General features: G+C 43.3%; 2 protein-coding genes across 4 annotated transcripts in view; both read left to right on the plus strand.

Moving 5' to 3' along the window:
• Window positions 1-14,088: 14,088 nt before the first annotated feature.
• On the plus strand, window positions 14,089-51,790 carry FYN (FYN proto-oncogene, Src family tyrosine kinase; the record flags this gene model as incomplete). Of its 3 annotated transcripts, none has more annotated exons than XM_079550774.1 (11): window positions 14,089-14,335; window positions 14,917-15,013; window positions 18,305-18,403; window positions 19,758-19,861; window positions 24,467-24,616; window positions 27,834-27,998; window positions 32,547-32,726; window positions 34,278-34,354; window positions 34,452-34,605; window positions 42,672-42,803; window positions 51,582-51,790. In XM_079550774.1, 11 exons carry the CDS (start codon window positions 14,089-14,091, stop codon window positions 51,788-51,790), a joined length of 1,614 nt encoding a protein of 537 aa, XP_079406900.1. The 3 variants fall into 3 exon arrangements, with proteins under 3 accessions (XP_079406900.1, XP_079406901.1, XP_079406902.1); XM_079550775.1 differs by lacking the exon at window positions 27,834-27,998 and adding an exon at window positions 28,442-28,597; XM_079550776.1 differs by lacking the exon at window positions 27,834-27,998.
• A 17,762-nt stretch (window positions 51,791-69,552) lies between these two features.
• The window catches only part of TRAF3IP2 (TRAF3 interacting protein 2), a gene marked incomplete at both ends in the record, with an annotated part of 17,755 nt that continues 15,554 nt past the window's right edge, over window positions 69,553-71,753 (plus strand). Inside the window, one exon of the mRNA XM_079549888.1 lies at window positions 69,553-69,970. Within this exon, the coding sequence (XP_079406014.1) occupies window positions 69,553-69,970 (418 nt within the window). The remainder of the gene's footprint in view (window positions 69,971-71,753) is intronic.

The following is a 71,753-nucleotide window of genomic DNA, read 5'->3' on the forward strand; positions in this document are numbered from 1 at the left end:
CCCTGTCCGGGGCAGAGAGCAAGTCCCGCTGTGCTTGATGTGGTAGGGCGACCAAGGGATTTAGCAATGTGCTGTGTAATTTTGCTGTTGAAGCTCTGGTCACAATTCTGAGTTCTCCATTCCCCTTGGTGCTGCAAGGCCCGTATTGTATATGACTCACTGACAAGGGTCAGCTTACTGGCAAGAGGCACTGAAGAAGGCAGTCGTTCCCTCCTGTTCTGTGATTTCAGCTATCTGTAACATTCCAGGTAATACTTCAACCTGAATGTATCTTGATGCATAAATATCCAAGATTACTTTCAAGTTCTCGGCCACTCAAACAGACGTTGTTTGTGACACATAGGACATGTGACATAAGAGTCAATTCCCCTCTTTCAACTGGACTTCTTAAGTTCATTGCAACCATTCCTTTTTGAGATTATAATAAGCAAAATTTAGCCATTAGTTTCCAGTCATTAGCAATGCTACTCTGCAGACAAAGGTTTTATCCATTTTTATAGATGCTTGTAATTAGCACATAAACAGCTGAAAAGGGTCATCTTCTTACAACTTCTGCTTTGGTTGATGTTGTGCTTGATACCATGCTTTTGTGCTGAATGTGCTTTTGGTTGCTTATGTAATCTGGCTTCTCTTACCTGATCAATGGAGTGTGTATTCTTTTCCTATTGAGAGGTCACTTTCTCTTTACAATGCTCTCTTCCCATGATCTGCAAATCTGACATTCTGCAGTCTTCAGGATTTTGTCTTTTTGTGTGAGGTAGGAGAGAAGAGAAGGAAGTCTAGACAGGATCTCCAGATCTCCTGAATGATAAGCAGTTATATAGTCACAAGGCACTCACTTCCAATGAAACCCCTGGAGCCTATCTGCTCCAGATTATGATCCAGTTCTGCTCATCTCTTTTGTATCAAATACGAAGAACAGAGAAATCTCTGTTGTCTGCCTCTTCCTCTGCAGTGCTGTTTTTCATTTTCCTGGTGTGGATGGCTGGAGGTGTTATCAGGGGCCCTTTGGGTCACTGCTTTATAACCACTCATACTCAGAGAACCAGTTAAACTGGGAAGAGCACGCAGGGATTTGGAGGGGGACCTCAAGTACCATCTGCGAAATACTGCCAGTGTCCAGAGGATGTGCATTTGCTTGTTCATGCTTGTGCTATTTGCTTGTGGACCACCTGAGGTTTTTTGGGCCTCTATGCTCCCTTGGATCGCAGGTCAAGGAACACTATTGTAAATAATCCTGCATGCCAGGTTGAGCAAATGTCCACTTAGACAAACATCCGCACTCTGTTCTGCATGACTAACAGGGTCTTCAGTTGTGTTTTTAGACCTTTGCAAATGTATGTTCCTTCACAGGCCATATTTAAAGCACACTTTCTTCTCTTAAACGTATAAACTTTGAGAATGAAATAGGAAGCAAAATAAATAACGAAAACGCACTTCTTCTGGCTTCAAGGGGGGGGCTATGAAAAATATTCACATCTGATGTTTTTGTCACTCATCGAGTCATAGAAAAATGAGCTGAAAGAGACTAGTCCATCATTTTGAGCAGAGGGAGTGCTATGTCTGATGTCTAGCTTTCACATTGCCTTGGGTTGTTTTATTGTCCTTGCCAATAGAAAGAATTTTCATCCCTGACACATAACCTAAATATTCACAGCTGCCATTCAGTCCATTATTTCAATACAGCTTTCTGCTTAGGCCATGAAGTATTAAAGTAGGGCCTCCTGCCTGTAGCTGCACTGATGAGACTGCAGTAGCTTTAATCTGAAGTATAGGGTATATAGTGAAGTATATATTCAGGACCCAGGGTCCTGAAGGAGCTGGCTGAGGTGGTTGCCGAGCCGCTCTCCATCATATTTGAGAAGTCGTGGCTGTCAGGTGAGGTCCCGGACGACTGGAGGAAGGGTCACGTCACTCCCATATACAAGAAGGGGAGCAGGGAGGACCCGGGGAACTACAGGCCGGTGAGTCTCACCTCCGTGCCTGGGAAAATCATGGAACAGATCCTCCTGGACAACATGCTCGATCACATAAAGAATGAGCATGTGATCCGAGACAGCCAGCACGGCTTCACCAAAGGAAGGTCATGCCTAACTAATCTTGTGGCCTTCTATGATGGAGTGACGGCATTGGTGGACGAAGGGAAGGCGACCGATGTCATTTTCCTGGACCTGAGCAAGGCCTTTGACATGGTCCCCCACCACATCCTCATCTCCAAATTGGAGGGAAGTGGATTTGATGGGTGGACGACCCGATGGACAAGCAATTGGTTGAAAGGCCGCAGACAGAGGGTGATGGTCAATGGCTCTATGTCCAGGTGGAGGCCGGTAACAAGTGGTGTCCCCCAAGGGTCTGTCTTGGGACCGGTGCTCTTTAACATCTTTATCAATGACATCGATGAGGGAATTGAGTGCACCCTCAGCAAGTTTGCTGACGACACCAAGCTGAGTGGTGCGGTTGATACGGTGGAAGGAAGGGATGCCATTCAGAGGGACCTCGACAGGCTGGAAAGCTGGGCTCGGGTGAACCTAATGAGGTTCAACACGGCAAAGTGCAAGGTTTTGCATTTGGGCCGGAAGAACCCCAGGCACCCGTACAAGCTGGGAGGAGTGATCCTTGAGAGCAGCTCGGCAGAGAAGGACCTGGGGGTCCTGATGGACGAGAGACTCAACATGAGCCAGCAGTGCGCTCTGGCAGCTCGAAAGGCAAATGGGATCCTGGGCTCCATCAGGAGAGGGGTGGTCAGCAGGGACAGGGAAGTGATTGTCCCTCTCTACTCGGCTCTTGTGAGGCCCCATCTGGAGTACTGTGTCCAGGTGTGGAGCCCTCAGTACAAGAAAGACATGGAGATTTTGGAAAGGGTCCAGAGGAGGGCGACTAAGATGATCAGGGGGCTAGAGCACCTCCCCTATGAGGACAGGCTGAGGGAGTTGGGCTTGTTCAGCCTGGAGAAGAGAAGGCTGCGGGGCGACCTCATTGCAGCCTATCAATACCTGAAGGGAACCTACACCCAGGAGGGGAGTAAACTCTTCATAAGGGCTGACAATAGCAGGACTAGGGGAAATGGATCCAAGTTGAAGGAGGGAAGATTTAGGTTGGATGTTAGGGGGAAGTTCTTTACGAGGAGAGTGGTTAGGCCCTGGAACGGGCTGCCCAGGGAGGTTGTGGATGCCCCGTCCTTGGACGTGTTCAAGGCCAGGTTGGACGGGGTCCTGGGCAACCTGATCTAAATGTGTATGTTTGGTGGCCCTGCTAGGCAGGGGGGTTGGAACTACATGATCCTTGAGGTCCCTTCCAACCCGGGTGATTCTGTGATTCTGTGATTCTGTGATATAGGGCTCTGACCTGTAGCTGAGTCACTGCACATGTGTATCCTTTGCAGATCATGTGAAATCCCTTGCAGTTTGTGAAATAACCTCAGGTTCACGATGAAATCAAAGTCATGCATCCTTCTTCCTCTTACTTGCCCTCAGACATGGACATAAATCTTTAAATCGGACCTACCATATGCTTAGTGATACTTAAGTATTTTAATCAATGTGAAGGGAGCCTGCAACTGTTTGCTAGCTTCCTTTGGAAAATGCACATCATCACAGCAGAATCTACTTTCATGGCCCTTAGCTGATATCTGATCACTTTTAAGCTTAACCTTCTCTGCCTAGCAGAAGCGACCTGCAGTTTGTAGGGTCCTTAGCAAAATAAAGTTGAGAATCACTGGACTTAATAGAATTGTAGCTGAACAGCAGAGGACTGTATGCACTGGCTCTGCCGCTCTTCTGCATGAGACAGTGCTGGTGAGGACCTGTATCCTTCTCTGTCCCATTGTGCAGAATGTTCTTCACCGTAGTCTCAGCCTCCTGCACTCTCTCTCCAGATTTCAAAATCTCTCTTCAAAATGGAAGAGATGGTAGTATGTAATCTGGTAATCCAAATTCATCTCCAGGTTGCATCCCAGCTCTTTACCATCAGGTTAATGTGGTTTAACCTGTATAACTCCGAAGTTATTTTCCAGGCTGGGAACAACCAGACATTCACATTGCTTGCTGTGGTGAACTGACTCTGGCCAGCAGCTAAGCTTCCACCCGGTCACTCGCTCACTATGCTCCAGCAGGAAAGGGGAGAGAAACAGAGGGCAAAAGCCAAGTGAGCTCACGGGTCAAGATATAAATGGTTTAATAAGTGAAAGAAATAAAAAGAAAACAAGTGATGCAAAAAGTACTCCCTCAGCACCTCCCACGAGCAGAGCAATACCAGCCAGCCTCAGAGCAACAGCTGTGTTCAGAAAACTCTCCCCCACGCTTATCTCTGAGCATGGTTCCCTTGGGTTGCTTTGTGTCAGCAGTCCCTGTTGTGTCCCCTCTCAGCCTGCTGCCTACCCCCAGCCCACTCACAGGGTAAGAAACAGAGAAAGCCTTGATGCTGTGCTAGCATTTCTCAACAGAGACTAAAACACTGGTGTGTTATCAGCCTGTTTTGGTCAAATCTAAAGCATGGTCACCGACTAGCTGTGAAGAAATTGACTCCATCCCAGTCAGACCTAGTACTCTTACCTAAGGTAACTCAGCTGTTAAGCAGTGAAACCACAGTGGCAACAGCTAGATTTGACAAAATAGGTCTCATTTGTAGCACCATTTCTTTTTCTGTGTCAGTGTAGGCAGAGTTGTAGTCCATTCCCACTACTGACATACACTGACTTCAATGCTCCAGTTGTTCGATTTGTAGCCTTTTTCACCACCTGGTTTCCTTTTTCTCTGGGATCTCCACCTTCAAGTTTTTTTGCTGTTGTAGCTAAAGCCATTTCCAGTTCTGGCTAGAAGACTGGAGATTTCTTGCGACCTGGCCTCAGGCAAATTTTTGCTCCTGTTTAGGAAGGAAGGTCCAGTCAAATAGACAATATAAGGAACATTTCTAAAATAGTAGCAGTAACCTAGTAACCTAGGCAATATGTGAGCCCCTTCAGGAAAGAGCAGTCTTAAATGGTCTCAAAGCATATCCTTTCCTTGTTTGAGACTCAGCTTGCTCACATTTTGTTTCTATCACAGCTTCTGAGTTCATCGGTAACAAACCAGCAGTCAGGCAAGGCAGAGATATTTGTGCATAGGCAAAGAGGGGTGAGGAGGCAGCAATGGTGTTTTTTGTTTGTTTTTTTTTTTTTGTTTTTGTTCATAAGAGAAAATCTTTCTCTATGCTTCTTATATGTTTCAAAGAAGCAAATAGGCCAAATTTCTTCACCTCCCCCTTTCCCTTCTCTTCCCTGTCCATCCATATTCACATTTTGCATTCCCCTCTGTGCAGCTCCCATGCTGTGAATCAGATGAACACCCATTAATCCTGAGTAGATTCTAAAAATAAGAATTGAGAGGAAAAAAAATCAGAACAGTGTGCATCAACCTGCAATCATCTTTCAGTTCTCTTGGGGTGGGGGGGGGAAAGAAATAGGAAATCAGTGGAGACACTGTTTCACTTCTCTTTCCAAGATAAAATGCTTCTGACATTTGCAGCAGTTGTTCTTCTGATAGAGGATTTCTAATTTATATACTTAAAAGGCACTTTAAAATTTAGGCACATTAGCTCAAAATGCTTATGCAGGCCATCCACCCACTTCTCTCAGCTGCTGAATAGAGCTACCACAAGCAACTTGATGAAGGAGGAATGTAGCTTGAAATCATGCTACTGAATTTACATTGTCTTCTTAAGTGTTACTCAGAGCCGAGGACAGACCCATCCTTTCTGTGTTTTTCACTGCAGAGTAAGCTGTGTGTTCACTGTGTGTAGTTGCTGCCTTTAGCTGTTAATTTCAAAGCTTCCCTGAACTCATCTTAAGAACAACAGAAAGGAAAGAAATCCTAGCTGAAGGTTTGTGTCTGACTTGCTCTTCAGTGTGAATGCAGAAGCTGTGGGCGTTCCTTATCCACTTGGCTGTAAGTAAACTTCTTTCTTTTAGATTGCATCTGAAATTTGGAGGTTGGTGGGGAAAGAAAAAACCTGGGAGAGCATTTCCTCACAATTCATCTTCCCGTTCTGCACTTTTCTAGGGCATCCTTTTTATTTTAAAGCAATGAGTACCCTAACATTGTATAAGGCATAACTCAGTTACTGCTACTTTAAGAGATTGCAGGGTGAGACTTTTTTAAAATTACTTTGTATGTTCTGTTCTGGGTTGTTTTTCACTTTCCTGGAACGACTATATCACAAAGAATGGAAAAGAATTTGCTGTACTTGAAAAAGACAAGGCCATAACATTCACAGACTCAGCTGGCAGAGAAGCTAGGAAACAGGGAGGGTGGCAGAGTGTCTTTTTGATGGCAGCTGGGAGGGTTCATCTCCTGCTCTTTCATCAGTTGCATCGGGGAGCTTTTGATTGTGGCTACATTGTGGTAATGCATTTCCTTTTGGCCTTGCCGAGTGACCGTCCCCAGCCAGCCTCTGGCCAGCCCCAACACAGTGGCCCTCCAGTCAGCAGCACGCATGGAGGCAGTTCTTGTCTCTCCTGCCCAACTGGAGCACTGACTTCCCTTTTCCTGTCTGGCCTCTAATAAACATGACCTAGTTCTAGCTAGTTCCCTTACTTTGCAGCTACACAGGGGTTTGAGAGGTACTGTACCCACTGAGCGTAACCAGCAAGGTGATCGATCTGTCAGAAAATTCATCACTGGCTTTTAGTGATCCTACCCCATGAATTGTGCTCTCAGCCTCTGACAGAAAGCAAGTCTGGTTGCAGTTCAGTGAAATCCTTCATCTTGCACTGCCTTGTGCTAGTTATGCCCTCTAAGGCTGCCCAAAACTAAACATGCAAGAAGCACAAATCTTCATTTTGTGTGACTTTTATCTTGGCAAGGAGGTAAGGCAAGTACAGAGCAGCTATATTTGCAGACGTTGCAACTTAAACATGGCCTGTCATGTCAGGAAGGTGCCGTTCCCAAGGCCATGTCCGAGTCATGCTTCCAGTGGGGAGGAATGGCAGGACAGACAGCGGCCTTCCAAAGCTCTCTGCCAGTCCTACTGATCTCATGACCATGGGAGCTGCTGGTTCCCCTGAGGGCTTCTGACGCTTATTACAGAAATCTTCCACAGCAACTTATGCCAACAAGAAACAATAGCAAGGGCGCTCCAGCACTGTCAAAGGCATTCACTTTGGGCCAGAGCAGTATGGCAGCAGGAGTTCATCTAAAACCACTCTTCCTGCTGTTCCTGTGATGGAAGTTCTCTGACACTGAGCACTGCCTGCTCCTGTTCCCAGGCATGGGGCTGCTGCAGGCAAATAAGCAATTAAAATGCAGAGATTTTTCTACTCAGCCCACTGAAGGAGAATCTGGTTGTAGAGCTTCAAAAGACTCCCTTCAAAAAACAAATGAAAGCAGCCTAAGCATTTTTCAGTGCTGTTTTCTTGCAAAAATGCTGTTTCAATGAATTCATTGATCCTGCTAATGCTCAACTCAATGTTTTGCCCTGTTGTTTCAGGCCTTTTGTTCAGGAATACCACTGTGTATGTGCATATTCTTAATAGTCACAGAAAACCCAGTACTAGGATTGCATCTTCTCTGATTTCCATTTTTTAATGCAGTATGACAGGCATTGAGCACATACATGTAGATTTGCAGGAGGTCTACACAAATCCCCGGTCACCTTTTAATGCTGAACTAAATCTATCACATAGCATTAAACCTCCCTTCTTTCTGGATTCAGCTATTAGTAACAGTGGTTCTGGTAAGAATTGTGTGTGCATATATATAGTAACCAGCAAGCTACTAGCCTGAGAAATAATGAATACACAACAGTTCAAATCATTTTACAACATTCTTTTGTATCTTTTTGACTCCTGTAAGTTGCTGAATCACTGGTCAAGCTGGGATGGAGGCAGTCCTCTAACAGATCTGCCAGGGTCCAGTACGCTGTGACCAGATTTTTAGTGCTATTCCACATATTGCCCTGAAAACAGATTCTGGGCATCCAAAATACTACTATCAGTGTACACCTAATTCAAAGAAAGGTCATTGAGCAAGTAGCTTGAAAATTCTCTGTAGGACAAGGTTTAAGTGCCTGTTTGTTGCCCATCTTGGGCAGCCTTCCTAATGACTTATTGTAATACTCAAAGTGAGTGAACAGGACTTTTCTGAAAACTGGATTTTTTAATGTGTCTAAGGCTTGTGTTTGAAAATACTTACTCCCTCAGTTTCTCTCCAGGGATCTACTGATGGTGATGTGAAAAGTGAAACAATTCCAACTTCAGGGTAAATTTCTGTGTTGATTATTCCCTCTCTCTGGCCCACAGGAGACATTCCACAGAAAGCTGAATGCTCTTTCAAAAGTTCTTGTAGTTCTTATTCTTGGAAAGCCTGTTCTTTTTGCATCTTCCCAGAATGTGGCATTTTGAATATTAAATCCTACTGCAACTCATGAAACTTGGCTTATTTGATGTCACAGTCTGATATGCTGTGGTGCTTTCAGCAAAACATGAAACACCAAGAAGATATCCCTTAGGGAATATTTTGTTCAGTGCCATACTGGATGCAAGCCTGGTTTGATTAGCAAGTACCACAGAGACTGAATAAAAGCCAAAGGTTTTATTCTTCTGATTCCTTTTCAACATGACTGTTTTTTAATTCAACTTTCCTGCTGGTGCTTTCCTGTCAAGATTTGTAAGATTTGGTCAGAAAAAGACAGTTGACAGCTACCATTCAACCAGTCTTTCCCTTTCATATCTCTCACTGAAAGAAGTTCTCCTGAAAATAGAGATTTTCTCCACAGAAAGCTGTGGAGAGAAAGAAGAGCGCAGCCCTGCAGGCTCCGCACTCTCCCATCTCTTCATCCCACAGCACATGGGAGCATGCAGAACAGGTAGATGTTCCCCTGCATCTTCCCCTGTTGTTCCCCACCTCCCCCCCCAAGCATTTTAAGGACACGCTTTCTCCTGAAGTTTATTTTTTTAGAAAAAAATCAGGTTCTGAAACAGGTACTGTAATTCAGTGTTTCAACCACAAGTTACAAAACCTTATGGGAAAGCTTCTGGCGCTGTGAGGCACGGAATTTACACTAGTCATTCTCCCATCCATCTCTTCTTCATGGTTTGCAACTGCAGAAGCTTGAGTAGGCCAAGTCTTATCAGTACTTCTTATTTTTCACATATGGCACATTTTGCTCTTAAAGTACACGAAATGAGCGTGTCTTCATATTCCTGGACTTTTCCCAGGCTGCACTGAACATGATTAAGGAACAATGAGTATATAAAAACCTAATAACAATAAAATTACAATAAAAATAAAATTAAAATTTATTTCTTTGTCAAATAATGTTTCCACCATGTGGGAGGAAACTACTCTTCCGGTTAGGCTGATGTTGGATCACTTGCAATGTAAATGTTGAAGTCCAAGAAATGTAAGAGGGACAAGAAGAGAGACAAATATTGTAACGGTTATTTTCATTTGACTCTAAGGAAGTCTCAGAAACCATGTAAATGTTTTACATTTTCATGAAAACACATGGTTTATATTGCCCATAAAAATGCATCTTGAAAACAAATAAAAGCAATATGTTTGCATAAGAAAAGTTAATTTTAATTAGGCCGGTTACATACCTTTTAACAAAATTGGTGGCAAATTATGATAGCACTGCATGACTCTATAACTCATACATCTGAGAAATGTTGCCTTTCCTAATGGAAATGGAGTAAAATCTTGTTCCTTTACCATAAGTTGCACAGCATGTTGGATGAACAATATAGTGATTGTCTCCTGAGAATTCATTGTAAAACAGCTCCAGATTTGGTTTGGTGATCTCAGTGCTGGCTGAATAACACCAGCCTTCCAGTGCTCCAAGTGCTGACATGCGGGGTGAGCAGACTTTAGGATATGAAATGCCTTCTCTGTGATACTGAAGGAAATTGGTTTTTGGACTCCATTCATTCATGAAAAGACTGATGCTGAATGGAGTTTACATTTATTGTCTATGAAAACCCTGAGTTAGCTGAAATCTCTTCAAGCATGCACTCACACATGTATTCTCTCACATTTAGCAAACTCCCCATGATATAAAGTAGCTGGCTGCAGTCTTTCAGCCAGGAATAGACAACGTTAAAGGAGTTGGCTTAAAAAGTTGCATGCACATTAACACCATCTCTTACATTTTACAAGAGACTGCATTCAAGCAGTCTTTATGCTTGGATTGTCTGGACACTGACAAAGTGGAAAGGAGCAGCAGAAAGAAAAAAGCCTTTCTGTCAGTCACTAACTTTGCATCAAATTCTCCCTCCCTGTATGCTGCCATTGCACAGAAAATCAAAGTAGTGATAATTCCTTGTTTTTTTTATTTATATTATTCCTTATAAAAAAAAAAACAAACCATTTTTTTTTTCTAAGACTACTGGTACACGTGTGCTATCTCCTGGTTTATTCACTTTTTTCTGAATTAATACTTTAAAAGATTTTAACTTTTTCTTCATCAACTGACTAGAATGAGTAAATGAAGTGTTTACGGTTGTGATAGCTCTTGTGACTTGGTACATGAAATTTTCCCAGATTTCTGTGGGAAATCTTACCTGCTCAGCTGAAAGCTTGCAAATGAGTGATAGTGCTAGTTGAAAAATAATTCTCTCATACATATATTTTCATGTCTGCAAAAGCAGGAGCTACAAGAAAAACTTTTCATGCACCTACCCTCCCCAGTACTCTCTGAAACTTTATGTTTCTCATATTTTTTTCTTCTTTCATTCTTTTGCTTTCTTTTCTACATTTTTTTCCAGTGAAAGCACATGGGAACAAGTAAGAGGAGAGAGAGAGCTGGAGGGGGAGAGGGAGGAGGTGATAGAGTTTCACAGGGAGGTAAGGTTTCAATCCAACAAAAAGGCTCCTTAGATTCTGCATTAAATAGTAAAGCCTACATTAACACTCCACTGGTTTGTAGTGAATGAATGTATGTGCCAGCACTTGCACCTCTTACTCAGAGTACTTCAATAGCTCGCTCATCTCCATCTAAGTCTCTTGACAGGGGATTTCTCTCACAGCATCACCTTGTGCAGCAGTGTTATGTTCAGCCTCCTGAGTCTTGCTTCTTGTGCTCAGGTCCAAGAAGCATGTCCCTGACTCATCCCTCCAACTCAACACACTGCACTGGGATACCCTTGTACTGACTGCATTGCAACAACCTCTAATCCTGCAGGTCCACTGCTCTCCTTGTGATTCTGCTGGGCTTCCTTGTATTTCTGAGGATCCAAAAGAACCCAGGAAAGCTTTACCTGTAGGTTGGCAAAAACAGCACAGAGTTATTCACTGATGACACAAAGTATGGACGACACCAAGCTGAGTGGCAAAGTTGGTATCCTAGAAGGAGGGAAAGGATGCAATCCAGGGTGACATGAACATGCTTGAGAGTTGGACCTGTGGGCCTGTGCAAACCTCATGATGTTCAAAAAGGCCAAATGCAATGTTCTGCATCTGGACTGGAGCAATTCTAAGCACAAATACAGTCTAGACAGAGAACAGATTGAGGGCAGCTCTAAGAAGGACTTGGGAGTGTTGGTTCATAAGAAGCTCAGCATGAGTTGTCAATGTGTGCTTGCAACCCAGAAGGCCAACTGTGGCCTGGGCTGCACCAAAGGAAGTATGGCCAGCAGATCAGTTAGGTGATTGCCCCTTCTGCTCTGCTCATGAGAGACCACTGGCAGTATTGCATCCAAGCCTGGGGCCCACAGCACAAGTAAGATGTGGAGCTGTTGGAGTGAGTCCAGAGGAGGGCTACTAAGATACTCAGAGGGCTGGAGCACCTCGCTTATGAGGAAAGGCTGAGGGAGCTAGGTTTGTTTAGCTCTGAGAAGGCTCCAGGGAGACCTCATTGTGGCCTACAGGAAAGCTGGAGAGAGACTTTTTACAAGGGCACTCATAGTGATAGGACATGAAATAAGAGAGTAGATTTAGATTAGATACAAGGAAAAAATTCTTCACTCAGAGGATGGTGAGGCATTGGCACAGGCTGCCCGGAGGAGCTGTGAATGGCCCATCCCTGGAGGCGTTCAAGGCCAGGTTGGATGGGGCTTTGATCTGGTGGTTAACAGCTCTGTTCACAGCAGGGGGTTTGGAACTAGAGGATCTTTAAGGTGCTTTCCAACTCAAACAATTCTGTGATACTATGAAAGATGACTTGGACACCTTTTCACCCACTGTGGTCTCTGTGGGATCCCCTGGGGTCACTGCCAGTCCCAGGGATGGACAACCTCAAGCCCCAGCACAAAACTCTGTATCTCCAGCGCCAGCTTTGAAGATTTGGTGAGGACAACTGAGGAGTGATCAATATGTCTCAGAGAAATGTAGAAAGGTGAAAAGGGCGCCTTCAAATTGAGCTAGGGTTGAAAGGTAGTAGATGTATGCTAACTGCAAGCAATATAGCTCAGGGAAATATATTAAAATGAAGATTGTTTTTCTGAAGAGGCTTGCAGAATAACTGACAGTATCTTCAAACTGTGGAAAATACACTTCAACAGAAGACAGGTTAGACTTAACGAGAGGGTATCTAGGTGTCTCTGAACTGTCACAGACAACAGGGAGCTACTGCATAATTTTTCAAGTGTTAGCAGCAGAAGAATATGCTTTTTCTGAATCCCAGGACTTTGTCAAAACTAATTTCCTGTGTTGATGTTGGGGTAAAGCATACAAAGTAGCCAGCCTGGCAGCTACAGAAAAATGAGGATATTTGAAAAAGGATATGCTTTTTATTTACTCTAAGTGACGGATATTGGCTGAAATGTGAAAAGAAATAAGGGGAGAAAAATGTGCTTTGCTATACTTTTTTTTTCTCTGTGCTGTGCATTTTCTGCCTGCCTACTTATATATTCTGGAGAAAGTATGCCTAGGAATTCAATTTTTTTGAAGATTTTTTCTGTTGTCACTGCTTTTTCTTTGCAGTGCTAGTGTCTAGAGCACTGTGCCAAGCTACATGTAAGATTCACTGCACCTGTTCAGATTAAGGGTCCATGCAGATGGGTATCTGATTCCGTAGATCCATCATCCTCAACTTCAGAAACCTTGATTTTGTGCCAAGATTCAGCTAGCATCAATAGCAAGGAGTTCAGTAGCATGAATATGTGAATTCAACATCACAACTTACATCAGAAAACAAGAAAAATAACACCAGGTAACAGAACTGACCTCTGAGGGCTGAGTCTAAATGTGGTGGTTCATCCTCTGTTTCCCACTACCTGCACAGAAGTAGGCTCTTAACTTGTCTGCAATTAACACTACAAGAGATTATTACCCCAGGCCTTGGTAGTGCCCCATGAGGATGCTGAATATGAGATTACAAGAATTAAAAAAGGTAGAGCAAATTTTTTCAAAGCGTACATTCTCATTTTCCCCGTGTCAAAGACCTGGGCTTTGAGGCTGTCTTCATATACCATGTTAACTCCTCCACAGCTTTCTCAGCTTTCTTAGCTCATTTATATTTTCAGCTACCCCAGCATCTGGCATCAAGATGTCTTACCCTTCAGTTCAGTATCTCATAAAAGAGCATTACTTTCGTTTTAAATGCACTATCTGGTGAGTTCACTCCTGCTTTCCTGTGCTGTGATAACTATCGGCTCATTGTATCTGCTTTTCTGTCTAGTACATAGAGTTCCAGCAAAGAAAAAAAGGCCACACTGCCTTTACATGAAGGGAGCTCTTGCATGGTTGGCAATGTCAGAAGTGAACAGTGAGTTAAGTGCCTTGCTCTGGAGGCAGACCTGAACAGCTCTAGCTGTACTTTTTGGCTTGTGGCTTTGTCTTCTGGTTGTTCTGTCCTGACGCAAAGGGCAAGAAAGAGAGCTTTCTTTCTCCTACTGCCTCCGTGCAGGCAGTTGTAACAGCTGGTCAGAGATCTGAGGCTGCTATAGGAAAAGGTAGGGCCTCCTTCTCTGGCCCTGGTAAGGAAGAACGTGTCGTGAGCTTACCCAGAAGATTGCTATTTATTTTCAAGCAGGTTGTTGGGTTTGTTCGTTTTCAAAAATCAGCTTTTGAGTAGTGAACTTAATTTGATCCTCATCATAAGTAATTCTGAAGGATACCTGTGCTCATAAGTGTGCTAACACCTCTCTTTCTCCTTCCTCCCATAGGATTTTAGATAATGGGCTGTGTGCAATGTAAGGACAAAGAGGCAACAAAACTGACTGACGAGAGGGATGGGAGTTTAACACAAAGCTCAGGCTACCGCTATGGCACAGATCCCACGCCACAGCACTATCCAAGCTTTGGTGTGACTTCAATTCCAAACTACAACAACTTCCATGCCACAGGAGGCCAAGGACTGACAGTGTTTGGTGGAGTCAATTCCTCCTCTCATACAGGGACGCTGCGTACAAGAGGAGGAACGGGTGAGTTTCAAAGTCTTGCTTTGGTGCACTTGTTAAGTATCAATCACATTGTCATGCCAGGGTCACAGCTGTCTTGGCATGCTTTGGGGAAAAGTTACCTCATTAATTACTGCAAAGATTGAACTTGGAGTGGAGCTGGTTCTTCATCACTACCTCGCAAGCTTGCAGATGGTAGTTCACTTAGGGGATGAGAAATTATGTATACATGTCCAACTGACTACTTCATCCCTCTATCAGGGAATGGAAAGTGTGGTCTAAGCCACTTCAAGCGGTTAATAAGAAATTTTTCATGTAGATATGTCTACACTCTCTTCAAAACCCCCTTGCCTATTTGAAATGATTGCATTGTGTGTGGCCACCAAACCAAGAGGACTGCTAACTCTACAAACTGAAGGAGATGGTTTGCCTACTGGCTGCATAAAAAACACAAGGATTATCAGGAGGTGATAGCAAGAGGCTTCAGTTTATTTTGCTCCTCAACACTGAAATGGCTTACATTTGGCTTAGCCACCTGGCCTTCTGAGGCTCTTTTCCCTTCTAATTTTGGTGATGGAATGTAACTCACTTATCTTCCTCTTCAGGTGTAACTCTTTTTGTGGCGCTTTATGACTATGAAGCAAGAACAGAAGATGACTTAAGTTTTCACAAAGGAGAAAAATTTCAAATTCTTAACAGCTCGTAAGTTTTAGGCTTGGAAATATGCTTTTTAATATTTTGAAACTTACAATGTTGACAATTATTTGTCTTCCTACATTATTTGTAAAATACAATGTTGGATATTCAAGATATGTAAGGATTTTATTCCGCTTATTTACTTGCCTTTGCTTTTAAAGTGTTTTATTTTAGAGAAACAAAAACTCAACCACATGCAGCTTTACTTCAAAAACAAACATTTGTTACACATTCAGAACTGAGAGTACCAGTTCTGAGCTTTACCAGAAGTAACAGAAATTCTACAAGACTTGTACTAGCACTTTCTACAAGCTGATGCAAGTGTCTGCACAGGAACAAGCTAAAAACCAATTCACAAAGGAGAAATTGCACAGACTTGCATGTCAACATAGGTTTAAAAGTCATAGTTCTTTTTTTAAAGTAGGTGATATAATCTGAGCTTGCTAGTAAGTGAAATGAAAATGCATCACTGCACAGTTGCATTTCACATGAAAGCCACATTTTCATCCTGGAAATCATCAACTTAAAATTAATTTTATTAACTGTCCAGAGGAAAAAAAAATCCCAAAGCAATTTAAAAATAACATCTGAAAATTACTGTGCTATTGACCTATATCAGACCATCTTGTAATTTTTGGCTCAGAACTTAAATTTGGAGGCTAAGTATTACATTCAATATTGCTACCATGTATAGGCAGAAATGGGTTAACCACCAGTTTTTAGAGGCTTTTTGATATTTTTCTCATTTTTATTTCTTATACTGTGTGACAGTGAGGCAAGTTCACCCCTGGTGCAGCTCCTGTTCATTTTAATAGAACAACTCCAAGGTTGGAGTTGGTTCAATGTGAATTAAACTTAAAAAAAAATAATTTTAAATCAGGTAATTCTGTGGAATATTTCATGAAGCCACGGAGCTGAAGAGCTTTGATGTAGATGAAAGCACAGAAACTTCAGTTACAACTTGTAGAGAGAGGAGCAGTTTAAAAAGCTCTCTACTTTTAAATTACCCCTTGGAAAAAAATCTTTTTTAACCTATTATCCCTTTTTTTTCATGTTGCCTGCTGCTTTCCCAATGTTATGTGAACTGTGCCTTAACTTGAAATGAGCAGATAATGCATGCATTATAAATTCTTTACACGTACCAGTTGATGAAACTAGGGGGTGCTCACAGGGACTTGTGATGCAATGACACTTGGAGTCAGTGGGACAGAGAGATTGCAGGTCGTTGCAGTGCAGGCATTTTGATGCAAGTACTTAGTGCCTGGAGGAAGGTTACTTAAGAGAAAAAAAGGAAAAAAGAAAAAAAATCAAGCATCTACTGACTTTCCTGTAGGGATTTAGATGCCCAGCTCAGCCTGCTCTGCTTATAACCACTGGACCTAACCACGCCTCTGGAGTACTGACAGCAAGGCTGGGAATCTCCAGAGGACAGCTTTTCTGTGAGAATGCTTCATCTCTTCACTTCTATCAGAAAAAAACATGAAAGCAGCCCATTTCTTTAGAGTCTGCCACTGCTGCTTGCAACCAGGAAGCACAGAAGTGCACTAAACCAGTTTTTCAGGAATTTTTATAGGGGTCGGGTTTTTCGTAAGTCTGATCAAATGAAATTTGATTTGTGCTTTGGGTGAAAAGTTCAGGTCAGCAAGACCTGAACAGAGGCATACAGAGGGTACCCCTGCACTTTAGTGTCAGGAATGGTGCATTTCTGGAGTGGTTTGGAGCAGAGGCTGACTTCAGAGCCCAGAAACACCCCACTATCACCATCTCCACTGCCACTCCTGCACACCGTGCTCTGACTAGCTCCATTGAGTAGTCTTATCCTAACCTGGGCTTGTCAGGTGGGTGTCTAAAATTAGAAGCTGTGAAAAAAAAAAAGATAGTATTCTTCCTCCTTTCTGGCAGTGTTTTGAGAGATTTTAGGTTTCCCTGCCAAAGCAGAGAGGGGTGTTCTTGTTCTGATGTAGGGCACGTCTTTTTCCCTCCCTAGATACGATGAGATACCTCCATCTAGTGGACTGTCTGTGCAGTAAGGAAAAGAAATGTGAGCTAGTGATAATGGTACAGTTCTGCCGGCTGTTTCTAACTGCTGTGAAGGAGCTGGACTGTTTATCAACCATCATATGGCATAATCTCTCAGAAATCAACTACAGCAGCATATGGTAGTAGTGTTAGCACTTCAGCTGGAAAAGCTAGGAACATAAACAGGGCCATTTGTCTGACAAGCTAACGCACATAATATGTATCAAAATGGTGACAGCTGCCAGCATCTAGAAAAGTTAGTTCTTACTCACTTCCTGAGCTGTAGAAATGGAACCATTATTTTTTGATCCATCACAACTGTTTTCTTGTTGTTTTCCATATTCTTTCAAGCTGTTAGAGAAAGTGGAGTTGAAAATGTAAAGAGCTCACCTTCACACAGCCTTTCCTACCTACTTCTAATAGCTTAGTCAGTGTAATTTCTGTGACTGCTTGCTTACTGAAGAGGCTGAATTTTCTGTCCAGGTTTGATAAGTTCTGATTATGTTTCAATTAGTGACAGAGAGAGAAACTGAGAATTAGTTTCTAAGCAGTCCAAAAATAGAAAAGAGAATGTTTGTTTCTAGCAGTAAGAGTTAGACATTAGTGAATCTAGTGCTGAGAACTAAATAATACTAAGTGCTAAATTCCTAATCATTGCATCCTGTAAAAGGCTAAGCAATAAACGTCTGTTAAAGCTGTGAGTTCTACAACAATGTGCAGTGTCTGAAGGACAGTTCTGTATCTGACTGTACACACAGTTTGTTTTAAGATATCTCCACTAGGTGACCAAGAGAAGGAACCTAAAGGATGAAGCGTTATCTTTAAGGACAGTCTAAAATTCCATGCTGATAGACGTTTTTTGATGTCTTGGAGTTTCAGAAGGATTATGCTTGTGGAAGTTTGAATGCCATGTTAGAATCAGCAGTGGATATGACAGAGTTCTATTTGGCAGTTTTCCTATAAGCTCTCTCAAGGGTCTGTATTAGAATAATTGCTATGGAGACAGTTTTCAATACTCCAGTCCAAATTCAACCATAACCAAACCTGCCATTATGCTCTATTCAGAAGGCTGCATTACTAATCACTGCTGAAATAATAATAGGTGCAAAGAAATATGTAGATTTTTGTGGTTGATATGCAAGCAGCTCTCTCCAAAGTACACCCTGACACAGAGAGGAGCTGCTAAGAGTTCTACCACCTGCCAGTTCTGTTAGCAGTCAGATCACTGACCCTACAGCTCTGTCTCTCCCTCACTTTTCCTCACCTTTCTTTCTGCAGGGAAGGAGACTGGTGGGAGGCTCGGTCCCTGACAACAGGCGAAACTGGTTACATTCCCAGTAATTATGTGGCTCCAGTCGATTCCATCCAAGCAGAGGAGTATGTTTTCTTTTCACCATAAAGACCCATTAGTGCTGTTTTAGAAGGGGATTTGAGCTTGTTTTGATGGATTGCAGTGATTTTTCAAATGCCTTACATTATTTTTATTTCAGTTCTTGACTGCACTGATAAATAATTAGGTAATTAGTAACAAAAGAAGCACAAGCTCAGTGTTTTTTCAATGTCAAAACAAAGAAAGAAAACCTTAAGGAATGCTGGTCTGTTTCCTTTATTCAAGTGTCGACTAATTTCAAGAGAAATATGCCCTCACTTTTCCTGAAACAATTTGCAAAAAATGTTTGAAGTCAATTAGTGTGCAGACTATCTCTTAAACATTTTATCGACAAATACCTTCCAAAAGGTTGAAAGCCTACTAAGCATACAGTAGGCAGCATAATGAGACATTTATATGCAAAAAATAGAGTGATGTGTGTATCCATATTATTTCCAGTGTCAAAGGTATGTTGGAGTATCTCATGAGTCTGCATATGGCAGTGGCACAAAGCATGGTTTGTGGGCATTTATATGTCATCTGAATCAGTTCTGCAGAAGGCCATAGATTCTACTGTTGTGCTACTGCAGTCTGTACCCTTGGTTACTTTTTCTGTAGCCCACTGACATTTTTCTGATAACTGAGTTATAAGGATACCAAGTATCATCATCTGGAACAGCTTTGTCTTAATTGTTTGTGAAACTCCAACCAACCAACCTACCAACCAAAAAAAAGAAAAAAAAAAAAACACACCAAAGAACAAATAAACAAAAAAAAAAAAAAAAAAAAACAACCAGAAAAACTACCAATTAATAGTGGCAGGAAGGAGGAAAAAAGTATTGAAACTGTGAAAGTCTTATAGAACCACAGTAAAATGGTTACAAGTGGTCCTTCTGCTGAGGTTTTATAGCTGCACTGTGCAAAAAATATTGAATGCTGAGCTGTCACTTTGTAAGTCAAATATGTAGTTTATAGAAATATCTATAAAAATACAGTTCTTCAGCAGCAGTGCATTTTTCTGATTTCTTCCTTGCCCATTCCTTCCCCACACCAAGTCTTACTGTTTATCCAAATCTGGCCTTTGTCATAAGACACTGAACAAGTATTCTCAGCATGTGCTCATTATTGGCTTAATGCTATTGCACAACATATGTAGCACCTACTCCACAGATCTGTCTCTTTACTGCCCGACCACAATGAAAGTGCGACCAGTGGTTGAAAGTACGACACATTACGACTACGGTGGTTGAATGCTCTTGAGTAATTATGGTATCCACAAATAATCTACCGTGTCTGAGCTCCGTGACACTAACTAGTAATCTTATGTAGCATTTCTCTTACTATTTCCAATCTTTCCATAAGGTGGTACTTTGGCAAACTTGGCCGAAAAGATGCTGAGAGGCAGCTGTTGTCATTTGGAAACCCAAGAGGTACCTTCCTGATCCGGGAAAGTGAAACTACCAAAGGTAAGCTGGCCAAAGTTTTTCTGACTATGAATGTGAAGACATATGAGGGGAAAAAAATCATGCTGAGTTTGTCAAATACTGTGTCCGGTGCTAAAAGGTAGAGAAAATGTCATGTTGCAAGTATGTATGCTAGGGAATTAGATGTCTGGAAAATTCCCAAGTTATGGAGTGAGTGCTTGAAGCAGAGAGCAACCCAAGAACATCTTATGCCAAGTTAAACCCATGGCACCTGCAGTTTAAGTCGTGCTCAGGCAGGTGCTCTGCTGCTGCACTCTGAATGTCATGCTGCCTCTCTGGCCACCTCCACAATGATGTTGGGTGGACACAGGTCCCTCAGAACAGTGCTGTGGGATTTCAGGAAGAAGGGCTCCTGGTGTCCAAATTCAGGTCCAGACAAAGCCAGGGAACAGACAGACTAGGAATAGATGATGGGATTCAGCAGAGTAGTCTGGGGAAAATTACTGCTTTCTTCAAAACAAGCAGAATGTCTGGATCTTCTTGGCCACAAGATGTAAGGCACAGTGCGTGAGGGAGGAAGGTACTGGTTATTATTTTGGGAAGATCAGAATTTGTTGTAATCATTCCCCCATTAAATTGCTGAACCTTTGGGGGGGGGGAGGAAAAGAAGAAAGAAAGAAGATGCAGCAGTATTAAATCTATAGATAAACAGCAGGAATACCTGAATATTTCTAATATAATAATACCTGATAATTTAATAATACCTTCTAACCTTCTAATACCTTCTAACTTTTAATAATACCTTCTAATTTAAATAATACCTGAGTATTTCTAATTAATACATTCAGAAAGTAACGAACTGTATGCATTCTGATGAATTCAAGTGGAAGGATGTGCTCTCCTCCTCTCCTCTAAAAATACTAGAGGTGTTCCTGTTTTCTTGGTGGGTGTTATCATTGTTTTTACATTTCGTTTGTGAGGCCTGTCAACATCTTCAAAATTTCCAATGTATGGAAAGATCTCTCTAACTCATACAACCATTGAGGAGAAAACATGGAACTAACTGAAAAAAAACTTGGCCATTTCTCAATTAACCAGCAGCTGTGGAAAGCATAAGTCACTAGAATTAAGTTCTGAAGTCTAACAATGGCTCATGTAATTAAAACACTGAGTTGTCAGTGCTTTGATCTGAGCACAGTTCATCAGCTAGTGTTAGCATGCAAGGCAGTTGGAGTCACAGCTGGAAAAGGACTTGAGGAAGCACCACTTCCCCCTCTTCTCTGTCTGACCTAGCTTCAGGTGCTGCATTCTGTCACCTAAAGGTGTCAGTTTTAACATTTTGCCTCCTGCAGTCACTGAACTCCTTCATAATACCTAATGCTGAGGACTGTTATGATACAAAACAGGCTGTTGTTTCAGGCGGCTGATGTCCCATCCTGCCACTCCACAGCTTCACCATTCCTTATGCAACAGGGAGGCACTAGAACCAAGACATGATCTAACTTGCTCTTTTTCTGCAAATAGCCTCCACCTGTCTGTTTTCAACAGCAGTTGTTGTTGTGTATGTGAGGAGCAGGGCTTCATTCCACTCTGTGCTGAGTTGAAGACTTCTCTAATACAGGCATGGATCCTAAAAACACACACAGTATTGCTTCTCTAAACCATGTTATCAGTTTGGTCTGTTTTGACTTTATTTACACAGTGATAGGGGATACGTTTTGCGAAACTGCTTACGTATCTAAGTCAGGATTTTTCCTAGAGCTTTTAGTGAGGCACAAAAGCACTGAGGAAATGGAGTAATCCATCCATCATGGCTGGGCTTATAGCAGAATATCAGTTTATACCTGAATTTCTCTGCATTAAGGCTTAAGGCTTTCTACATCTTCAGCTACTGGAAGAAACACAGCATGGATATTTATTGTCACGCCTGTTTCCCTTCTCATCTTTGTGGAGCATATGTTCTTAAAAGAGAAAAAAGAAAGCTTGTTAACGGGAGAAAAAAAATCAGCTGGGAGGAGTGCATGGCACATTCTCCAGTAAGTCTTCTCGAAGTGCCATGCCCCAGCTAGTCATCATGGGCTTCAGCCAGGAATTGTTTGGTGACCTAGACTTGCCCCTTCTGCTTTAAATTATAACAAAATAAAATTAATCAGAATCATGTTAAAAGTATCATCGTGGTTGACTTCAGCATAAATTTAACCTCCCTTCATCATGATCGCCTTCTCTCCTTACTTCCAAAATAAATCAGAGTTGACTTTCTGTCTCCCTCAGTGCCTCACTACCCAGATAATTCATCAGCTCTTGTCCATATAATCCTTCACCTGGTTTCAATCTCTACCCTTGAATACTGTCTGGCTTTAGGTTCATTTTTTTTAAAAGTTAATTAGTGTGATATATTGTAACATATTTCTAGCCATATTTTTACTATGCATATCATTTATACTTTAATCTATCAGCTGACAATAATAGTCTAAATAATCAATAGTCTAAATAAGTGAATAATAAACTCCACCTTGGTTCTTGTTTTTGTCCAAATTTGAATTAAATCACCAGTCATGCAATTTGATCTGAGGTCAGCGGAGGTCCGCAAAGGGCCACCCACGCAGATCTAGTTGCAGACCTGGAGCCAGAGATTGTTTACTTTTTCCTAAAGAATCTAAAAGAGCAACCAGATAGACAGAGAGTGTGACTAAGAAAATACAGCTGCTGCTGTATTTGTGGATGAAAACTCACAAATGCAGAAGTGGAGAACACTGCCTGTAAGATTTTGACAGTAGGCTGACAGTGCATAAGTAACAGTGTTGGTGCAAAGCATGCACAAAATTAGCTTGCAAATCTCCCAAAAGCTTTGAACTCCTAGCTTGGAGTAATGTACTTACTCAGTGGGAGAATCTCTTCAGAAAAATAACCTAAACAGAAGGTATTTTTCTACACTTAGAAATAAGATTCCTGCCACTTCTCTTAGGGTTTCCCATTCACATAGAACAGAATCATCTCTGTAAGTGCTGTCTCTTTCCTCCTGTTTAGAGGATAAACAGCAGAGAATTTGAGACGTCTTTGGAGTCAGAGTGGAGTTTTGTTCCCTACTGCAGCTGCATTCACTGGTGAGCCATTTACCAGTGTGACTTCTTGCAGTTTAATGTGGTGAGAATAATTTTAGAATCCCATAAAACTTCCTCTTGGGGAGACATCCAAGGAAGATATTTTTTATCAGGAATCTCAACCATGTAATTACGGGAACTTTTAAAAACTATTTCTCTGGAGGTGATTCTAGAGGATGTGAATCTGTCATATGCATTGAGAAGTACTGTGATTTGGATAAGCAGCAGTCAGTGCCATCGGACCTGTAGGAAATCATTCTATCTTTCAGGGTATCCAGAATTGTCTGCTGGTGATTTTCCTTCCCTGCCCTCAGCTGCAATGATGACCTGTGCAAGCAGCCCAAGCTTCAGAAGGACTTTCCTAAGACCTCTGCAGCTGCCATCTACCTCTATATTTTAATTCTGATCCCTGATTTACCTTTGAGTAAACACAGTATCCATCTGAGCGCTGAGTAGGAGACGTTGCTTCTTCACTATATTTGAAATGGCATTGTTTTTGCCTAATACAGAAAACTGCATTAGGCTGTAAAGTGTGGCTTTGTCTTTGGAACTGTTGAGAAACAACATGTGGATGTCACTGTTACCTAGAATAGGACAGTCCATGGACCAAAGTCTATTAAAACACTGGAACATGCAGATATCCATGCTGCTGGCCCAGCTCCCCTTACAGTAAGTGGGAGCTGGGGTTCAGTTCAGTTGCCTGTAACTGCAGGCACTTCTTGTTCAAACCTGCCTCAATATCTACAGAGCTGTAGCAGTCATGGAAACTGGGCTGGGATTCAGCTGCCTGAATAGCACCTTTGCTGGGAGTATGTAAATCAAGCCCATAGCACACCTGCAAACAGCTCCTGCTACGCCTAAAAGCAAATCCAGCCCCTAAACTGAGGTTCCTTTCCCTGGCTATGAGCACTTAGAGCCTTTTGAAATGCCTGCAGGGTGTCTGTGTGGAATGGACAAATGTGGATAAACTGCTACCAAGTGCGATGTTCTGGGGCATTTCACATGGCACTTCCCCTGTCTTTGGGCATCTGAATCCCACCAGTAAGCACTAAAGCTCCAGCATGGATTTGGGAAGTGAAATGTGCAATTCTTGAAGATCTTTTAGTGCACAGTGTTAGTGTAGTGCAACCTTCTTAAGACTGTGATGTGCAAAGTATTGTTATTCAGTGTTTGAGATCCACCTGGGTAACAACACTTCCTGTATATAAAGTCACTGTCAGTGCTTCCTATGAAAATCTTGACATTTACCACCTACTGGCATTTACCTAAAGGACGGTATTTGCAGTGTAACCTGGCACTTAAATGGGAAAAGTCAATATAACAACCTAAATGTTAAAATATGAGTTTTCATTTGCATGGAAGGCCTGACTTCTTTCTAGAAGAGCACAAAAGGGACACTGTGTGAAGGCTGGAATTTCTTTTTCAGTTCTTTTTCAGTTCTTTTTCAGAGTACAAGAGGCATTTTTGATCCTTTTATGAAAGATGATCAGCAATCCAAAATTTGTGTCTAAAAGCTACTTATTTTTTTCTCCTTTCCTTGCAACAGGTGCCTATTCCCTGTCTATTCGTGACTGGGATGATATGAAAGGAGATCATGTCAAACATTATAAGATTCGTAAACTTGACAATGGTGGATATTATATCACAACTCGGGCACAATTTGAAACTCTTCAACAGCTGGTTCAGCATTATTCAGGTAACTTTCCAGATAACACATACCACTCTTGATTACTTTAAAACAAGTGTTTCCTGCTGAGCTGAGGGATGTGTGAGATGCCCTGTAGAGTCGTTTGAGCTATGTCTTCTGCTTGTTGTAATGCATCTTCCATTATCCCTTTCCCATTACAGTTATAAGTGGTTTTGAGCACTGTTCACAGCCTACTGAAAAGTGGCTGAACTTTTAAAAGCTAGCACTCTGCTGAGGTAAAGGTTTTGTCCGTTCTCCTTTTTCTGAGCAAACAGAATTACTGAATTTGACTTGCATATCTCAAAGCATGAATTCCCTGTGGACAGGCAAGAGCTATACGGACCTTTTTGCAACGCAGCACTCATAATAAATAAATGGAAAATTGCATTGTGGAATTCAGTCACTTAATGTAATGACTGAAAGTTTTGTGTGTACTACCTGACTGAAATTTTCCCATTGAATTTCTGTTCAATGTGCCGAGTGTTACCATTTAAATCTTAATTGGTCTACTTTTAAAAATAAATATGGCAAGTTGGGTGTCTCTTTATTCATACTCTTTGTGTCCACCCACCAGTCTCTTTCTTTTTTCTTTTTTTTTTTTTCCAGTTCCTTTGACTAAAATGTCATATAAACTATTCAATCCAAATATGCATCCTGCTGTCATTGGGAATTGGTATACAATAGCTACAACTTAAAAATCCCCAAACTTCTTTATAAGCCCACTGATTCTTACATAGAAGGTTGTCATGTTTCTCAGCTTGGTCATTTTTGAAGCAGAAGTTTTTATTTAAAATTATTATTTTTATATTTCCTTACTTTAGCTTTTCATAATAATAAAAGGTGACCCCCAATGCTCACTGCTCAAAAGCTTCTCATAAATTTTACTTGGGAAATCAACTTCTTTGTGGGATGTTTTTTTTTCTGTATTCTTTGTATTCTGTCTGCTGTATTCTTATGCTATTCATGCTAGACATCTGGCTGTCTTCTCCACCCAGTTTCTGATGGGTGTATGCTGCCTGGGAGAATTTCTAGTTGTTTCTGGTGACTTTACATTAAACTAAGCTTAATAATATATAGAAATACAAATTAAAACTGACACTTTTCAACCACCCCATACAAACTCTAGTGTATGTCAACTTTTAGTTGTCTGTGTTCAAATTATTTGGATCGTGTATTTCCCACACACAGATGCACAGGCTGCAGAGATCTGGAAGCGGTTATTTCTGTGCAGCACAGATACATGATCAGTGTGATCCATGCAGGGTAGCTCACAGGGGTGTAGTACAGATACACCTCCCACAGGTTTCACTTGCTGCCCCCATGTAACCCATGCGCAGCCCCAGCTCACTTGAAACATAAACGCTGCCTCTAACTGCCTGCTCAGCACTCTGGGTTCAGCAAGGTAGACTTGTGAGTGCCTAGATTTACTTTGAGGGAGCATTCAACATTGCCCAAGTGGCTCTGTAAAGCTAATCCTGGTTCCTGAAGAGCCACTGCTGAGGCTATACATCAGTGCCTCCACAGTAGGACTGGTATACTCTGCGCTCTCCCCTTCAGCCTTCATCCTATCACCACTGGATGACCCCTGCCATCTAGCCAGACTATCCAGATGGACAGTGTGCAGCCTGGCCTTGTGCAGGCTGTTCTTTGTCAGGAGCTGGAAGTACCAATTGTAGCTTTGCACAGACACAGCCCAACTATCTCCACATTGCACTCCCATTACGTTGCCAAGTAGCCTCATTATCCAGACTTAATCCCAGCCTCTTCTTACCTGGATGGTATAATTATCTGCAGTGTCTGGGCTTTCAATTATCAGATTTCCAGGCCAAAAAATATTGAGACCACCAGGGTGTCCTGACATCAGGCTGAAGTCTAGTAACAGCACACTTGTACTTGGAGCATTCCCTAACTGTAAGCCTTTCAAAAATAAGTATTATTCTTGTGCATGTAGTTCAGGCTTACAGGTTGGCCAACATGCCAACTTTGTTGTTGGTTTGGGATTTTTTTTCAATTAAAGAAAAAGGAGGTCTTGAAAACCTCTAATTCCTTTCTGCATCTACCCAAACTCATAAGAAGGCCTTCTAGATAGATACTGTCTGTATTTTTGAGTCACCTCTACCTTAATATTCTATTGGAATTGTCTTGGAATAAGACATTCCAGTTGATCAGTTCATCTGCCCTGTTACGTGGTCATTGCCATCTGGATACAGATCAGGGTGTCTGTAGGAACTTACGCACTATCCCACAACATCCAAGCTGAGGTAGAGCTTGGTGTTTTGGTGATTGCCCAACCTACAGTGCTGAAACAAGCTTTTCACCTGCCCAGAAAGAAATACTGTACAGGAGAATAAAGATTGGATTTGTGTGTGAAATACTATATCAGTAACCCCTACTGTCCTGCTCTGCTGCACATGTTTTAATATACATGCTGCTCTGCCAGCTTTGTATCATAGTCTATTTTGTGCCACATAGTATACTACACAACAATATGGCCTTACATATGTATATACATACATATATATACACAAACATATATATATAAATGTTTTTTCTCTGGCTAAAATGTTTTTTTACTTTTGTCGTAGTTCAGTCTTCCATGAAGCTTTGCAAGAAATAAGTATAATGAATCTGCTCCAAACAATGCAGGACTGGCCACATACACAAATAAAAGTCTGCTTGACAAAGAATGAGAGGAAAAGAGTTCCGGAGGATACCTAGAAAAATATCTTCTCACAGAACAGGATGTAGGAAATACTTTTTCAGAAGATACACTTAAAAATACTGCAAAAAATATGGCAAATTTTCATTGATATGATTCTCAGAAAAAAAATGAATCTTTTCTGTATTTCTTTTCCTCAGTTCAGGAACAAGCCAGTTTGTGAATTACTGATTTTTTAAAAAATGATACTGTTCTATACTATACTAGTTACTTTACAAAGCTATCTTAAATCAGCACTGTGGGAAAAGGGAAATCCTGAATCCGCAAGAGAAACCATTGATGGTCACCTTCAAAGGCAGGCTGTGGAAGCAGAAACTAAAATATTTCCTGTTCTGTCTCAAATGAATATGTTTCAGTGTTCAATTTCTAATCTTCCAGGATGCTTTGTGGTATGCAACTAACAGCTGTTGTGAGTAGCATTGTTTTTATGCTTACTGTTTTTGTTTCATGTCACACTTTTTTTTCTTTCCTCTTCTTTGCTGTTGGCTTCACTTCTGGCTCCATCAGAGAGAGCTGCAGGTCTTTGCTGCCGCTTAGTAGTCCCCTGTCATAAAGGAATGCCAAGGCTTACTGATCTGTCTGTCAAAACCAAAGATGTCTGGGAAATTCCACGAGAATCCCTACAGTTGATCAAGAGACTGGGAAATGGGCAGTTTGGGGAAGTATGGATGGGTATGGAGCAAAATAATTATTCTAAAATAGCTCTTTGTGTGGGGATTGCAAGATGGAAGGTGAAGTGTAGGACATACAAAGCTCAAATTGTTAGGAGAGATGCCTTTGGTATAGTGTCTCTAGCTCTGAAATTCTTCAATCTTGAACTCTCACTTTAATTGATGGCAAAAGAAAACTGAAATTTTGTGTTTCTTTGGAAGGCTTCAATTTTGACAAATTACCAGCCTCTTACTAATAGATCATGGTCCACATAGCAATCTACTAATTATATCAATGAGCCTTTTTCTGCAAGCTAACAAGAAATTTTTTGCCTTCAGTATCCAAAAATCAGTGTTTGCAAATGAACTTTAACGCGGCACTGAAAGTCACCTTCCATCTTTCTCAATGCATGCATAATTTTGGATTATAAGTGTGTTTTTTTTTATTAATTTCCTCTCCTATAGAGAAAGCTGATGGTTTGTGTTTTAACTTAACTGTGATTGCTACGAATAATACCCCACAAACTGTTGGATTGGCTAAAGATGCATGGGAAGTTGCACGTGATTCATTATTTCTGGAACAGAAGCTTGGTCAGGGCTGTTTCGCTGAAGTGTGGCGTGGTAAGGCAGAGAATATATTTTGCTTTGGATGGATCTTTTAAGGCCCTCTTGGCTGAAATAAACATTTCAAGTAGAAATCTTAAAGCTGAAAGATCAGAATAGCATGAAATATTGGTTTATGTCACTCAAACAGATCTAAATGCAGTAATCTTTGTGGAAATTCCTTTCATTTACACACACACTGATATAAGACTTCAGGGCTTTAAATTTCGTTACTTGCACTGATTTTATTTTACTGGCTCTACAGGTGTCAGGTTTTAAAACAGAAGTGATGGTAAACTTGTGAAGCAGAATGGCTAACCAGAAATTAATCTCACACGTTGATGTTTTTCTTTCCTCGTATGTTCTAGCATTGATGGGGTCAAACCCTGCAAATGCTTTCATCCCCTCTTCCAATTTTAAAGCAAAGTATCAGCGAGCTAATACTTTCAAGCTAGCTTTCCCATGCATCCACTTCATTAATTGTTTTGAAATTTGTGTCTGCATCACAGAAGCCTGTAACTCGATATAGAGACCAGGGACAATAGTGTCAAGACTTGCCCAGCCCAGCTGAACCCACACTTTGAAGTCCAGAAATACTGACATTTTCCAAATCCACTGACATTGTTTTCTGCCCATTTGCCAGCTTTACTTAATACTCCCCTCTCCGTGGGCCGCATTCTTTTAGTGACTACAAAACAATAGTAATTAAAAAAATATATAAATCTTATTATAGCCATAGCATTGAAACACAATATAGTGGCCGTTTAATGAGAGGTGGGCTCAATTTTTGTGCCAAATTGCACTCTGTGTAGCATCTTAGAATATTTCATTCAAATGAAGAATCACCATATGTTGCTTCTTTACTTCACAGTCACACTAGTGGAGGAGTGTGGTCATTCTTTTTGTTGCAGTGACACAAAGAATCTTTTTGTTGCAGTGACACAAAGAATGTAAAACCAAAATAACCAGTGGACACTCCTAGGCTCTTGCAGCTGTTTTCCGTTTCAAGACTACAGCAAGGAGCGTGGCAGCAAGTCTCTGAAATTTATAGAATGCAGTTGACCTATTGAAAAAAAAAACCAAAAAGAAAAAAAAAACCACAGCCAACTACATTTTATATTAGCATTCCCAGATAACTGCAATTTCACTTTCTTGTTTTCCATCTTGAATACCTGTTAGACTTTCAAGTTGATGTTAATACTTAGTGGTCACCTTTTATGTGCCATAGATCTTAAACTGTTAAAATAAGCTAAAGCAGCAAATGCAATTTAGAAAAAAATCAACGATGAGAAATAAAGTGCCAAGTACCAATACCAAATATCTGTCAGAAATGGGAAAAATGTTATGACAGTTGTGACATTATTTTTCTTAATGTATAGTAAAAATATGTTAACAGCCATGAAGTATTACTGAATTGGAACATATTAACACCGTAAAAATGGATTAAAAAATGCATTAAGTAGTAGCTAACCACCTGCAGGAGGAGTTCAGAGGAAGGTCTCTGCTAATGAAAGTTAGCTAATTTTTAATGAAAATATCAAAGCAAAACAAGAAAATGTAACAATTCAAACTGAAATCTGGATGGGAGAATAAGTTAACCCCTTTAATTTTCTTTTTTTAACAACTGAATACGTTTGGAAAAATATTTAAAATACAACTACTGAAAGCATTTTGTGGTAATAGAATGAAGCTCAGGGTTTTTTTTTTATCAAGACAAAATAAACAAATACACAGTTTATCTCGTGAACACACCAGGTAAAATCCTAGTTTTTAATGTCAGTAATAAAAACCCTTGTTTCCATGAGGCTCGGTTTCCACCACAGTTTGTATAACTGGTGGCACTTCTGCAAGTGACAGAGACTGCTCTGCAGGTCTGTGTCTCAGTGTTTCCCTACAGGACATGCTTCATCTCACTCACTGGAAAAGATTTTGGCAGCTCTGCTTGAAATCAGAAGGTAAAGCTGCATCCTTCCTAGCTTGCGCATTAGCGCTACTGAAGCAACCCCTTGCTTCAGCTGTGCTTTGAAGGACTGGGTGAAACCAGGAGCTCAGGAGCCTGCCTGAGGTGCTCAGGGCTTTACTCTGGCATTAGTAGTGGTCACAGCGCTTGGCAGTGGGCTGGCAGAAGTAAAAAACCAAACTTGCACTGCACTCTTTTTTTGGCTAATACACATCTCAAGCCCTCCTCAAGCAACACAGTGTGTTGCTGCATGAGTGGTCAAGAAAATGAAAAGCAGCATTCAGAGCAGCTCCCCCACCTCTTCTCCCCTGCCTTGACTAGGTGAGACAGCAGCTGAGAGCTAACTGCACAGAAAGCAGCCTAGCTCGCTTATGCCCTGGCAGGCTGCAAAAGCTCAATCGAGGTGTTTTGTATTAGTCTGTTCCTGTACAGAGGCTGAGCCAGTAACTGTTGGTGTGCTTTTAACAAACACACATTAACTATATTTTAGCCCAAATATTCAAAGTACTGTGTACATCTTCTGCTATTTTCATGCTCATGTGCAGAGGAGTAGATTTTACCCAGTGCTATTAATATCTGAAGTCACATAGTGTTGTTCTCCTGCCTCGTGAAACAGCAGCTCCCCATCACCAGATCACATTCTATATGGAGTCTTTGAGATCCAGACTGAAAGATGCATTGTCATAGTGCTGTGTAGAGAACTGATGAGGAAAGTCTGGCCTGCTTGTAGCTGCATTAAAAAAGAAATATTTTTAATGATATTTTTAAATTAGCATTTACCATTTTTAAGAAGCATTTACCATTGCTTCTATTCCATTTGGCTCCTGTTACTATAGGACTGTGTTAGTGAATTTATCAGCAAAGAGAGCCAAGAATTTTTCTGAACAGGCATAGTTCTGTGCATGTCTGTCAGCTCCAAAAGACTGCATGAAAACACATAGCTGACACACCTGGACTTCTGCCAGCTGACAGAGCAAGCTGCTGGGGATCCTGCACCTCTGGGGCTGGTGGCTGCAGCCCTCGCGGCAGGTTCCTGGTAGCTCAGATCCTGGTCAGCCTTGCCTCTGAAGCAAGCTTCTGGGAAGCATGGCCCAGAAACTACCAGATCTATTTTTCTTTGCCATCTGTTCTGCCCTCCAAGGAGATCCCGGCTCTATTCAGGGCCTTGTGCAGGCTTCTGGGGTCCAGAGCCAGGTGCTTGCCCTTCCACGCCCCCACACCATGGCATTGCACCCCAGCACTTCTGGCCTATACATCTTTTTGGCTCTCCCTGTCCCAGGGCTGGTGCGAGGCTCAAGGAGCACCCCGCCCCTCAGGAGCAGCTCTGGCGTGTCTGCAACCCTGCTGCCTGCTGTGAGATGCTGCAGAGGATCTGGGAGGTGGGGTGAAGGGAGCAGGAGCTTCTGCGTTTTCAGTCAGCAGCTGCTGGGCTTCCAGGAGTTAGGTGGAGAAGAACAAAGACTCATTTTGGTTTGGAAACAGGCCCGTGTTTCTGAAATGAAATCGATTCAGAATTTGTTGCTTGGGAATTTTTCTTATATATTTTTTTTTCCTGTAATTCAGAAAAAAAAAAAAATATGTTAAAATGTCTTGCAAATGGAAAGTTCTGTCTTTGGCCAGTTCTGTTATCCAAATCTGTGAGTGGAACCATGTTGTTGTCTGGAGTCATTACTTGGTAGGAGGGAAATGCATGGAGATAGATTTCAGCAATCCCGAGTTTCTTACTCAGAGGAGGTTTCAGTGGATACCACTGAAAGCATTGTCTGAGTAAGGCATAAGAGATCATGCTCCAGTGCCAATGGGAGTATTATTTTTTTTTTTTTTTTTTGTATAACCAAAAAAGACTTGAGGGAGGCATGGGAGGAAAACAAATGGAAAGGCAAAATATGAAACCACCCTTGCAAAAGTAATATTGTGTCCTTGCCAGCTTACTCCTCCATTACATTAGGTATCGGTCAGAAAAATGAATAGAAGCTGTTCAATCTTACTATGTGTCTGTGCTTTTAGGTACGTGGAATGGAAATACTAAAGTGGCTATCAAGACTCTGAAGCCTGGCACTATGTCTCCAGAATCATTCTTGGAGGAAGCCCAAATCATGAAGAAGCTAAAACATGACAAACTGGTCCAGCTTTATGCTGTGGTGTCTGAAGAACCCATCTATATTGTCACAGAGTACATGAGCAAAGGTGAAGCTGGAGCTGCTGCCATTGATTGCAATACATTTTTTTTTATGAAGCTCAGAGGGAGGTGCAGTGCGATGCCTGAACAGTGTGTGAGGAAGGAAAGGGTGAACACGAAGCTAAATTCACTTCTGGCTTCAGGAGAGCTGTCATTCAACTGCATAGCAAGAAACACTTTAAGAAAATTTGTGCTAGATTCTTTTCACTTTCCTGTTCTCCTTCCACTTCTCCTTCCCCTTCCCTTCCACCTCCTCTCTTTTCTTTTTCTTTAAGCTACTTAACTGGTAACAATGTAGTAAAATGAGAAAAAGAAAACGTTTAGCTCCATCAGATCTCCAGCAGGGGTGCTGAGAGCAGAGCAAAAAATCTGCTTGTTTTGGAAAAGCAAAGAAACCAAATAGGAAACCTAAGTTCTCACAGGGAAATTTCATTGTACATTGGAGAATACACTGAAATTTTCAGTACATTTTTTCAGTCTATTTGGAGTTGATTTTTATTTTCCTGGCAGGTGCCTGCCCACCTCCCTCCTCAGGGGCATCCAAGCACTGACTAACTCACATTTTAATCATATGTCTCAATGACAAGCATGTGCTTTTTCCTTTTAGAAAAACAACTTTGCAAAGTCTTCTGAAATACATGGTTTATTTTGGCTTAGTTTACTAGTTTTTACTGTGCCATTTTATGTTTGGTTCTGAGCTTGAAGCTCAGGATTTATCAGGGGAAAAGGCCTAATCATCTTTCCTTTCCCCTTATTTGTTAAACCAGTTCACTGAGCTTGTTTAAAGGAGACTGCCACACTTCTCTGTTTAAGTAAAAGATTGTGAAGCTGCAGATTTTTAAAAGCTACAGGGAGCCTCCTTCCTTTCCTTCTCACGTGGAAGTTAATGTGCATATTGCTTTTGCTAAAATCACTTCCATTTGACCTGTTTGGTCTTCTCTAGTTTTGCATAGTGGTCTTCTAAAATTCATAGTTCGTGCCACAGCTAGTTGTTTGTTGCCTAGAGAAGGATGGCTACAAATAGTGTGGTTACTAATTTTCTAAGGAAAATTAGTCTCTTAATGCTAGCACATTTAGACTTACCAGGCTTCAAGCTGACCTTTCTTTTGGAGAAGGTTGAGCCAGGATCTGACTTTTTCCATAGCTTGTGAGGCTGGAACCAGGCTGACACTTTTTAGTGAGCTGAGGCCTTTAGAGAGCAGCAAGTATGCAGTTTCAAAGAGCACTGGAAATGTGAGGAAAAATCAGCTTTCTTAGTAACAATCAGGAAAATTAAAAACAACTTTCTTTTCCCTACAGTTTTCTTTAGATAGTGACATAGACTTCTGCAAGCCAATCTTACAGCCGGCTGAAACAAGTACAGTAGGAGAATTTTAAAATACCAGTTTTTTTGTTTGCTTGTTTTGTGTTCTTTTGTTGTTGTTTTTTTTTTCTGAAACTGTCCACTTGAACTCAAAGCACCGTTGTATTTAATATTGCACATATCGTTGCACCTCCAACCTGATGAATAGCCATTGTTTCCCTAACATTTCTGTATTGTGTCATCTCTGCATTTACAGGGAGCTTGCTAGATTTCTTAAAAGATGGAGAAGGAAGAGCTCTGAAGCTACCAAACTTAGTGGACATGGCAGCTCAGGTCTGTGTTCAGAGTGTTGAGCACTTACGTGTGCATGTTTCAAAGCTCACAGATGTTTGAGTTCCTTTTAAAATGCACCTGATTGTGTTTTACACAGGTGGCTGCAGGAATGGCATATATTGAACGAATGAATTACATACACAGAGATCTGCGATCTGCAAACATTCTGGTGGGGAATGGACTAATATGCAAGATTGCTGACTTTGGATTAGCAAGGCTGATTGAAGACAATGAGTATACAGCAAGACAAGGTAGGTGCAACAACAGGAATAGCACTGAGCGTTGTTTTTCTGACAGGAGAACATCATTTTAAAAAACTCTCTCTCCTGTGCTTTGGAGTTGCTTTCATAAATCCTGAAGTCATATTATGTGCTAGTCCAGAAAACTCCACTGCTGAAGGCACATCCTGCGGAGGATATCTGAACAGTTGTCTTTGTTTTATTTTGGTCAGTTTCTAAGGGAAAAATAATGAATGGGAGCACAGGTGGGTGAAGTGACAGTAATGATGAGGTCCTAGTGGTGCCACAACAAGGCTGATACTTTACTTACCACGCTAGAAAGCCTGAATAGAATAACCCAACATTGCTGTGTTATTCTTATTTTATTTCAACTGGTCAAAGAAATCTGAGAATCATGTTTTCATGCAGTAGATCTGTCTCTCTGAGAACTTAAAAAGTTACTTTAACAGGAAAGCCATTTTCCAGCTCTACATAGAATGCTGGGCACCACTGATAACTGATAGGCAATAAAAACAAATCAAATAGTGTTGTAGCTTTTTAAAAAAGCATGTGTGCGTGTGTTCAGACTGAGCCATGACACAGCCTCTTTGTAGTTAGTTGTTCTTTACAAGTCATGCTTGGTTGTCAGATGTTGATCCAAGTTTGCAGAACTACAGTTTTGTTCTCTTTCTGCTGGCAGAACACTGGTAATGCTTGCTTAATATGTGTCAGTAAATACCACTCTGTCCATTCTCAGTTCTGAAGCCAGAGACTGCCTCATTAGACTGTGTTTCATGTCATCAGAAAGCAAAGGTTAGCTAAATGCACCTTCATAACCTACATGTACTCCTTCCTATTGCAGGATTTTTCTCTAAACTGAAGTCCCTTTTATTAGCAGATTAACTATTAGGAAAGAGCTAACCTCTTCCTGTAACTTTCAAGTGCTGACAGAATGAAACAGTTTCCAGAGAGCAGGCGTGCTCCCATTGATCACAACCCTCTTAATTGTTCTCAGCAGCACCTAGCCACAGGGATGGGGGAGTTCAAGCTGCATCCACGCTAACAGTTGCTGGCTTCATTCAGGAGGCAAGCCCTGATTATTTTGTGGAGGTCCTTAAGGAACATGTTGTAGGTACTAATGCAGAGTTAACTGCTACTGAGTGGAACCTGAGGGTGAGAATTGCTCCTTGCTTGCAAAAATAGCTTCATGTCGCTCCTGCTAGAGTAATAACAGTGCAAGCTCTGCTGGACAGAAAACTGCCTCCTGGCCCCTCCCCTCTGCAAAACAAGAAGGGTTTATCTTGAAAAAGCAGCCAGATCCAGTCTGTAAAATGGCTTTGAAACTGTTTTCTATAGTATCTCCATTTTTGTCTGTTTTACTGCTATGCCTTTTGTTCCCTTTGGAAACAGCCCAATGTATAGTTTGACATGACTAATTATTTGTTTGAATAGACAAGTATGTAACCTACTTCTGGCCAAATCTCTTCAAGCCCATGATCCCTAGGAAATCCTCTGATGACCTGTTTGCTTCCTGGTTTAAATCTCTCAAATAGTTTTGCTCTCTTTACGTGTTAGAAATCCTTGAAAACCTGCATGAGTGACGGTGAGGAAAAGCTCAGATTGTTTAAGACAATAAGTTATTGGATTTTTGATGGGAAATCTTCGAGCTGCAGAAAGTAAAATGGCAGGACTAGCAGGGAGAGGGACCATAGTGGTAGACATGTCCTACCCTTCTTTCACTGTGAAATCTCTTATGTCATGGAAAATGCAGCTAGGAAAGGCCTGGCATTCAACCTCTGTCACTGACACTGAGGAGACCTGACTCCAGTGTGCATGGTACTATCTTGTGGTGCACGTGGGGAGAAGTCACTCAAATTTGTTCATACTTCAGGGCAATGGACCGTACTTCTTCCCTGTACTGAGGTCAGGCTGAACTCCTTCAGAGCCACCGAGGACTTTGGAATGGGGACCCAAAGAGTTGCAATCACAGACATCTTGTAGAAATGTTTCCCCCTTTCAGTAACGATTTTTTCACCCTTTCTTAATTGGTAACTTGTTTTTGAGAGGAGTGCACTTCTGGCCATGCAGCCTATTCTCAATTTACTTTTCATTGCAGTTCATCTGGCTTCCAAGGCAGGCGGGCAGCCAGGGTTGAGCCTAGGACCTTTAATTTATCGAGGAAGAAGCACAGCTTCTAAAATGCCACTGGAATTTTTCTCTTAAGTGAAATTCAATCCTGTTTGTTCAGTTCGGCTTCGGTTTTGAGCACTGCTTGGTGGCGACCACAGTATCAGAAGGAAACGGTTGTCTTTGCTTGTTTCCCATGACCTATTACTTCAGCCTCTGAGGGGATGCATCTGGGGACCATTCTGTTTATCTGGCTGACCGCTGCTTCACTGGGAATTCTGACATGGGAGGAGAACCTGGCTGGCGGAGGGAAGGGGGTGGGGAGTGCTGTAGACTGGCAGCTCCTGTGGGAGAGAGGAAATGTCTTGCCTTATGAAATCTGAAGATTAAAGCCTTTGGTCACTCTCTCTGCAGCAGTCTTCCTCCTCATGGCTTGTAAGTGAGTTAGCAGGGAGCTTGTTGTCAGTCTGGGGAAGGGCTGGCTTTCTCCGGCCTCACTTGATCTCCGGCTCCCTTCCCCCACTGTCACTTCTGCCTCCGATTAAATATTTTGAAAGGAAACAGATGGGGATGCTTTGAGCTCCAGAGGGTTAGAGTGCAGGATTCCTGAACCTGTGTGGTTATTACTCAGCCTGGTGGTAATGTTTTACTGACCGGTTTATTTTCTTTTTGGTTTGAACAAAAGAGGTCTGACTGCTCCTGATTTAAGAGAGGTAAATAAAAAGCAGTTTGTTGTCTGCACTGCCATTCTCAGCAATTGGCAGGAAGGAAAGAGACAGTCACACCGCTAATGATTTAAAGTGTGTGACCAGCAGCTATATGCTGCCATTAAATAATACACACCAAAAAAAGTTCTTGGCTTGTAATGAACATTTGGCTCCTCTTGCTCTTAGAGGAAGTGAGTAATCAAAGGGAAAAAAACATGCTATTAAAGTGACGCCCATTTTAAAGGCTATGGCAGTGAACTTACTGCAGTCCACCCCATCAGGGTTTGGTCCTTCTGGCTGTTGCTGTTGCAACATCATTTTCCCCCACACTGCGTTGGGCATATTCTGTGTTGTGTGCTTCCAAAGAGATTATGCCTGTGTTAGCCTTGCAGCCTGGCATTCTTGGTGCTCTGTGGGATGGAGAGAAACTTCTCCTCACCCGCACGCACAGGATTCACCATGCAGCTCTGCTACCCTGCTCTGATCTGGTTTGCAGCTCTGCAGGGTCTGGGCCAAGCACATGGCTTTGTTGTGCTGAGTGCTCCATGGAGCTGCTGGGGAAGAGCTGTTACTATTCAAAGCTGTAGCAACTGATACAAATTTAAATTGCCTTAATACAAAAAGAGCATTTATTTTCCAGGCAATGTTTCTACTGCATTCACTGGCAGGGCTTGCAGTAATGCTGCTCCAAGCACACATGAAACATTAAGAATCTTTCTGATGCCTTCCAGACAAGTCAGGTCTATTCTGGGAGCTCTTGTACATGTTTGTAAACTTTTGGATCACTTTTTTCTCCTCAGTGCTTAGAAATATCTCCTTCCTGCCTTGCTCAGAAACCAGTGATGCTTCTTATTTTTGTTTCCTAGAAAATAGCAGGCACTGTTTCCCTCTGCCACTCTCTCCCTGGGCTTACCACTTGTCAATTGATCGGGTGCTGGTGTTGGCAATTGGTTGCACCACCAGCTGCAGCTCCGGGAGCTTTGCCCTCACTCAGTGCCGAAGAGCAGGCAGGAGGGGACAGCTCCTGCTTCTCAGCAGCAGCCCCAGATCCTGGAGGGGTAGCAGAGGTGCCTTCTGCCCCCCAGCAAGGAGCTTCGCAGGGTCGGGGGAGGGCTAGGGCTGTGTTTGGGCCCACCCGCAGTTGTACCTCTCGTTCCCCGATTCCTGGGGAGGGTCAGCCTGGGGAACCTACCTCTGGCTCCTGATGTTTTGCCATGCTTGTGATTTCACGTTAGTTCTCACAGCACAAAAAATGCAATTGCGCGGTTCCTCCCACACAGCACACCCCATCGCCTACCAAGGCTGACTCGTTTCCTGTTACATGCTTACTTCAGCATTTCAGTTTTACCCTTTGTAGCCTTCTCTTTTCAGCTTTGGGAGCAATGTGGTGCTGAGTTGTGCTCCCCAGCTGCTCAGTCAGGGGTTCCCATACTCATAGATTCTGGCACTGGGTGTGCTGGGCTTGATTTGCAGCTTCATATCATTTCTAGGAAATACAGCAGTGACTCTGGGGCATTAATTGCAGAGCTTTCTGGTTTGTCGAGACTGGGATCTGAACACCTGAGCTCTGAGGGATTTTTGCAGGCATCAGAAGAAACCATGCTAGGAGCTGCATTTGGTGTTGCTCAGTTATCTCGGCCCCCTCTGCTCCTCATCACAAAGCCTTACTTGGGGCTGAGGAGAACCTAAAGCAGCAGCAGAGGCTGCTTCCTTTAGCTCACAAGCCCCCAGGTATGAGTACTGGGCAGAGCAGCGCTTGGGCTCACAGAAGTGCCCTTGGGCAGGGCCAGCACCTGACCTTGCATCGTGCCTGAAGCCTTGGTGTGCTGCACGTCCATGCAGAACAGAAACCCAAAAAAGACTTTTCCCTTGCTGAAATGTTTCAAAAAGGCATGGAGATAAAAGCCACAGAAGAAGATCTTGCTCTGGGGCAAAGACAGGCTATCCTGACCTAGGAATGTGGTGTGAGAGCAATTTGTACAGACAGAGTTACTGACCTGCTAGTAATACAATGTGTTCCAGCAAAAAATAAAGAGAGAGATCCCTCCCAGCAATGTAAAATCTGCCTTGAAAGTGGCAGATAGGCTGCACTGTCAGCTGGGGTAATTTGGCTTATCAGATTTATTAACATGCTTGTCACTAATATGCATTTTATCTGGTGATCTGATGCTGTAATTTGCATGCAGCCTGGAGTCAGCATATTTAATAAGCTGGGCTGGGGCTGCTTTTCCTAACCACCATGCTGGGGACAGGGCAAGTGCAGGGGCTGTGTGCCTGCCAGAAGCCATGCTGAGCAAGGGGAGCAGCAATTTGGCTTCAGAGTGGTGCTCAACACATTTTGTGGTTTTTGTGTTTTCAAAGAAGTGCCCTGTGTTTCCAAGGCAAGGGGTCCATTCACTCAAAGTGTTGGTGTGATGGGCTCCTGCTCACTGCATCAGGCAATGCTGCCAGCTGTTTGAGCTCCTGTGCAAGCACGTGTATCTTGTGGTGGTGCTCAGAGGGTTCCTTACCCTTTGCCGTTGCCTCTCCTTGTTCTAAGCAAGCTGTGTGTGATCTTTTAGGTTTATGGCAGTGTGTGCTTTAAAACTACAGCTGTGAGAACTGGCACATCCTACCTGGTTTCCACTTTCCCTTAATTAGGGCTCTATTATACAAGTTTGCTATGGGATGCTCTTGGACCATCTGGTCTCCAGCATGCCTTGCAGAGCTAGAAAACCAGGAGTCAGTTGGCCTCTCTGCCAACCTCTCCTTCCTTTCCTCCCCATCTATATCTTCAAACCGAGGTTCAGGAAACACTGCAAAGAATACAGACTGTGATTTACGTATAAATTGGTCTAGATAGGACCCCTGATGTAGAGGCAACATAGCAATGTAACAAGTAGTCACCCTGCCACCAGAAAAATCAAAAGCATAAATTGTTTGTCTTCTCCAGCAGTGGGGCTTACATTGCTCTAGCTCTCAGTAAAAATGATATGCTGGAATTGTGCCTTCCCTTCTCACCTATTTTCCTATCTTTCCATGACCCCTCAATATACCATAGAGTCACCTCCTCATGCCACAACAGCAGCAGGGTGAAAACACTGGGGCAGTTGGCCTCAAAGGAGACTAAAGAGATTTCTTTACTCCAAAGATGAGTTTTTTAATGCTGTCTTTCTATCTGAGTGCCAAGAACAGGGTCACGGAATAGCTGAAGTTGGACCTCTGAATGAAGGTCATCTGGTTCAGCTGGGAAGCAAAAGGTCTCAGCCTTTCAGGGAAACACAACTGATCAAAAACAAAAAACAAAAAGGAGAAAAAGAAGAAAGAAGGAAAGAAATTGTTGAATAAATTATGTGCAACAAGTGAACAAGCAAGCCTTCAGGCTTGGTCATCTCACATGTGATCAGACCCTGTCCAGGCTTTCAGGCTTCATTCAGTTAGAATGGTATTTGTGTGCTATCCCAGCTGCAACGTGTGTGAGGACAGAGGGACATTAGTCCTCATGTTCATGACATGCCTGCGGATTTAAGGAACTTGACCCGCAGTTACATGCAGCCTGCAAGTTTTCTGGGGATTGGAAAGTGTTGTGTAGCCCCAGGATATGCCAATCCCAGCTCATCCAGTACCATAGGGCTACCAGTGCTGTCGGGCCACGGTCAAGGACAGAGTTCCAGAGATGGCAAGCTGCTGCAGAGACCTCAGACATCACAGCCCAGATGGACTTTAAGAGAAGAGGTTCTGTAAATTTTGAGTCTTGTATACCAAGGTTATTGCCATGAAGTTTTAGCTGGGGAAACTGAGGACAAAGCTGAGCACAAGAATAGTAGCTCCAGCAGATCAGCTAACATAAAGGCTACATATGAGGCAGGCTGTTTGAAAGTGAAGAGACACCCACAAATCCTTCAGCACCTTGGCAAATTCAACCACTGATGTGCTGATGCTTAACTAGCCTTATGTCCCTAACTTCAGGCATTAGGGATTTGAAGCTTTCTTTATCTTACATCTTTTTATATAGGAGGACTTACTTGAGCATCAGCAGTTTTCACTAGAAAAAAAGGTATTTGTTCCTGCGTAATATTGTCTCTTAGGATCAATTATATGTAGTGTAGGAAAAAAAGTTATCACATTTAATGTTTTACTAAGTAAGGGAATGAGAATTGCCACGTCTGCTTTGTACTTTTGGTCCAACCCAGATTGCAGCATAGAGTAGAAGTACAGAGCATCAAGCACTGGATGTGGTAGAGGAATGGTGTCAGCAGGGAACTGTAAACAGTGCCATAACTTAATTCCCTGAGAGCCATTTGTCCACGTTACAATTTCCACACTCATCCTGAAAGCTAAAGGAGCTTTTATGAGGGGGTGGTGAGAAGTCAAAGTCAGTATGCTTCAAAATTTGAGTGTCGCTAGGGATCCACAGTAAGCAATGCAACTCTTCTGCCTTTATGTTAATACAAGGCACCAGGGAAATGATTGCCTATTTTTTCGTACATGCTACAACTTAATTATTACCACAAGACTTTTCTTTAAAGTCACACTGAAAATATTTTCCCTAAGAAAACAGTAAATGATCGGAAAAGCAAATAAATCAGAGTTTAAAGGCTTGTTATCTTACCATCCTTACCACAATTGGATCCTGCAAGCCCTGATGATGGATGAGCACATTAGGCTGCACGTATTTAAGGCACTACAGTCTTCAGTGCCAGGAGTTGAAAGTACACTGTCAAGTTATAAATCACAGGCCACAGTTGTGCCTTGACATCATTGCACTCCAAGCATCTCGAGTAGCAATCTTATATTTTAATCCTTGCGTGTTTCTAATGAAATATTATGTTTGTCTTTAATTTATGTTTTTACTGTGTTTGTTTGTTTTGCATTTTGCTGAGCTTGAGCAGGGAAACCGGGACGTACATTTCTAATAAGTCTCACTTCTATTCAACATGCTGTGACATGCAAATATCACAGGGAAATGCTGATTTGAAACATTTTGGGAGAACGAATTTCTATTTTATTGAGCTTACTGGATTTTATGCCATTTTTCTTATATAAAACTTCAAATCTGAATTAAAATCTTAGCCCTCTCTTGGGACAAACCCACCCTTGCCTGCTAAGACTTTCTTTTTGCCCTACACATTCCACCCAACTGTCCTCTGGGAGCATACTCCATGGAGCTGTTTGTTAATACTTGCTTCTTCACCCTGCAAGTGTTGCAGAACAAAGCAGTCGCCTGCATACCGGTGCTTTGTTTCCATCACTATTCTATTTAAGACTCATTTCTTCTTTCACTAGGTGCAAAGTTTCCCATTAAATGGACTGCACCAGAAGCAGCATTGTATGGAAGGTTCACAATCAAGTCGGATGTGTGGTCTTTTGGGATCCTACTGACAGAGCTGGTAACAAAAGGGAGAGTGCCATACCCGGGTAAGAAAACCATCCGAGCCCTGCATCACTGGGGGAGAAGAGTGGGAATGAGCCATATGGTTAAAGTGGAATGTGTGCTTATTGTCAGTGGGCTCAAAGGAGGATGGTTATCATGCAGAAGTTCTGTGTATGCTTGGAAGGAAGTGGTCGTGACTGAAAGCCAGTGAGTATTGGTCATGAACAAGAGGACAGGAAATCCAGCGTACTTGTTTCTATGTTTTTAATTGTTTTCAATTAATTTACTTTCTATCAAAATAATGAAAGCAAGGTAAAACAACTGCATACCAGAAAATCATTCTCCACATTTGCGTTCCCTTTAAAATACCAACCAACTCCCAGAATAGCATTACTGTATTTCTTCTGTCAGTCTGGTTCTGTACAAGGTCTGGTGACTGTCTGAATGTCTGGCATTACCAAATCTCCTTTTTACGTACTCTTAAATTTCAATCCTTTTGTTAGACATGGGTGGAAAGGAAAGAAAAAGTAGTGTGCAGGCCAGAGCTCACGGCAGGGTCAGAGAGGGGCCAGGTTCTCTGCATGGGGGAACCAGAGGCCCCATGACTCTTTGTTGAAAGACTGCCAAGTATCCCATGGATTAAGATTTGTAGCCAGAGTGATTGGATCTGCCTGTGCAGAACGAGCTTTGCCTTCTGCTGCCTCCTCTGAAAACTGTGGACATTCAGGTGAAGAGGAAGGAGGTAAGGAGAAAGCAGTGTGTTACATGGAAAAGAATTTAATCCCTTCATTTGCTTGATACTAATAACAGCATCTAGCTGCATTTTTACTTCTTAGAAACCTTGGCTGTGTGCATTGCAGCTGATTTAGTGGAAAGTGTCCTAGAGTATTTTCAGTTTGCCAGTCTTGCCGCTATCAAGCAGTCAGGCCTATACATCAAATACAGCAGGAAAAGCATCAAGGTGGAGTTCAATTTATCCTTTTGTATTTCATGCCACTTCAGAAAGCTGAGCTCAGCAAATTTAAACTGCCAGAGTTTTTAGAGAAATTTCATCTTTACTAGCTCCTAGGAGCCAGCAGCTGATAATTGAGAAGGAAATATGGGAACTGGAAGGCTGTTCATGATCAGCAGTGAATTTTACAATGACTGGCAGAGAGCAGCTTAGCAAAGCTGTGACTGTGCCAAGAGAATGAAGGAACAGAAAGAGAGGTTGTGTGTTTCTGTGGGGTAGATGAATCCCTTTGCCCCACAGTTCCCTGAATGGTTGAAAAACAGTGTTGCCTCTGCACAGTGTCGGGGTCTGGGACGAAGGTCTTGTTGCTGTGTGGATTATCAGCAGTGGCTCGGGGAACAGTGATTTTCAGGGGGGTTACTGAGGGTTAAATGAGCAGTTGTGGACTGAATGCAAAGGTCGAAGATAGAAAGAAGATGTGTAAGGCTTTGCTGCTAAGGTGTTGCTTCTCTAGGGTGAGCACAGATCCTGGGTGGATGCAGGAAGAGGATGCTTCTGGTCAGTACTAGCAGAATGGATGTCAAAGGGCTCTCGCCAGCTAGGTCAGAGTTAAGGCTAGTTTGGGTTTTTTTTTGCAGAGTTCTACATTTATGGGGCAGCAGTGCATAGTGACTTGTCTGTTATCACATGCATGAGTGTAGATACAAACATACACAGGAAATAATACTTTTGTAGGCAAAAGTGACTTTCTGAGCCCTGAGTTAGCTCACAGGTCCATAATTGAACACTGTGTTAGCCAGATCAGTAGAGGATAGATACATTTCCCAAGTGCTCATTTTTCTCCCTATGGGAGCAGGAGGCCACTGGATGTGCACTTAAGTGCTTGTAATATATGACTTCTTGTTGGATCCATGACAGAACTCTCAGGCCTGGTCTGTGTCCTGAAAATGCGGACAGTTTTATTACATGGCAGCCTGAACACTTCAAAGACAACTAGCAGTGTTTCTCCTCTTCTAGCACTGTCCTGCCCCTTCATCCCACACTGCATGAAGCCCTCACACACTGAAAATCCTTCCGATTCATTCTCCCCCAGACATGCTAGAATGGCATCAAGTAGCTAAATCAACTTTTTGTGACTTACGTGGCAAAGAGTTGATAATTCATAGAATCACAGAATCATAGAATCCTTGGAGTTGGAAGGGATCTCTGAAAGCCATCTAGTCCAACTGCAGTGAACAGGGACACCGCAGCTAGATCAGGTTGTCAAGGGACTGATCCAGCCTCACCTTAGAAGTCTCCAAGGATGGAGCATCAACTACATCTCTAGGCAACCTGTTCCAGTGCCTCACCACCCTCACTGTAAAAGATTTTTTTTTCACCAGCTGGTCATATGGTCATGTACTTCCTAGGTTATACCTTGCCTGAGCTCTACACTAGACTTCTTCCCCCTTACCATGGCTTCTGCCTCTGCTCAGCCAGGCCGTAAGCATTCTGGTGATCACCATCACTCCCTCCCTGTCAGCTTCCCCTAAGGTTTTTTCTGCCTTCACATCAAGGCTTGAATAAGAAGGAAGAGATGGGTGTTCAACCACCCCAAGAGGCAGGACTGAGCCCTGTTGTGACCACCAGTAGGATCTGAGGGAATGGCTGTGTCAGGAGAAGAGATGAGGAAAAGATTCTTCACCAGAGGGTGATCACGGCCTCAAGCTGCCAGAATTCAAGCAGCATTTGGACAGCACTCTCAGACACAGCGCTTGAATTTTGGGTGGTCCTGTGTGGAGCCGGGTGCTGGACTTGAAGGATCTCATGAGCCCTTTCCAACTCAGGATATTTTGTAATTCTGTGCTTCTGTCGTGCGCCCCAATTCTGAGATGGTAATCATACCTTCATACCTTGAAGAATCAGGCATTGTTTTAAGCTTATGTAGGAGGGAGAAGGACATCAAGGAGGACACAGGGAGAAGGCAGGCAGTTTCTAGGAGGGGAACAGGACTAGTGAGTGGAGCGGGACTTGGCATTCATTCTCCTCCAGGTTTCAGCCAGATGAATGACCTCTTTTTGGAAGAGAGGCCAGAGCAGAGGTAGGACACATGAACAATAAAGATTTTACTGGCAGAGGTGAACATCAGGCTGGAGTTCATGATCCAGCATTGCTCGCTGACCTTATAGCTCCCACAGGAAAGACTGACCAGGCCTGTTTCTCTATCAGTGGACATAATGATAATGGACTGCTGTAATAACACTGCTTTCTCATTCTTCTCACAAGACAGCACAGTTGTTCTGGGTGTTGAGGTTCTATTTTCACTACCATGGTAGGGAAGTAAAAGCTGGATATGTGCAGAAGAGGAGCCAAGTTTAAAAAGTAATCTGCTTAGTAAACCTTTTTCATTCTGTTTCTTTCTCTTTCCACAAATTTCTCTCGGATCTTAGTATCTTTTTAATGGAGTTTAAGACTAGGAGGCTGCATTTCTCAAGCGGTAGTCAGAATTTGATTTTATTTTTATTTAATGTTATCTTTTGCATAGGCAACATTTTCAGCTGCACTAAACAAGCATCTTTGAACTCACCCCTTGTTTTTTGCTGCGCTTGTCACAGCAAAAGCATTTATGTTTTATGTCCAGTGTGACAGCAACCATGATAGTATACGTATTGCTGTCTCCAGCCAGTTGATCTTTGAGTTTGGATTCCAAGCAGGGCTGCAGGCCGTGGGGAGCTGCATTCAGCCTCCTCATCACTGCAGGAGTTTGGGGCCAGAAGGGTTGGGCCAAGCATACATCACTGACCCAGTGTGATGGGTACCATCTTCATGAGTGGTAGATAAGAACTCGAGGGAGGTGTGTATTCAGCACATCACACAGATAAGCTTTGGTGGGTTTCTGTGTAAGCAGGAAAGCTCAGCTCACAAATGCTGCAGCTCAAAGTTGCAATTCTTTTTGTTGCAAGCAAATAATACTTTATTTAAAACAATGATAAAAAAAATATTTTGATAGCCTTGATTTGTGGGTGTTTTGAATGTGAGAAGTATTTGGGGAATTTCAGGCCTTAATTTTTAGATGCTGTCCGGGGAAGTGGTGGAGTCACCATCCCTGGAGGTTTTCAAAAAAAAGATGGACGTGGCACTTAGGGACATGGGTTAGTGGGTGTGATGGTGTTGGGTCTGTGGTTGGACTAGTGGTTCTCAGTGGTCTTTTCCAATCTAAATGATTCTATGATTCTATGAATTACAGATGTTTAAAAATTGTAACTATTTTTGCACTGTCATAACTAAGTTCGTATTCATCTGTAAAAAGACAAGCAGCATTATGCTTCAAAGGTTGTTTTCCTTAGGGAGCAGCTTTCCCATTTCCTTCAGTACCCTATCATTTGTGGGTATGGAATGGTACCCCTTTGTGAGCCCCACACACCATCCCTCTCCTTTCACCTAGCTCTTCTATGGGGCTGCTAACAGAATTCAGGAATTCTGATTCTAACTCAAATTAAACAAAACCTGCAGATTAATCTGTCTCTGTATTACCTTGCTCTGAGAGCACCAATGTGATCCAGCCCCTACGGAGGATGGCACAGTTTTCCCTTCTCAACTGTACTAGAGATGTGCAAACCCTTCTGGGACTGAGGAACCTCTGAACACGAGCAGAGGCACAACTTTGGATTTGGAGAATCTGAAGTACCACATATCAGAGAATGGACAGCAGCTAAGCTGTTGTTTTAAAAATCCGACGTTCAGCATTTGTATCTGTATGAGCTTGCTTATTGGACTGAAATCATACAGTGGGTGTTGAAAAAGGGTAATTCTCAACCCAAAAGAAAAAAACAAGAATAAGGTGGCTTAAAATCATCTCTGGCCTCAGTGGACTTAATGTTGACCAAAGTAATCTATATAACAAGCTTTGGATGTGGGGACGCTCCCAAGTTCCAGTAATCTTGTTTCCTGTCCTCTGCAACAGCAGCATTGCCTAAGTTTGTGTTATTTGCTTTGTTCCATCCAACCAAGTTCTAAGTTTTTTTAGCCACAACTGGAAACTTTACATTCCCTTTTATATCATTGTAACTCTTACTATTGTAGCTTTTCTAGGAGGATTCATGCTGCATTGCATTTCTACCCCCAGTCTGTACAGGCTGTAGATTTTTATTGTATTGAGCTTTAAAGTGGCCATATCCCGCAGCGTCTTACAACTATTGGAAGGTTCAATAATAAAGCTGGATGGTGGGAGGTTATTTCATTTTTCATCTTCCCAAGGACTAAGAAACTTATGGAAAACTCATCTTTTGGAAATGGGATGCTTCCTTTTTGGCCCAGATACTAGTTCTAGGAACATTATGAGCACAGACTGATTTTAAAGGAGATGAAATAGCTGGAGTCAGTAGAAGAACATTGCTGAGTAGTTTATTCCACAGACATAAGGTGTTTTTTAAATAAACTTTTAAGGCATCTAGAAGCCCATTGCAATCAGAATTTCATCTATTATTAACGAGAAGAGTTGAAACTCTCGGGTATTCATTAGGAGAGAAGAGTTGTACAGGCTGCTCAAATATTCTCTCTGTGGTGTTAGAAGTGCAGATACAACAGGCTCCTGCTATCAAAACAGAAACACTGCAACTTTCAGGATAAGATAAACGAATCCAGATAATAGGTTGGTAAATATAAATAGGCCTTTTAAAAAGTAAAAAGCATACCTAAAACACTGCTCTTCGTCTAAATGTGACTAATAATGTAAGCAAGATTTTGAAGGAAAAAAAAAAAAAGCAGCATTTGAAACTCCTTGTTTAAATTAGTAGCACATGTGAAAGCCAACGGATTTTTTTTGGCAGAAGGATTCTGCAGCCCTTGCTGGACACGTGAATTCCAACAGGGAACACAAAGATTGCTTGATTTAGTTTCATATCTGGGTTTTACTGGGAGGGAGGGGAAAGAAGAAAGGAAGAGAAGGGCGTTTTCCTGGATAATACCACGATGAGCAAAACCTGGCTTTGTTGTCTTTCCAAGGACACCAATGACTGTGGCTCCAGGCAACAATGTCTCTTTTCTTCCCATCTTTTTTAAAAGAAAAGGGAAGTGAAGAGCTGTTTGTGTTTTCACTCCCCTCCACCCCTTCCTCAGGGTTTTTCTTCCAGCGTATATTTTGTTATCGAGTTTCAGAGTGTGCTTGCAGCACTGAGTAATACACTGGATAAAGTACCAAACATTTGATATCTTAGAATAACAAATCAGTTGGGAAGGAGCTTTCCTGCTGATGTTGCTTCCATCCATGTTGTACTTACAGGAGAACTGCCAAAATTAAAACAAAGAATTCAGTTTCTTTGGGGTTTAGGTATATACAGTAGATAAGTTACTTGGTAACACTAATTTTCATAGTCTTTTATGTTTAAGGGAAGCAGTGCTTGGGCTAAGCTCTTAGCTCAAATTATGAAGCAATTAATACATAAAAACAGTGCTGGTTTTGGTTCAAAACACAAATTTTAAAAAGCTATCTGTGAGAACATAATGTGAGCAAAATGCCCATTTTTCTTACAGCATCTCTCAAACAGCAAGGCCAGAAGGTTTGGGCTGATGCTTCTTTTGGGTTGGTGGTGACTCACAGAGCACTAGTGTTCTTTTGCAATTTAATGAAAAAGTAGAATATGTTGGAAAATGTTCTAGTTAGATCATAGAATCACAGAATGGCTTGAGTTGGGAGGCACCTCAAAGATCATCCAGTTCCATCCTCCTTCTGTGAGCAGAGTTGACAATAATGAGGAGCATCCAAAAGTTTGTTCTGTTTGTGGCAGGCTTTTCTGGTTTGTTGTGAGCAGCAGTTTGGACTTGACAATACAGGAGAACACCATCTTATGTCTGCAGAGGATTCTAAGGAACAGACCATGTTACACGTAGCACCATGAACATAGTAAGTGAATGCAGGTGATAAATCTAACAGAAGAAACCAGTGCTAACATGCAGCAGGGTAGGGAATACTGTAAACCAGTAATCTCACTCTTCCTTTTGCAGTCATCATTGCTGAAGGAGACAGTAAAGCAAGTTCTGTAGGAGGATGAGGCAGATTTCTGTGAGGTTCCTCCATGTGTAGTAGCAGTGTGAAACAGCCCATCGGTGCTTGCTTGGAAAGCTTCGGTGATGCAGTGTTCTAATCAGAACTGGAAAGCAACAAGGACTTGACCAAATGAGACACTCGTGGGGCTGCCTGTGAGAGGCTATGAAAGTGAAAATAAGCCACTGTATTTGACATAGTGGGCAAGAAGAAGCAAAAGGCAAGAGCATGGAAGGGACAGTTACAGCCAGAGGCTGGGAAAATGATCATTACAGAGACATTGCAAATGGATTATCAACAGGAGGAAATTGCCCTGTCAAGATAAGAGGAAATGGTATTTTGTAATCGTAACATGAGATGAGAATCTAGATGTGGGTGGCCAGGAAATGCTCTATCTTACAGATGCTCATTTCAAAGCACCTCTTAGAATTAAACACAGCTAGAATATGAGGACACAGAGTAATGCCCAGATTCAAGGATACTGCTGAGTTACCAGCCTAAATGCCACTCAGAGTAAGGATACTTCTCTCGCCAGCCAACGTGTAGGGTAGGCAAATGAATCTGTGCTGAAGAAGGTTGTAAAATTATTTCTGGCAAATACGTGGAGTGAAAGGAAGAGATCCTCTGAGTCCTGAACGTGAGGCCAGAAGGATCTTCAGGAGAGCACCCTGAAAGAACAAGGCGTGATGATGGAGTCTTGGATGCAGGGGGAGAATCAGCTAGCAAAAAGAGTAATGTGAATGAATGTATTTCTAAATTTGTTGTGTAGGAACTTCAGTGTCCCTCCTGGTTTTCCTGCAGGGCTGCTTGGCAGGATCCACTTAGGCAGGGCAATGAAGTCAGCTGTTGCTTTTCAGCAGAGGGCTGGGGCAGGAGTTGCCAAGAGACAAGCATAAGGCATGCAGTCAAAATGCTTTCCCTGGAATATGTCTGCATGCCTGGGGTGTCAGTCTTACCTTTGATATTGTAAAAAAGCCAACGGTGTAACTGGAAGAGATATTTAAAACCAAAGCTAAGGTTCACTACAATTAAGATATGGCGCAGAACACTTGTATGGTGAATTGTAACGTGTGTAAATGTAAAAACAGCAGAGAAATCAAGAGCTGAAGGGGTTACATAGAAAATATAAGGTAGTAAAGAGCCTGGATTACCTCTTAAACAGCAAACACGATGATAGAATAATTCTTTGCTTATTGGAGAGAAATCTACAGTTCTTCCACAAGACTGTTTTGTTGGACCACTGAGTTGTTTTCTGAGTGCTTTGTACTCTTCTGGGTTGGGACGGAACAAGACGATGTGGTAGAAGCAATATTGTCCAGCACAGACCATTAGCAGAGTGAGCTTTTGATCTGATGTGAAAGTAATGCTGCTGGACGTGCCCAGCAGCCTCAAGACTTTGTCATCTTGCAGCCTCTGCAGCACAACCTCACAAAGTCCTTAAAGAAAGGCTCATGCTCAGAGTGTTCTAAAAATTAATCTTAGTTTTTAGAATTTAGAATCTTATTTGTTGTAACGCAACTATTTTCTTATTTCATGTAACATGGCCACTGTTACTGGGGAAGGCAAGTGCCAAATCCTACCCATTCTGAGTAAGCCAAGAGAGTAACTGTGGGAGCAGCATGTTAGTTGTCACTGAATGTTATAACTCTCTATGGAAAAAGCAAATAGTCCAGGTAGTCTCGCAGGAGATGAAGAGCTGAAACCAGATATCAGGGCGGTTTGGGTTTTTTTTTTCCTCTTAACCAAAAGAAATGAGTATGGTTGGGAATATCGTACGTGTTGTAGGTACGGTTATACCTGAGACAGTTTTCCCATGATTCAGCAGTGTGGGTTTGTCTGTCCTTCCAGGCATGAATAACCGTGAAGTCTTGGAGCAAGTGGAACGCGGTTATCGGATGCCATGTCCTCAGGACTGTCCCATCTCCTTGCACGAGCTTATGATCCACTGCTGGAAAAAAGACCCAGAGGAGCGTCCAACTTTTGAATATTTGCAGGGTTTTCTCGAAGACTACTTTACTGCAACAGAGCCCCAGTACCAGCCCGGTGACAACCTGTAACTCCCTGGTCTGCACACACTGTCACGAATTGCCAGGTGTCCCTCAGCCCTGTCTCACCTGCCCTTCAGCGTCCAGCTCCATGATTGGCTTCCAGGAGTGCAGCAGCATCTCTCAGCACTGCTGGGCAAAGAGGGGCTGGAGCTGGGAACTCGAGCAGCCCTCGCCTATGACCACTTGTCCTAATAATCTGAATGTCCTGGATGAAAAGGAGAAAAACACTTGTTTTTTCTTAATCAAAGACTCCTAAACTGCATTATATTGATGTTATGTAAACTGCAAAACCTCCATTCATTGTAAATAGTAACTCAGTGCCAATAACTGATTCTAGTGCTTTCCTTTTTTTAAAACGCAAAACCTATGTGATTTTAACTAGTCTTCTCCTGACCCGACTAAAAGTATTATTTTCCAGAAGTGGCCTCTTTGTCTAAAACATTTTTTTTCATGTTTTAACAAAAAAAAAAAAAAAAAAAAAAAAAAAAAAATCAGGACAGGTGTTTGGTTTTTTGCTTTTTTATATATAAAATATATATAATATATATACATACGTGTACATACCGTATATGGGTGCTGCTGCAGAGGAAGCTCATTTTGAACTGAATGAATCCTGCTGCAGCAGTACCCAGAAAATGATAATTTTACTGCAGACGTGAAAACACTGGTGAGATTGTGGAAGCCAGTGGTCTAATTTTTGGCTTTTGCCAAGCATGATTTTTTTAAATTGGATTGCACTTTTTGTTTATGATTATGTACCTGTAGATGGTTGTAACTTTGCTCTTTCAGGAATCATGTGCTGTATTTACAGTAATGTTTCCGATGTTTAACAAGTGTGTGATGATTTGTTCTTGAAACTAAAATGAACCTATTTAAAGCGAGAAAACTACAGCATCACCGTTGGAACTGGAAAATGGAAACTGCGAGGACTTCTTGTATCAGAACGTGTATACTGAAACGTTTCAAAAAGATTTATTAAACCGTGTAACCACATTCAGATGGTCTTAAAATCATAGCATCTTAGCCATGTCCAATGCTAAACTGTTGGTCACGCAACTAGGATTCTTCTGTTTTACGTGTAACATTTTTCCATTGTAAAATAAGTGTGTTCAGTGTCCTGTACTGCTAATGAAAGTACTTTCTCTGTGTCTGCAAGTTCTCCAGTGGAATTACTATGCACTTCTTTACATTTCATGGGAGATGCACAGAACAAAGTATTACCTTTTCAGTTGTCTGTACCAGCCTTGAATTACTTACGTTTAACCAAAAAAAAAAAAAAAAAAAAAAAAAAAATCCTTTCTATTTCTATTGAGTTTTTAATACTGAGTTGCAAATTTTAAAGTCTTAATTACATTTTGTTATGATTTATTTGCAAGTTTACATTTTAAAACTGTTTAACTTTCTTAATTTAGTAATTAAAAAAAAAAAAAGAGCATTTTACATTTGGATAGTTGTTCATTTGTTTAAACTGTGGAGATGATGGTGGAGAGGAGATGAGAACGTTTCAAGAAGGGCAGTCGTGCTCTTTGGGGCTTCGCATTTGCTAGGAGTGTGCAGGTCTATGGGGCATCGTTTTCAGAATTCTGAAGTCAGTATGTTTGTAAGCAGCTGGAGTTCAACTGTAAGGAAGGTGGTTGAGTGCACAGCTGGTCTCTCCTCTGTTCTGCAGAAGAATTTCTTCTTCGATAATTCCTTTGCTTTTAATATGAATACATTTGCAAGTGTTGCAGGAAAAAGAAATCTACGCCTTGTATTGTCGTTGCTCTAAAACATTGCAGCCAAGTAAGACTTCATGACAGTTTAAGCATTTTTTTAACGATTTAATAATTAGGTTGTGGATTTGTAGCCTGAATAGCCACACGTTTTCTAAAAAGAACTTTTTTTTTTGGTTCCTAACACGATGATGACTTGAGATTTGGAGAAAACACTGTCATTGTTGTTTTCCTATTTTCTATACAAAGCAGTGATTGCAAATCCTCTTGCAAAGAGAGTTCTGCACTCAGCCTTTCTCCAAGTGTGACTTTACATGGCAATGTTGCTTGTTACCAGACTTCCATGATAAACTGGTTACCGTTTTACGTGTAGAGTCTATAAGTACCATTATGTACATGCTATATTCAATGTTTCTGTACCTGTAGCTGTGGAACACTGAAGAGGCCATAATTCTTGTTGGACTTTTTAAAATCAGTCTCCTCTTAATACTTACAAGGTGAGTTGTGGTCCTTTTTCCCACAGCTAGCCCCTGCCTTAAAGCATCACCCACTGCGCTAAGCTCTCTGCAGCAGCTCAGCTGGCTGGTGAAGCCAAAACGTCATGAACCCAGACAAGGGTGGCAAAGCACGGTCATTCTTCCAAGCTCTATAGCAGATGGGATGAGGCTAAAACACTTGGAATTTTGCCTGTGTTTCTTGTTGGAAGCAAGACTGAAGTGGGGAGTCATTGGGATTTTATGGCCTTTATTTCTAATTCTCGAGTTTGCGGTTCCTCATGTCACATTCAGTCTGTGAGTACCTGCCTGCAGCCATGTGCAGACTGCTGCTGCTATTGGGTGGCAGATCCAGACCATTTCTCATCGGTAGCTCTTCTGCTTCTTTTTCTTAATGTTGGGAGTTTTGTTGTTTGGGTTTTTTAATCTCTCAAATAAAAACATTAGTAAAATTTACACAAGGTTGTTAGCATTTTTGCTATAAATTAATAAGATCGTTTCCTTAGCCATTGTGTATACAGCACACATAGCTGTGTGGTGACTGTAGAAGTAGAAATTATCTAGAAGTATCCTCTTCTCTCCAATAATTGTGTTTAACGTAAGGCTAAGTAAATCACAGCCAGGTGAAGACGGTTGGCCAAAAGCTCCGTGCAGCAGCCCGCCTGACTCCAAACCTCCACGAAGAGGTGACCCACCGACAGCTGGGAGGACTCTGGGGGTGATCCCTATCTCTGGGTGGATTCATCTCATGCCAGTCCCATGAGAAATGACAAGCAGAGATGCTACAATGCCACAAAAGGGACAATTGGTACAATTAATGCTTGTTAACGTATTTCTGTGGGAAGGAAATAATGGGAGACTTTGGTGGATCCTCCGAAAGATCCAAAGTTTGTCAAAGGCACTGACATGATGTTCTTTGGCTTCTGCAAAAGGTATTCAACTTAGTTCTATGTGACGCTCTGACTTTGGTTTAATTACCACTGTAGAAAATAAATACAAAGTAAATACAAAACGGAAAACTGATTAACTGCTAACATCACAAAAGTAATCCCATGTGGAAAATCCGTCTACAGTGCGAGCACTCCTCATGAAGTCTATGTCCTGGAAAGAACTCATGCTCACCACGAGGGCAGAGTGCTGCTTGTCTTTGACCTTGCCACAGAATTTGGAGGTGAGTGGGAAGTTGGTCAGATTTATTTGGATGAGGACCGTCCATTTCTCAGATGCTCAAATAAAGAATGCAGCATGCTAGTGATTGCTACCATATTGCACCCTGAGGGTCTAAGGGCCTCATGTGAGGCTGAGCCCAATATGCAAGAGCTATTAGTGTATATACAGTAGCTCCTCTTCTAATGCGAGACAATATTCATCCATCAAAGGCAGCTTTTCCTGTCTAATGGGAAATCACCACCAGCAGTGCAGACAAAAGCATATTTATTTTCTCAAATCATGTCAGTTTGAGGGTCTGTCAGTCTTTCAAGAATAATTGAAGTCTGTTTGCAGCTCAGAAATCTCATTGTGTTCTGCCATCTCAGTAGCAGTGTGATTATAATTTCCTGTGACTCACACACTGAAGGGGCTTCTGTGAGTCAGGGCAGTGTTCCCTGCCACCTTCTCTGAAGGAGGGGACGCTTTAAGTTTGGATTTTCCTGCACAGTCCAAAAGAGAACCCACATTCTATTAGCAGAAAAGGAAAAGGGCCCCTGGCCAGGCTGCCACCCACACAGAACATGAAGCTCTGCCTCCCAGGCCGTTGACTTGCCAGGAGCAGCTCTGATAGCTGAAACCAAGGTGCGGTCTGAACATGAGGAGGGAAGTGCCAGCTTCACTTCTGTCTGTGAGATGTTTTCTGTTAATGTTTAATACAGCTGGTGTTCTTGTGTGTATATATCAAAATGCAATTCACACGCAACATCCGTACCTACACAAACATCAGTTCATCTCCTTGTATTCTCCCCCCGTAGCAGCACACTTAACAAAAATGCATTTGTAAAACGGCGTGAGTGCATTAGAGGACAGAATGGTGTTAATAACGAAAGAGCTTCTCTTGTTGGCTTTCTTTTTTCTTCTTTGCTGGCTCCTATTCCTTGCACAGGCCAGGAGAGGGGCGGTGAGCACAGCCCTGCAGTGTTTGGGGCCTGCAGTCATGGCACAGAGGCTCTGCGGCTGATTCCCAAGTCAGGGAGGAAAAACCTTTCTCCCAAGGGCACGGCTGCAATGTGGGGCCTGCAGAAGGCCAACAGGGAGAGGAGTGCCCTGCTGGGATGCACAGCATTCCGTGTGGGCTGTACCTCGTGTGGTTTACGGGGAGAGCCAGAGGTCTCAGCACCGACTGTGCTGGTGGCACCTGTGTTCCACTGTGGGCCATCAGATGACAGCAGAGCAGTGAGCTCGGGCTGCAGGTGCTTTTACACAACGTCAACAACTGATGAAGGGAGAGGGAGTAGCCTATATCTAAGATAGTGGGCAAAATGCCCCGGGAGCTGTGTGTCTGTGTCTGAAGGGAAGGCATTATGCCTACCCACCTCAGGCAGGTGGGAGCCGGATTGTTCTGCTCATTGTTGGGAATAACTCAGCATTAAGCTCCATAAATGGCTGCAAGGGCAAAGAGCACAGATATGAGATTCTCCTCCTTCCTCCCTGGCTGGGCTGCAGCTTGCCGAAGGCTCTGGGCCGCTCTTCTGTACATCAGCATTTGTTGCTGAGCCCCTGCACTCAGAGCACTGTAAAATGTGTGGGGCTGCTGGTGGTCCCATCTTCACACCAATCCCTGAGGCCGGAGGGGGTGAATTTTCTTTCAAGGAAGAAAAAAAAAAAAAAAAAAAAAAAAAAGAAAAAGAAAAAAAAAAAAAAGCAGGGAAGGTTTTTGATCACGCTGTAGCTTTATCTGCTTATTCTGGGGTTCACCCTGCCCAAAACCTTGGCACCGCTGACTCAGTATTCACACCCGCAATGCTCTGGGCTGCCTTCCAGCCCCATCACACCTCAGGATTTCCCAGAAGTTGTCCAGGAAGGCTCCCTCCTGCTGGAAAACGGATGCAGCAGTGCCCTTTTGACTCACGCAACATCTGCACTCCTTGCTGATGGCCGTGGCCTGGGCACAATCAGGTGGAGCCAAAAATAGGTGTTCAGCCAGAAGTCAGAGGGTGCTAACTCCTGGTCTGCTAAAAAACGTAAAAAGCCACATTGGGATTTGATTTATATTCTAAAGGCAGAGGCTGAGGTACGTTTGATCATCTGAGAACTAAAGTTTGCCCTCAATTCCCATGCCTCCCATGTGCAGCCAGGCCTCCAGTGAGCTTTGTACATGACCTCACATACATCCCATGTATCAAACACACACCGCATCCTGAACATTTGCATATGGCACATGTCTTCTGTTCCACTTGGGTGGCCGTACCCTCCTGCCTCTAACTCCGTCGCTCACCCCACAGCTCCTCATGCACTACTCTGGGTGTGTGTTGCTGAAGAAGTACGTCCTCTGGTCTTGCAGAGAGTGGGAGCTCTGTTAATTGTCAAATGTCGAGTGGGTAATAATCAATGGATGCCTAATTGGAAGCAACAGGGAATAAAATAGGTATTACTTAGCTCCTGCTCTTAATTAAGGGGATACGGAATGCTGTGGGGAAAATCTTAACAAATGGCAGGAGGGTTTCGTCATTATGCAAGGTTTAATTAGAAGCAGTGCATAAGCTGACGTGGAGGTGCTTATTTCTCCCCTTGCAGGTGTCTCTCCAGGGCGTGACTAGAAGATGCCAAAGCAAAAGCCTAAAAAAAAGTGGAAAATGTTTGTGCAGGTGCATGGACACTGCGACACAGCAGGAAATGGAAGCAAACCCCTTCGCAGTGCAACAGCAGTGAGGATCTTGCCAATTGAGGTTGCAGCGTGCCTTACACCATGGCAGGTGGAATGAAACGCTCATTATGATGTCTCCAGATTAACTCACATCACTAATGTGAAAAGCTGAGCAATGTGGAGTGCTTTACTCCAAACAGTGAATCATCTGGGAACAAAAGCATTTATGATGAAATTAATTCTATGGCTATGTAAATGCAGTAGAAGACGCAAGAAGCAGCACCAGACATTGGCGTTGTCTTCCTGATCAAAAATAGCAATATTACTCCTAAAGGACAAGCAACTGCTTTTTATAAAAAACAGCTCAGGGTGCTGTTGCCAATGAAAACAATCCAACCTGCATTTGAATATTAATCTGTACCTTCTGAGATGGGCCCAATATGACACAGCACATTCTGCTCTTAAACAGTGTGCAGATGAGATAATAACTCTAAAGCATTCCGAGTTCGAGCCAGTGCTCTGTGAAGATAGTAGGCAGACTTCAGAACTACAAAACAGCCTTCAGAATACAATTACGATGGCCTGGGTTTGGGGAGTGGGACAGGCTTTTCTGAGATAAATTCTGAGATAAACTCAGACAAGTTTTCTAAGTTTCCTAACCCAAAAGTAGTCAATTGCTTCTACAACTTTGTGGAAGAGTGTTTAGGTGGACCTCGGCTTTGCTCTTAAACCTGCTCAGCAGTATTGTTATCAATTAGCAGTCTTCCATGCGTTTTGTGGTTTTTTTTCTCTTTTTTTCAGACTTCTAAGAAAGTACCTGAAGCACAAGTGAAAGGAAGTGTTCCACGTGAAAAAAGGAGGGTGAGAAGAGACCTCATCGCTCTTCTACAACTATGCAAAAGGAAGTGAAAGCAAGGTGGGAGTCAGTGTCTTTTCTCAGGTGACAAGTTATAGGATGAAAGAAACAAATTCCAGTTGCACCAGAGGTTTACATTGGATATCAGGAATGACTTCTGCACAGAAAGGGTGGTTAGGCATTGGAATGGGTTGCCCAGGGAAGTGGTGGGGTCACCATCCCTGAAGGTGCTTAAGAGACACGAGGATGTGGTGCTGAGGGATATGGTGACTGAACTTGATCTTTGGGGTCTTTTCCAACCAAAATGATTCTTTGATTGTAGGTACCTGCTGATTTCTGGGGGTTAGTAAATTAAAGAAGGAGCAGAGCTGGTCCTTTGGTTGCTGCTGCTGGCACTGTGAGGTCTGTAGGTCTGATTTCTGGACTCACATGTCTGTACACACATGAGGACCAGATTTCACAGCCTATCCCCCAGACATCACATCCAGAGGAACAAGGCTGCTCTTGCTCCCTTCTTTGGGCCACAAATACCACTTCAAATAAAGATACATGGATGGCAATTTCCATGGGGAAATAACCCTAGGAGAATACTGATTCAGATAGCACTAAATCCTAGGGGCATTTCTAGGTGGCCGAATGCATATGGAACACATAAAGCTACTGGTGAGAGTTTAATGAAAGGCCACCAAGATGCTGAAAGGACTGGAGAGATCTAGGACTGTTCAGCATGGAGGAGAGGAGGCTCAGGGGGATCTCATCAATGTACAAATATCTGAGGGGACAGTGCAAAGAAGACATAGCTAAGCCTTTTCAGAGGTGCCCAGTGCCAGGGCAAGGGGCAATGGAACTGGAACACAGGAGGTTCTCTCTGAACACCAGGCAGCCCTGTGCTGTATGGGTGATGGAGCACTGGCACAGGCTTCTCAGAGGCTGCAGTCTCCTCCTCAGGGATCTCCAAAAGCTGGACTTGGACCAGGGCACCCTGCTCTAGGTGTCCCTGCTTGGACAGAGGTTGGAGCAGATGGACCCAGGGGTCTCAGTCAGCCTCAATCAGTCTGTGTTTCTGTAGCATGGTATCCAGGGTATAAACAGTGGAGAATGAGAGAGGCCTGTCCATAGCTGTTGCCAGAATAGGAGGTAGAAATGTTTGATGGTATTGTGTGTGAAGGTAGAGATGTTTGATGGCAGCACAACACAGTCCTTTACAAACAGATCCCGCCAGCAATACAGGGCAGACCCCTGTTCAAGGCCCTGCTTTTAGCACTGGTGCAGCCACAGGGTGCAAGCTGCAGTGCAGTTGCCATGAGGCTGATGGGAAGCCAAATTTGGTGCGACTCAGGGCTGGGCCATTCCTCCTTAGGCCCTGAGCCCTGCTCGGGCAGTGCTCCCCACCAGGGCCCAGTTCTGTGGGCAGCAAAGGATGCATATCCCTGGTTGTGTTAAAGCAGGAGTGCTGACACCCATCTGTGGGATGATGCTGTTAACTGAGTGTTTTCTGGCTTCAGCCCAGAAGCATACTGTTGGATGACCCCAAAGGAAAGGTGGATATCCTCAGCAGAAGAGGAAGGAAAGGAGTCGGACAGAGGGCCAGGCTGAGATCCTGAGGTCTCTGAGAAGAAGGTAAGCCCCAGGGAGGACCACTGCATATATAACCATGCTTAGCATTCAGCACGGGCCTGCTCCCAGCCATCTAAACATTCCCGAAGAAATCTCACAAGAGGAAATAAGTGTATGGGCCACGGCTTCAGCCTGCAGCCATGAGCAGGGCTTGAGGGCATTGTGTCTCCATAGGGGGGATCCTCGTGCCACGGAATGGGTGCAGGAGCAAGAGGCACTGCCTGGACTCAAGGAATGTGATTTAGACGTGTGCAGGCCAGCCGGTCAAGCGCGAAGCCAGCAGCCGCCTGAAGCTGCACAGCTGCAGCCAAGACAGACTCCTCCTAGGGCTAAACTAAGATGTAGGGTAAAGATCAGGAGCAGCTCCGGGCAGAGAGGGCAGTGGAGCGGGTAGGTCAGGGAGGTGGTGCAGGTGGACACACAGCTGCATCCTGCCGAGAAATGGCTGCCAGTGGTGCCTCACCCAGCTCTTGGAGCAGTGGGAAGGCATCAGGAGGAAAGCTTGGAAGTGACTAAAAGTCAAATTTTAGAAAAAAAAAAAAAAAAAAAAAAAAAGACGCTAAATTTTTCGTTGTTGTTGTTCTTTATGTAGTTCGTTATCGTCACGGTGTGATTTTCTTTGGTAGGCTGAATCACCGTTGTTGTAATGCTTGGGTCTGACGGTAAGTAACAGAGGATTAAAAAAAACCAAAACACACAAAAAACACGGCGGCTTTTCCAGTGAGGCACACTGTTTAGGACTCACAGCGGGTTTCCCCTACAGCTGTTTCTCTGCTCTTCTCGGCCTCCTACGGCAGGGAGACGCGCACGGGCATTCGGAAAGCGTGAAGCCCAGCGCGTGGCTCCTCCACGCCGCTCCACTCCCCCGCGGCGGCTGCCGACGAAGCTCCCCATTCCGCGTTGTGATTTGCATGCCTCCTCCACTTCCTGCTGCAGAGCCAGTTCTGCAGCCTACCTGGGAGAGGAAGGGAGGCTGTCGTAAAAGGAGGAAAAAAAAAAACGGCCGAGGAGGGAGAGCCGGGTGTACGCAGAGCCCGCAGGATTCGCTCCAGCCCTGTCCCCTTCCCGCTGAGCTCAGGGCGAGCGTCCCTCAGCCCAAGGTAAGGAGTGCCGAAGACGCTGCGCTTCTCGGTCCCTGCCTGCAGTGAGCTGCTGACCCACTTTTGGCTCTCGGTGAATGTTTTTTTTTTTTCCCCCCCCTCAAATGTTTCTCTCCCTCCCTTTTCCCCCCTTCTCTCTCGTTCTACCGATAGGCTGACTTTCACAGATGGTCACAACATGTTTCAGCCATTTCACTGCAGTCTGTTTTTTTGTTGTTTGTTTTTCTTTTTTGTTTTCTGATCAGGAGAGTTTTGGGGTAAGCGCTGGAAAGGGACACGCCTGGTGTTGAAATGCTGTCCTGCCTATTTGCATAGCTGCCTGGCAGTGCCTGTAGCCAGGTCCCATCCCGCTCCCTCCCTACGCGGCTGTGTGAGCCCAGGGCAGCTTATGCCCTCTGGCACAGAGCTGGGGGTGGCCATGGGGACCTGGGCCTCACAGTGCCAGGGCAGCTCCCAGCAGTGCCAGACAGGCCCTCAGACCCACTGAGAGCAGGAAAAAAGCAGGTTTCTGGGCCCAGCTTGCTCAGCCCTCCACGGTGTTGGTATGGAAACGGTGGGAGCGAGCCGGTGTGGCATTGCTTTTTAATTACAGTACAATCAGCTGTGTAAAAATGACTCTAATTTCAAACAGTAGCCGTTTGTTTCAGGATGTGGGTTTTGTGGGGCTGAGTAGTGAGAACCGTAGGTTTGGGCTTACTGATCCTCAGCCACCACCGAGAGACCAGAACTGCCCAGTCCTGCACGCCCCACGCAGGCTCGAGGCCCAGCCTGGATGCTGCTGTCGACTGTATGTGTGTGTCCATCTCTGCAGCCCCACTGCCTTGAGACAGAAAGCCTGTTGTTCTGTGGGTAGATCCCAGGTGTGCCCCCACAGCCCCCTGCATGCCCAACAGCTTACTGTTGGGTACAGCTGTGACCTCGTTGCTGGGCAGATCCCTGGGAAATGGCCTGAGGCTGTGTCAGGTCAAGGAGATGAAGCAGTTTAGCACTGCAGTGGGCGGAGTGAAGGTGACAGTGTTGGGTCAGGACCCGTGCCCACAGGGACACCTGATCCCTCACTGATGACAGTTTTTAAATGCTTGTTTCTCTTCAGCAGACCACTTCAGGAATGTCCTTGTCCATTTCAGACAGGCTCTGAGTTTCCCTTTGCTGCCCTTGGCCGCAGGCTGTGTACACTGTGAGGGCCATGTGTAGCAGGGTCAGCTGTTGGGCAGCTTCTGCTGCCTGTGCTGCTGCCTGTGATACCCTCACACTCTGAGGTCCTGCTGAGTACCAGCTATGTTTTGAAGCATATAGTACTTAAAAAAAAAAAAAAAAAAAAAGTGTTTTGTTTTGTTTTTCACTAATCTTTTTAAGGAAGGAAACAAATGTGTGCGATTATGTGTGTCAGTCAGTGCCCCTCACCACCAGCAGTGGCTTTTGAAGTTTGGCAGAGGGTACATGTCTGTGAGATGTACACATTTCTGCACGTTTCACAGAGCAAATGAGTGAGCGTGTGAAAGGCTGTTATCACAGCGGCTGAGGGAGACGTGTCAGGTCCCTGAGTGTTCTCCACGCACCTGGCAGCCCACGCTGCAGAGGGCAGAGTGGTTGGGGCAAGCACGTCAGCCTTCAAGATGCTGGAGATGTTCCCTTGTTAGGAACTAGATGCTCCCAAAAAAGTGCAAAGCTATAGGAAAATAGGCTTTCGTGGCCCCCAGGGAGGTTGGCTCCTCTCGGGTGGTCCTCCCATGCAACTCCACTCAGCTGTCCCCAGTTTTTGCCTAATGGTTTTGTGCTTTGCAGATGTAGTGGGGCTGTGGGATATCCCAGTTTGCGGGTTATTTGGTGCCTGTGGAAAATTAATGAGCATCAGAAATAGGCGGAAAATAATCTCTGGGAAGCAAACACATTTTTAAAATGCCTGTAAGTAGACGTCTAAGATCATTGTAGCCATTTTCATATTTCATAAGTACTGGAAAACTAGCAGGGAATTCTGCCTATAGTTGAGGTTCCTGCTTGCATGCTTTTTAAGAGTGTTGCACTTTTAGTTTGTTAATTCTTGTTGTCTAGGGTTCCTTTTATTCACATTTCAGAGTGTATACCCAGAGAGGTGTAGAGATGCTAGAGCTGCAAAACAGAATATTATATTTGCCAGGCAGGGAGGTGTGGAAGCATGTTGTCTTGTTTTCCTGGTATAGGCAGACTTTTATGCCATGGCTGCAACCATAGTCAGAATGGAACAGAAATGTTGTTTCCAGATCACTTTTCTTCTCTCAGAAGTTGTGAAAATAAACCTTACCTGCCCTAGGGAGTTTAAAATGTGGGCTCAGAATGTGACATGTTGCTTTGGTCTTAACTGTGGAAGGTACCCCCAGGGAGAGGGTAAGCATCCATGATGACAACAGCTCAAATTCTTTGTGGTGAAGTGCAGCTACTAAGCTTGGTTTCCCTTGGCTATGTTTGTTTAGGTTGTTAGGCTCAAAACAGCTCCGTTTGCACTTAGAATGACTTGAGTGGGAAGGAACCTCAAAGCCCACGCAGTCCCACCCTCTGCTGTGGGCAGGGCTGCCCCCCCAAGTTCAGCTGCCCAGGGCCCATCCTACCTGGCCTTGAGCACCTCCAGGAACGGGGCATCCACAGCTTCTCTGGGCAGCCTGTGCCGGTGCCTCACCGCCCTCTGAGTGAAGAAGTCCCTCCTAATGTAAACATAACGCTTGCTCTTCCTGAAAGGGTTTGTCTCTGTTTTTCTGAGGAAAGTTGAGTCTGGTATCTCTGTAGAGAAAGCTGTGCTTAACATGATCTGCTTACGCACTTAGATTTATGTGACCCCATCTCAGCATTGGTTGCAATCTCGATGATGCGTGTATCCTCATGACAGCTTGCAAGTTCTGCATCCAATTACTCCCATCTTACAGATGGATATTTGCAGCACCAGAGAGCTTGAATGATTCAGACAAAGTACATAGGAATTGTTTGGAAGTGAAAAAGTTCCTATCAACCCCCAGCCCTTGTGATCACAACTTTGCCTTAATCTAAATGCATGTTATTTCAGAAATATTATGGTTGGTGAATAAAAGAACCTTCCCTTGCTTGCTGTGCACCAAGAAAGGTGAGGTTCCTTTCTCATCCAAATGTTTTCTTTTTCACTGGGGTATGCAAATAGATCTTTGATCAAAAGATTAGAGATGACTTTCTCCCTCTCTGAAAGTGGCAGGAGTGCAGATACACTGCGTTGCAGATTTCCTCTTCTGTTTATTCGCTGTCAGAACTTTTCTAATTAGAAGCAGATCGATGGTTAATGTATGCATTGGGATGGTGCATCCTGACAAGTCTGTGGAATAAATGGGATGCCTGATGGATTTTGCAACCGGACAGAAGTGAACATCAGAGATGGGCCCGGACCCAGCACCCTTTGTCTCTTTGGGCAGCCCCTTGCTTCTTTCAGATGTCTCTTAGAGGAGTTTGGCCCTTGCTTCCAACTTGGGTTGTTCTTAGGTCTGTCCACACTGAAGAGTCTGTTCCCCTCCCGTTTATGCAGCTGTCCAGAGGTGGCAGTCACCAGCCTCATGCATGTCCAGGCATTTGGTGGAATGTCACCAGCAGCTCCCTCTCTGAGAAATGGAAGAACGCAGGGTCTGGGAAACCTCACAGGAGAACTAGGACAGCATTTCTGCCCACAAACCTGGATCACTGTCTGGTGGGTCGCTGAGCACCCACCCAGGAAGTTTTTTGCTTATTTGATGCACGCTGAGGAACTGCATGCATGAGGAGAGGAAGGAAGAGAAAGAAAATGGATATTTAAGGAGTTCCCTTAGCATTTCTGAGAGCAGCCCAGGCTTGGCCACTCTATCCCTTTAGGAAGGGCCTCTTCTTTTTATTACAAACAGGAATATAAGCAAAAGCTCCAGCTGGTTATCAGTAATCTCCTGCATAGTCATCGGTGCAGGGGGTATATTAAATTCTTGAAGCTTCCTGGCAATATCATGATCTGACTTGAAGCTGCAGTGTTGTTGGAAATGAGGTCGCACATGATCTGCATTCTTCAGTGCTCTTGGTGCCAGAAAAGGGATCAGGCTACAGGTTTCTTAGGATATTTTAGTATGTTTACCCTAATTCTTCAACACTAGGGACTTAAGCAAGTTATTTTTCTGTCCACTGCTTGACTGTACTTGCAAGATAAGCCCTACAAAAAAGTCAGAGGAGACCTAATGAAGTTGCAGTGCATGAGGCTACATAAAATACTGGGATAATGGGCTCAGTGTTGGGTCTTTTTCCAGAAGCCAAAGATCGTCAGCAGTGCAAAACCAATGTCCTGAAGCACTGTTGTTAGAGGAGGAATGTTTCTACTCTATCATTTCCAGCAGTGAGGGGATTTCTCCTGGGAATTCCCATCCAAATACTACTACCAGCATTGCTCAAGGCATACAGCATGTCCCAGGGTAAACTTGCCCTTGGGGCTGTCTCTACAGACAGAACTCTGCTATTCTGACAGCCTTCCTTGCCAAGCAGAGCTATTGAGAGAGGAGGAGATTTGTGAAGTCACTGCTCCTCCTTTGCACTGATCTGTCTCTTCTAACACCAAAGGCCCCTCAGTGCCTTCTGCCTCAAGCCCACAGGAGTAGGACTGCAGAGGTGTCAAAGCTCAGCCTTTGCTGCTCAGCTGCACTGTGGCAGGAGCTAAGCAAAACAATATTTAAAAAGCTAAAAGCTTTTCCAGGGAAATATATAGCAGGTGGAATCAAGTCTCGTTTCTGTCTGACCAAATTATTTTTGCTCAGGTATTTGGGGTAGTTTTCATAATGTTCAGTGCATGTTACATAGGAAGGAGATAAGGCAGTCATTTAAGTGTTGCATTGATTTAAGTGATAAAGAGGTATGTGTCCTTTTAGAGGGCCAAACTAATAGGAAAAACATCTTGAACTGTTCTGAAGTGAGCCATTTGAAGTGCTTAGTAGCTCAGTAATTGTGGAATATCTTAGTATCTTAGGTCTTAATCTCCCTCTTCTGAAAGGAATAGTCAATACACCCTATGAAAACTTGAAAATAATTTTGCATTTTTCCTGCCCCTGTTGTGCCTTGCATTAGGTTCACATAGTCTGCGCATAATCCATTTTGCAGATACCCGTTGATAATGGGTAGGAAGGTTGGAAGGTTGTATCCTCCAGAAGAATTCAGTAACTCTTAAATCCTGTCGCCTGCTGAAGTCAAGAAAGAGACCCCTGTTTACTTCCCCATGCTTTGGACTGAGTTCTTGGTTTCTCTGTAGAAAATCCGTTCTTCTTTTCATGGAACTAAATCAACAGCTGTTAGGTAGAGTGGACGTGGATTCAATGGGTTTTCTAGCATTTTGATCTGGCTGTTTCAGACAACATTGAAGAAATGCCATTGTGTATCAGGCCTTGCAGATTTGTTCCTGAAGTGCCATGTTTGGGCGTTTGCGAAGAATTCTACCTGCTGGTAAAGTGCTCAGACAACACGTGTTGCTGAAGGGGAGCAGCCATGCCCAGGTGCCTGCAGCTGAGCTTGCTCTTTCTGAAGAGGAACCAGCTCATTGGAGCTGCTCAATGAGGGATTAAGAGTATGCAGTATGATTTGTGCCAGCTGAGCACAAGACCCTGCATTCTGTAAGAGCAGCAGCATGAGAGCTAATGGCTGCTCAGAGGGCTAGTCTACATGGGAAAATTTGCCAACATCATTATGCTGCTATAATTATCTCAGGAAAACTCTCCCTGTGGATGTTCTTCTTACAGCGTAGGTTGTGTATCTGGAATCTGTGGTAGATCTGCATAGATGGGTTTTATGTTACACGGAGGAAGAGTATTTACATTGCAGCCCAGCAGCAGCAAAGCACAATTTTTATCCTACTTTCCAATAAATGTTACACTGAGAGTTTGCTATACCAGAGGTACTTTGAGGGGGGAACGCGCATCACTTGATCTGATCAGCACAAACATAAAGCCTTGCTCTTGCCCTGTGGGACTGGGCACGTTCTTTGCTTTTGTAGGATATAGCTGAAGGAGCCAGGGTAAAGGCTGGGACGCTGCCTCTGTGACCCTGTTCAACTGTTTTTAATGCTGTGACTGTCTGAATATGTTCTTCATTTGAACTTTCTGTTCAAGCTACTGTGTGACTGAAGCTGAATCCTTGAATCACTAAGATCTCCTCAAACGTGCTATGATTTTGACTTGCTTTACCAGGCTTTTGAGTCAGATTCTCTTGTCAAACACTGTCATTTCCATTGCTTAGACCGTTCTTCAGTAATGCTCCTTCTTGGGATTTTTGCTTTTTCCATGTGGTAGAAGGAAAACAGCTGGAGTAATGAGTCCCAGACTTGTTTCTCCGTACCCCATGTCAGGGAATAGCATCTGGTGGGAGCAAGTTAATCTCACCCCAATACCAGAGGATGAAGATGGCTGCAGAAATCAGCATGTTGATATCAAACGTGCTGATCTATTTCTGTGCCAAAGTCTGGGAATTAAGGGCTTGAGTATGGGAAGCAGAACAGCTGCATCAGCACATTTCTCTGCTGTGCTTTGGCCTTGGTCACCTCCAGCTCAGGGTGAAGGACCAGGGGTGTTTTCCACTTCCTGCTTGAGTTCAGTGACTATCTGTTTGAGCTTCTTTTCTCTGTGATACCCTGTGGTACACAGATATGGAAACTGATAGTGAATGAATGTTGTACCTTAAGCTTCTGCTGGTTCACCTGTGAACTTCAAGAGTGTCACAAAGCCCTTTCTGAGCATTCCAGCAGGCTGGGTAGGACGGAGGACACTGAAGAGAACTGAAACCATGCTTGCATTTTCCAGAGGTTTTTTAAGTCCAGCAGTGTTCTGTTTCAACATAAATGGGATGCTGTGTGTAAGCCTGCAGTAAGGCTTGTACTTCTCGTTCCAGTGGGTGAGTACAACAAGAGCACATCACTCACCTGTCATTGCTGCTGTCATTCTAAGAGAAGGTGGAGTAGAGGCATCTGTCATTAGGGACTGTTTGGCTGGGCCAAACTTACTGGCAGTATCCCCAAAGGGAAGGGAGGATTTTGATGTCTGGAGCCTAAAGTAATTCTGAAGAATGGGAAAAAAATAATCCCAACAGTAACCAAAGTCTCTAAATTGTCTTATAATTCTCAATAATTTGAAATAATAACCATGTTATAATAGAATGGATTAACTGGTTTGATAAAATAAATAGCAACGTTTGGAAGCCAGCTGTAGATTTGAAATTGCTCAGCTCAGCTAGGTGTGCAGTGAAGTTCAGATCCAAGGGATCGGTACAAAGCTATTATTAGAAGGTCTGAAGTAAAATATGGCACGTGATTGAATTCCTTGGAATATGCCTGAGCCAAATCTCCATACTCACACAGCCTTCTCTTTTTTCAGGTGCAGAAATTACCTACAAGAGACAGTTCATGTGCTTTTTTTTCCCCATTGTCTCAGCAGGAACAATAAGATTCAGAAATCCCATAAAAGTGTCTGTTTTACAAAATGTAATTTCCAGAAATCTAAGCAGTATTTCTTTTCCAGTCTCTGAAATAGAGTTATTTTGGGATTATTGCCTTTGTGAAGCTGTACCATGTTCACGAGAGTACTTTCTCTTGTTTTCCAGTTTGCTGGAAAATTCTGACCTTGCAGCACGGCAGTTGACTCCCATTTCTTGTGTGACTACAGAACTGGGAAATGGCCTCCGTGTCAGGTTAGTCCAAATTATAACACTGTGCTACCTGCACTCCAGCTAACCCTCCGCTTTACTCCTTTGCCAAAATTTCTACCCATTCTTCTAAGAAAAACTTAATGTGAATACAAAGAATGCATACTGTTCTTCAGTATTCCGACTGACAGTCGTTGAGCAGTGACTGATAATAGGCATTTGTCTTTCTGGAGGTCAATCTGTAGTGTTTCGTCTCTGTTTTTTTCAGGCACTTTTGTGAGCCGTAGCATACCAGTGGAAGTGGATGAATCCATGTTGTATTCCCCATTTCCTGAACCTGCCCTGGAAGAGGCTTCACAGCCTTCTGTAGGGAATGTGGAGGACGAGGAGTGCCAGAGACCACGTGCCAATCCAGCACATCTCTGCAGAGCACTGGCGCATCACCAGCTGGCCATGGAGCCGGACAGCAGGCCGTGGTCGGAATATACCAATCCCGATGAATGTGGGCGTTTCTGTTCCCCCAGTGAATCAATACTGGAAGTAGTTCATTCCAAGATGCATCTTTTAACTATGGACAAATCAGGCATGCAGCCAGGACCACTGCTTTCAGCCGATACCAACTCCAGTAAGTCAGAGCAGAGCTTGCGTGATGCTCCTGAGGACTCATTGGAGGAGAACAACAGAGGGAGTTCATGGTCACAGCAGTCTTCAGGAAACAAACTCCCAGCAGAGCTGGCAACTGAGGACACGGGTTACAACTCCCAGTCCCAGGACATCATGGGTGTCAGGCACCTGGAGCTCCCCTTACCACTTGTGTCCATGGTGAACCCCCAGGACCTCCCAGGACCACTGATCTCCAGAGAGTTTTTTGGACCTGAGCCTCAGCAGCACCCCAGGTGCCAGCACTTGCCCCATCCCAACCCCTCTGCGCAAGCCTATGGCTTCTGTGGGCACCACTATCTGGCAGAGCAGCACCTGCATGGCCCACGTAAGTAGCACCGCTCACCCTGAAGGAGGTTTTCTGGAGGTGCTGCAGCCATCATTCACTGAGCTGGCATATTCCTACTGTATTTCCTTTGCAGCATGCGATTATTAACATGTGTAAAAAATGATTTGCAGTCCATTTCATATTTCCAGGTTTTAGGGTTATTCAGCCAGACTGTCTGATGCAAAATCTCTGAGCCAGATAGAAAATTAAAGAGCTCGCAGTTACTCATCAAATAGAGGCTAATGATTTTGCCTAGAAACTAGCCGTTGTCAGTCATGCTGAGCACACACAGCCTTCTGCCTGCTGTTATTTCATATTCTAGTCATTTTCTTCCTCCTTGCATCAGTCATTCTGCAACCTCCTCTATTGACTTAATTCCTGTTGTTTCCCTGGATCTCCTTGCTCCAGCTTGAATCCCCGAGGTTGAGGTTTCCTGCCAGAACCAGGATGGGTAGTTACCCTTGATCTCTTTAAACAGTATCTACCAGCAGTATGACCAAACTAATGCATGTGTTTTATTTCTGTATGAAAAGAGCATGACATTCATCAACCTCATTTTTTCTGCTGTCAGCTGAAATGAAAACCCATTACTTAAAATGGACCCCGCTCAGCTGCTGGCGATTGTATCACTGAGCACTGATGTGACTCAGTCAATATGGGTGTTTTGGCTCTTGGAGGCTACGGCGCAGTTTGTAGCCTGCTATTAATTAGTATTCCTTTTTGGTCTCTGAGATTTTTATCTGTTATGAAGTGAGCTTTGAACATCCAACAGCAATATCATTGTTTTCATACAATTTATATTACATTAGGCTTGGGAGACCTCAACCAGTTTGGGGCTCGCTTTGTAATAAAAAGCTGTAGGCCTGTGGCTGATAACCCTTCTTTCTTAACCTTCTGTTGACTCCACAGCATTTATATTACATCTTTTTAAAGAGTTTTCTCATTCCAGTAATGCACTGTAATTAGGTACACGAGACTTGGAGTATCAGAGCTGCAGTTTTCACCTCTGGTCTTGGCACTTTGCAGTGGGGAAGGGGCTACGGATGGACTTTTATCAGCAACTACAGCTGAACATTTGCAGAAGAGCCTCTGTTTTTCTGCCTGTACCTTCTAACTTCAGTTTAGCTTTGAGCAGAAGAGGAGCTGGTTGCACAATACCTCTCACTGTTTACCTCCTCCACATGTGGGCATCGTGAGAAACAGGACATTTACCGAATGAGGTCATTTGTTTCAAAGCAGGAGTTCTGAAGGGCTTTCTTTAGAAAAATCACTGGTGTTTCAACCATATCCACAGGGCAAAAAGAATAAAATAAACTCAGATGGCTGGAGCAGATTTGGTCAGGACCAAGAAGCTGGCAACTGCACGCCTGTTTCTCACTTGTCTGGTACGGCATAAATCACCTCCTGACAGCTCCTTGTGTTGCAGATAATTGCTGGGCAGGGGCAGCCCACAACAAAGCCGCGCAGTTTGTGTGTTGCAACACGCCTCTCCCAGGCTGCGTCAATAGCATGGATTGTGCCTGTAGGCTCTGAACTGGTTCTGGACACCTGCTATTGGGGATACAGCAGCAAAACTACCTCTGAAGGCAAAGAAATCCTCACAGCAATGCTGTGTAGCCAGGGACCATTTGTTCAGTTATTCGTATATGAAAGCTGTGTGTGCCTGACCGTGCTGTGCCTCTGAACAGCAGTGCTGGCAGCCAGTACAGCACTACAGTGTCAAACATGTCCAAAGGGCACTGGTGAAACTTGCACCAACCTAAAAACATGTAAACCACACTGA

The sequence above is a fragment of the Tetrao urogallus genome (genome assembly GCF_951394365.1).
Source record: "Tetrao urogallus genome assembly, chromosome: 2".
Classification (NCBI taxonomy): Eukaryota; Metazoa; Chordata; class Aves; order Galliformes; family Phasianidae; genus Tetrao; species Tetrao urogallus.